Here is a 66693-nt window from a genome sequence, read left to right on the forward strand (position 1 = left end):
CTAGAAGGTTATAGTCACATGGCTTTATCCAACCGGGTACCCATTTTCTGCTGGGTGAACAGAGGCAATTTTGAACAAACTCACTTGCCTAAGGTGAGACCACATGTATCACATGTGCTTCGTTGTGGGGCAGGACTGAGGTCCTAGAAACTCTCAGGAGTCAAGCTGCCAAACAGGGTCACCCATCCAAGAACTGTCCGTGCTCGACGTTGCTTAACTTCAACTGATTTGTCACCTGCGTTCTGTGCACAGGACCACACGCCCCCAAATCAGATAATCCTTTAATCGCTTTATTCCATTACACAGTATTTGATCCGATGAGACTATAATAAGCTTGTATAGCTTGTTCGGACAGAACGTAACTGGTAATACCATACTTGCTGACTCGACATTTCTGCAGGAGTGAGTTTTGTTTTACGCCGCTTTAACGCCGCTTTTAATCACGGTGGGGACACCATGTGGTGAATCGAACCCGGGTCTTCGGCGTGACGAGCGACCGCTTAACCATTAGGCTACCCAACCGCCCCGTTTCTGTAAGATGTTATGAGTCCACTCCATAAGACAAAGCAAGTGGAATGTATACTTACACTGGCAAAGCCCGCCTGTGGTCATACCTCTGTAATTCGTATGGAATATACAGAGAAATATGTAGTTGATGTATAAAATAATTGCAAGTAGATTTAGATCATAATCGTTGATATAAAAGCGTTAACCCAGTGGGCAAAAGATCATGGGTTCGATCCCCGAATATTGCTAAAAGCGGTATAAACACCCAATCACTCACTCATTAATTATTTGATGAATAATTTGTCTTATTTAGATTTATTATGTCCATTGGTAATAAGGTGACTTTAAAACTTAGTTGTGTCCAGTTTCTTTCAAATTTGATCATTGGGTAGCCTAGTGGTTAAAGCGTTGGCTCGTCACGCCGAAGACCCGGGTTCGATTCCCCACATGGGTACAATATCTGAAGCCCATTTCTGGTGTCCCCCGCCGTGATGTTGCTGGAATATTGCTAAAAGCGGCGTAAAACCATACTCAGTCAGTCAGTTCAACATTTGGGGGCGGTGGGGTAGCCTAGTGGTTAAGGCGTTCGCTCGTCACGCCGAAGACTCGGGTTCGATTCCTCACATTGGTACAATGTGTGAAGCCCATTTCTGGTGTCACCCGCCGTGATATTGCTGGAATATTGCTAAAAGCGGCGTAAAACCAAACTCACTCACTCACTCATTCAACATTTAATAAAATATGTTCAAACAAACTCACCAAACCCACTCACTCACTCAAGTCACTATTGGCCTTTTGAGTTTATGTATACGTGGGTTCGGGTCGACTATTTGATATTCTACCCCACTCACTCTGGAGCACAGTGTTCCAAACCAAGGCTCTGTCAGCCTTTATTCACACTCTCACTTGTACCCGTGAAGATCCGGGTTAGAATATTGATCTTCAGTAACCCAGGCGACAAACGGGATCGGGTGGTCAGGATCGCAGACTTGGTTGAAACATGTCATCGGTTCCCAGTTGCGCAGATCGATGCTCATGCTGTTGATCACTGGGTTCTCTGATTCAAACTCGATTATTTACAGACCGCCGCCATATAGCTGGAATATTGCTGATTGCGGCGTAAAACTAAACTCACTCACTCACTCTCACTTAAGCCATACGCGCATTCATTTTTCACAAGGGCTAGTGAGTGAGTTTAGTTTTACGCCGCACTCAGGTATATTCCAGCAATATGGCGGCTGTCTGTAAATAATCGAGTCTGGACCAGACAATCCAGTGATCAACAGCATGAGCATCGGTCTACAAGGGTTAGCTAATTACAGGAACTTAATACGCGTATTTCCCCAAAAAGCGCAATACTGTAGTTTCCTTGTTCTGATACGTATTCCCTGAAAACGGGGAAACGAGGCAACATGTTGACTAAGGGGGAAGTGTACACGAAAAAACACGTTTCTCCTTGTGAAACACAATGGAATTTTTTCTTTAGTTAATATCAATTTTTATTACAATGAAAATATAACCCTCAATATAAGTGCTGAAATGTTTTACAATTAAGAGGCCTTTGTTTCCCGAGCTAAACAGGCCAGAGTTAACGCCATTTGATTATGACGTAATTGGTGCCAGTGATTTAGACGAGAACAACACCTATACCTGCACCACGTGAAATGGGTCTAATAAGGTCTAATGACGTCATTCGTTTGTCGGTTTGGCACCAATTACGTCATTTGCAAGGGACATAAGCCATGGTGTGTTTATTGTGGACATAGAGCACTCGGTAAATGTTAAAAAAAATAGTTACATATGATATGTGCACTGTTTCGGCTATGAAACTAGTTGAAAAACACTTTTTATGCTTAAAAAGTGCCAGACAAAAAGATTACTTTTCGTGTAAACTTGCCCATTAATTAAGATTAATAAATGAGATTTGCCTGTTCTATAGTTATCTTGTATAAAATGACATCCGATAGGTTATGTGTGATTTGTGTTACGCCGCACTCAGCAATATTCGAGCTATAAGGTGGCGGCCAGTAAACAATTGAGTCTGGACCAGACAATCCAGTGATCAACATCATGAGCATCGATCTACGCAATTGGGATGCGATGACATGTGTCAACCAAGTACGCGAGGCTGACCACCCGATCCCGTTAGTGTCACCGGTGCACTGTGCACATGTACACCGGTTCTAGCTACCATGTATCCTAGTTCCAGTGATCGGGTTGATCTATTTCTACACACAGACGTGCGAGACAGTCATGTATATTACGGGAATAATAAGTGAGAGTCGTTAACATAACAAAGGGAATCAGGAAGAAACAACAGTCAGGAAGAGACAGTGACAAAGTACTCCATTCAGGAGATGCGACCGTTTAGAATTTCGCTTCCTTATTCACCAGTTCGCTAGACTGCTGTTGAAAATAAACGCATAATACATATTGGAAATTATGTGTCTCGAGTCTGATACATTATCAAAGTGTATCACGGCCACAGTCTAAACACAATGTCTTCTACGTAGATGATGCTTGACTTCTTTCAGATGACATTTGCATGTTCACATAGGACGTATAACTCATGAGAGAGTGAGTGAGTGAGTTAAAATTTAACGTCACATCGGCAATATTTCAGCCATATCGTGACGAATGTTAGGCCTTATGTTTGTTTTTTCTCATTTGGGAAGGGGCGATGGGGTAGCCTAGTGGTTAAAGCGTTCGCTCGTCAAGTCGAAGACCCGGGTTCTATTCCCCATTTAGGAGCACTAGGTGCAAAATTGCTACGTGGTATAAGTAAAAGTTTCTCCATGTGAATGTTCAGGGGCAACTATAGGAATGTCACTGCCGTCTATGGAACCTGCACAGTTTGGAAATCCCCATCTTTCTTCATAGCCACGAATAACATTTTCAATGATTCTCTTTCAGGGAATATGACATACTCGGCAAAAAGAGGATTTTTCATGATTGCTTCACACACTTGATGAATACAAACACATACCTTTGATTTTCCTATACCAAAGAGATTTCCAACTGTCCTGTATTCAGCCGATGATGCCATCCAATAGATTGCAATGGTAACTTTCTTGTGGACGTGAAGTGGTTCCTCTACTGTATTTGGCAAGGGAGACAGATCATCTTTCAGTCTAAAACATATCAGATGGAACGTTTCCTCTCTCATTTTGAAGTTTTCAAACCAATCTGTTTCGTTAAATCGATGTAAAGCGATGCTATCATATCATTGTGTTGATCTAGGTTTTCTTCTCTTGCTCCTGTCAGTGGTACATCCAAGAATTAAACCCGAACACTAAGGTAAAATGGCAGCTGTCTTTTTCTGCGGTGCATTTGCAGTCTTACCCTGTCCGTTGTTATGTCGGAAATGAATGTTGTTCAATGATTTTTTTTTTCTGTTTGCTTCTATGTCACCCTAACCTCGTTTAAACGCGTAGCAAATATACTTTTACTCATGTGTGTGAATTTGCTTACATGAGCCGTCTGCATATATGCAAAACTTCGTCGTATGAATGGGGCTTAACGAAACCACATGTTGACAAACCCCATCAAGACATGATCACACGAAGTCAACCTCCCCCAGACGCTCTCAACCCTCATCGAACACCGTACAAAACACGACCACGCGAAGTCAGCCTCCCCCAGACGCTCTCAACCCCCATCGAACACCGTACAAAACACGACCACGCAAAGTCAGCCTCCTTCACATGCTCTCAACCCCCATCGAACACCGTTCAGAACACGACCACGCGAAGTCAGCCTACCCCAGACGCTCTCACCCCCCATCGAACACCGTACAAAACACGACCACGCAAAGTCAGCCTACCCCAGACGCTCTCGTCCCCCATCGAACACCGTACAAAACACGACCACGCAAAGTCAGCCTACCCCAGACGCTCTCACCCCATCGAACACAGTACAAAACACGACCACGCAAAGTCAGCCTCCTCCACATGCTCTCAAACCCCATCGAACACCGTACAAAACACGACCACGCAAAGTCAACCTCCCCCAGACGCTCTCACCCCCCATCGAACACCGTACAAAACACGACCACGCAAAGTCAGCCTCCTCCACATGCTCTCAACCCCCATCGAACACCGTACAAAACACGACCACGCGAAGTCAGCCTCCCCAGACGCTCTCAACCCCCATCGAACACCGTACAAAAAACGACCACGCAAAGTCAGCCTCCTCCACATGCTCTCAAACCCCATCGAACACCGTACAAAAACGACCACGCAAAGTCAGCCTCCTTCACATGCTCTCAACCCCCATCGAGCACCGTACAAAACACGACCACGCAAAGTCAGCCTCCTCCACATGCTCTCAACCCCATCGAACACCGTACAAAACACGACCACGCAAAGTCAGCCTCCTCCACATGCTCTCAACCCCATCGAACACCGTAAAAAACGCGACCACGCAAAGTCAGCCTCCTCCACATGCTCTCAACCCCATCAAACACCGTACAAAACACGACCACGCGAAGTCAGCCTCCTCCACATGCTCTCAAACCCCATCGAACACCGTAAAAAACACGACCACGCGAAGTCAGCCTCCTACACATGCTCTCAAACCCCATCGAACACCGTAAAACACACGACCACGCAAAGTCAGCCTCCTCCACATGCTCTCAAACCCCAAGCTTACGTTGTCAATGAAAGCAAAAGTTCATCACAAATGGTCAGTCTCCGTATTGCATGGCTGACTCTCATCCCATCACTCATAATCAATCACCAGTGTGATCGAATCAACACGAATCATGTGCAATAAACGTTTGGCCAACGAATGCATTGCAAACACGTATTGGTTTGTTTGGTTGGTTATTGTTTAACGCTGCACTCAGCAATGTTCAAGCTATATGGCGGCGGTCTGTACATAATCAAGTCTGGACCAGACAATCCAGTGATCAACATCATGAGCATCAATCTACACAATTAACAAATGCGTGTACCCGTAATATAAACGATGTATGTACGGTAAAACTCCACAGTGTTTTGTTCAACCTTCATGACACCCTCTCGACAAGAGCATGCATTTTATAACGCAGTCGTATATCGACGTGCATGGACAAACACCGTCGTATATGGTCAAGATCAATTGTATATGGTCAAACCAAGCATTTTTTGGTCAAACCCCGCCGTCTATGTTCAAAATCCGTCGAATGTGGTCAACCTCGTCGTACATATGGTCTAATCACAAAGTATTTGTTCACACCCTGTCGTTTATAGTTAAATCATTTTGTTTGTTTGAACATATTTTATTCAGCACCGAAAGGGATTGGGCAAAAGTTATTCAACTTATTCAAGCCCGCTCCCGACAATCACATGGAAAAAATACATGTAATGGACAATGAACAGAGGCAGGACATATTACCCATTAATTGAAACGCTTACTACGAACAATGAATTTATGGACTTGACTAAAAATATTTTCATTTATAGTTTGTGGCAGACTAAGGCTGCCGAACAGAATGGTGTAAATATCTAAGCTAACGTTTAAGATTTCAAAGCCTTGTATATAATCAAACCGGCAGCTGACATATACTTTGGTAATATAAAAATAAATCATTGGCATCTTCCACCAGAGCACCACAAAGGCAAGCTTTACTTTCAGATAAATTGACACGAAAAAGATCAGCATTTAAAGAATTACATGAATGTCTTAACTTAGTGTGTAGAAGAGTAATCTTCCTTTCACCAAAAAGGAAATATTTGGGAATCTCATCATTTTTTTCAGATAGTTTAGATTTAAATGGTGGTAATGAGTTGGTACATGCTATTGTCAAACCTTGTCATACATGGTAAAACCTCTGAGTACATATCGCGATATTGAGTTACATTATTAATATCTTAATAACGATGTCATTTGAAGTATTCGTATGTTACACACTCTTTAGGTTGCTGAGGTTAAAACAGCTGAGCCACAAGCTTACGTTGAACGAGACTATAAGTTATAATAGTCGTCTTTATTGTTAACCTAAATAATATACAAAGCATAAGATTCCATTCGCGTAAACATAATTAATAGTACCTGGTAATATTATCAATTCACGCGTTTTATGATATTAAGGAGCAAGAGAAATACCCCGGAATGATCAAATAAAAAATACAACCGAATATTTGTTTTACGGAATGAGATGGGAAAAACAATCTCATTTTGGAAACATGAAACTATATGTTTCAGCCAAAATGAAACATTGGTACGAGAATATATGATGAAAATGAAAACAGACTTTTCTCTTTCAATGGAAATAATTAATTGATTCGTAAATAATTAGCTTAACGAGAAGGTCGTTACCCGAATGTGTATCAACCTATTACTAAATGGCCAACTAATAAATCACAGACAGATTAATGAATTTAAAGATAATCCGTAGACCCAAATGAGCCGATCGGATAAGCTGTGGAGGTCTGAATGCGGCTTAATGATGTAGACGACCAACATCAAAGCCCGCTGTTACTGAGGGGACGGGGTTATCGTTGCTGGCTTAGAGATTTCAAGAGATTTCGTGTAAGATATACAGGTTTAGGCATGGAGCACGCTCGGAACAACTACTGTTCAATGTGTATATAAACATTCGGACCAGTGTTCAAAATCAGAACAGGCCAGGCTTCTCCTCAAGAAACACCTAGCCCGAGAGCAAGGTAACAAACAGTGCTGAAAGGAGAGTGAGTATCTTAATCATTGCCTTTCCACTTACCACAATAATACACATCTATGTCAATATGTATTTACTGACATTTATTATATAACTATAACTGTAATTTTTTTAATGGGAAAATGAAACGATTTTTTACAGATTTGTGTACAGTGTGGTGTTACCATGGTAACCTCATACATGCCGCTGGCGTTGTTGCGTAGGCGTTGTGCACAGATGTTGCAAAACCTGTGCATCCCACCTAAGCGTCAGTGCCAGAGGCCCATCACCAAACACCTTGAACCCAAAGACAGACCAGTCGCCACTATTCGTCAGGTCCCGTTTAACCTGCTCACAGCTGGACCACGTCCCCTAAAGATGTACGTACTTAGAATCGGTAAGATGCCATTATACGGGAACATTCAGTCTGATCCATCTTCATATGTCAGCTCTCCTACCTAAACATCAGAAGTTGCTGACCCGTGAAGATCCGGGGTAGAATAGGTCTTCAGCAACCCATGTGCTTGCCATAAAAAGGCGACTATCTTGTCGTAAGAGGCGACTTGGTTGACACATGTCATCGGTTCCCAATTGCGCAGATCGATGCTCATGCTGTTGATCACTGGATTGTCTGGTCCAGACTCGATTATTAACAGACCGCCGCCATATAGCTGGGATATTACTGAGTGCGGCGTAAAACTAAACTCACTCACTCACTCACTCACTCAAAAGTTGCTACTGTCAGAGCAATATGATGAAAACTCAAAGATATATGTTAGATCAGAACAAGTAAAGACAACCATGTAAGAAATAGACCAAAGGTAAATAAATGGGAGGGGCTGACACGACATCCACAGTACAAACAAGATAAAGAAATAAACATTCGCACAATCTGAAAATTAATTTTGGTGTGAACCTTGACGAAGCTCACAATATTACCATTCTGGGAGGGAACAGCGAACCTTTTGGTGAAATAGTACAATGGCAAGACATGAGAAGAAGCTCTGTCTTGGAAAAAATCCCTGAATTAATTCTATCTTGGATAATAGAAACGGGAACCCATGCCAAGTCTGTAACACATCTAACCCACAGACCTTCCCCACCTTCCCCACCACCCACCCCATCCTATCTCCCAACCCTCCCCACATTCCCACCCTCCCTCCACACCTTCCCACCCTTTGGAAATGCCAAAACAAAAGTAGAACTATTATTAATAATAATATCCCAATAAATACAGTCCCATAGAGGGCGGGTCAGCAGAAAGTGTTAGGACAGAATGCTACATTTTCGGCAATAAAGAATGGTCCAAATCAGAGAAAGCCTGCCCTGGCCTAGAGAAACCATTACCTCAAGAACAGGGTGTGAAACAATGACGCTGCAAGGAGTGTAATTATTTCATCCTTTGCCTTTCATGTAGGATTTACCTCTGTCGTTTTAATCTAATATTTGGATAAAAAAATATGTATGATATTCCTTATTTGCTAGAGGGCAAATGAAACTATTTGATTACACGATGTTTATACTTCCAGGTTTGGACAACGACGTTGCCATGGTAACCTGATACATGCCTCTGGTGTTGTTGCGTAGGCGTTGTGCACAGATGTTGTTAAACCTGTGTATTCCACCTAGGCGGTATTGCCAGAAGCCCATCGACTAACTTCCTGGTCCTAAAGGCAGTGCTACAGTGCTGCAGTGGTACAGTGGTACAGTGGTATAGTGCATCCCTTGGCCGCGCAAGGATCTTATGATCGAGTTGCTTTTGTCTATAGCATACATATCTGTGAGTGAATAAGTGAGTATGTTTTTACACCGCTTTTAGCAATATTCCAGCAACATCATGGCAGAAAACAGCAAAAATGGGCTTCACACACTGGAACCATGTGGGGAATCGAACCCGGGTCTTTGGTATGTCGAGCGAACGCTTTAACCACTAGGCTACCCCACCATGTGTTATTGAAGAGCCGGTTTGTATAGCATATGTATTTGTGTGCTATTGGTTGTTCATAGCACATGTATTTGTGTGCTATTGGTTGTTCATAGCACATGTATTTGTGTGCCATTGGTTGTTCATAGCACATATGTTTGTGTGCTATTGGTTGTTCATAACACATATGTTAGTGTGCTATTGGTTGTTCATAGCACATGTATTTGTGTGCTATTGATGTTCATAGCACATATGTTTGTGTGCTGTTGGTTGTTCATAGCACATGTATTTGTGTGCTATTGGTTGTTCATAGCACAAATGTTAGTGTGCTATTGGTTGTTCATAGCACATGTATTTGTGTGCTATTGATGTTCATAGCACATATGTTTGTGTGCTATTGGTTGTTCATAGCACATGTATTTGTGTGCTATTGGTTGTTCATAGCACATATGTTTGTGTGCTATTGGTTGTTCATAGCACATATGTTTGTGTGCTATTGGTTGTTCATAGCACATGTATTTGTGTGCTACTGGTTGTTCATAGCACATTTATTTGCTATTGGTTGTTCATAGCACATGTATTTGTGTGCTATTGGTTGTTCATAGCACATATATTTGTGTGCTATTGGTTGTTCATAGCACATATATCCTGGTACAACAAAAGGCACTTGACCTATACTGATTCTGGAATCATTGCTGCGCAAACGTTATCGTTTGATGTACTTTAACCTAGTCTAGAGGGTTTCTACAGCAGACCGAGACAAAGTGAGTGATTGAGTGAGTTTAGTGTTACGCCACACTCAGCAATATACCAGCTATATTGCCAATTCTAACCCGGACCTTCACGGGTAGACCGAGACAAAGAGCACGGTATACAACAATACCCATACGCATCACAATAAACGATAATTATCATAATGAACAAGTGTGGACACGTGAAAACAGTACACGACATACGAAAGCAATCATTGTGTTGTGAAACAATAAAGCTGCCTATTAAACAATACGTTTAATATCTCACACTTTTCTCTTTTTAAAAAGCGCGAATTTATGTCTCTCAAGTTGCTTTCAACTACCCCATCCTGCCTCAAACCTCAAAGTGAGTGACTGAGTATGGTTTCTCATTCCGACAATAGCTTCCCCTCAACTCCAAACATACACACTCTTCATTATAACAATATTCTCTCCTGATTCCAGCAATACTCTCTCCTAATCCCAACAATAGCTTCCCCTCAACTCCAAACATACACCCTCTTCATTATAACAATATTCTCTCCTGATTCCTGCAATAGTCTCTCCTCATTCCAAAAATAGCTTCCCCTCAACTCCAAACATACACCCTCTTCATTATAACAATATTCTCTTCTCATTCCAACAATAGCTTCCCCTCAACTCTAAACATACACCCTCTTCATTATAACAATATTCTCTCCTGATTCCAGCATTATTCTCTCCTCATTCCAAGAATAGCTTCCCCTCAACTCCAAACATACACACTCTTCATTATAACAATATTCTCTCCTGATTCCAACAATACTTCTCATTCCATCAATAGCTTCTCCTCAACTCCAAACATATAAACCCTCTTTATTATAACAAGTTTCTCTCCTGATTCAAGCAATACTCTCTCCTAATTCAAACAATAGCTTCCCCTCAACTTCAAACATACACCCTCTTCATTATAACAATATTCTCTCCTGATTCCAGCAATAGTCTCTCCTCATTCCATCAATAGCTTCCCCTCAACTCCAAGCATACACCCTCTTCATTATAACAATATTCTCTCCTGATTCCTACAATAGTCTCTCCTGATTCCAACAATAGCTTCCCCTCAACTCCAAACATACACCCTCTTCATTATAACAATATTCTCTCCTGATTCCAGCAATAGTCTCTCCTCATTCCATCAATAGCTTCCCCTCAACTCCAAACATACACCCTCTTCATTATAACAATACTCTCTCCTGATTCCAGCAATACTTCTCATTCCGACAATAGCTTCCCCTCAACTCCAAACATACACACTCTTCATTATAACAATACTCTCTTCTCTTTCCAACAATAGCTTCCCCTCAACTCTAAACATACACCCTCTTCATTATAACAATATTCTCTCCTGATTCCTACAATAATCTCTCCTGATTCCAACAATAGCTTCCCCTCAACTCTAAACATACACCATCTTCATTATAACAATACTCTCTCCTGATTCCAGCAATACTTCTCATTCCGACAATAGCTTCCCCTCAACTCCAAACATACACACTCTTCATTATAACAATATTCTCTCCTGATTCCAACAATACTTCTCATTCCATCAATAGCTTCCCCTCAACTCCAAACATACACCCTCTTTATTATAACAATTTTCTCTCCTGATTCCAGCAATACTCTCTTCTAATCCCAACAATAGCTTCCCCCCAACTCCAAACATACACCCTCTTCATAATAACAATACACTTTTCTCATTCCAACAATGCTCTCTTTTCATTCCATCAATAGCTTCCCCTCCAACCCTAAACATACCCCCCTCTTCATTATAACAATTTTCTCTCCTGATTCCTGCAATAGTCTCTCCTCATTCCAACAATAGCTTCCCCTCAACTCCAAACATACACACTCTTCATTATAGCAATATTCTCTTCTGATTCCAGCAATAGTCTCTCCTCATTCCAACAATACCTTCCCCCCAACTCCAAACATACACCCTCTTCATAATAACAATACACTTTCCTGATTCCAACAATACTCTCTTCTCATTCCATCAATAGCTTCCCCTTCAACCCTAAACATACACCCTCTTCATTATAAGAATATTCTCTCCTGATTCCACCAATACTTCTCATTCCGACAATAGCTTCCCCTCAACTCCAAACATACACACTCTTCATTATAACAATACACTTTCCTGATTCCAGCAATAGTCTCTCCTGATTCCATCATTAGCTTCCCCTCAACTCCAAACATACACCCTCTTCATTATAACAATACTCTCTTCTCATTCCAACAATAGCTTCCCCTCAACTCCAAACATACACCCTCTTCATCATAACAATATTCTCTCCTGATTCCTGCAATAGCCTCTCCTCATTCCAACATTAGCTTCACCTCAACTCCAAACATACACCCTCTTCATTATAACAATATTAACTCCTGATGCCAGCAATAGTCTCTCCTGGTTCCAACAATACCTTCCCCCCAACTCCAAATATACACCCTGTTCATAATAACAATACACTTTCCTGATTCCAACAATACTCTCTTCTCATTCCATCAATAGCTTCCCCTTCAACCCTAAACATACACCCTCTTCATTATAAGAATATTCTCTCCTGATTCCACCAATACTTCTCATTCCGACAATAGCTTCCCCTCAACTCCAAACATACACACTCTTCATTATAACAATATTCTCTCCTGATTCCAGCAATAGTCTCTCCTCATCCCAACAATAGCTTCCCCTCAACTCCAAACATACACCCTCTTCATTATAACAATATTCTCTCCTGATTCCAGCAATAGTCTCTCCTGATTCCATCAATAGCTTCCCCTCAACTCCAAACATACACCCTCTTCATTATAACAATACTCTCTTCTCATTCCAACAATAGCTTCCCCTCAACTCCAAACATACACCCTCTTCATTATAACAATATTCTCTCCTGATTCCAGCAATAGTCTCTCCTGATTCCTTCAATAGCTTCCCCTCAACTCCAAACATACACACTCTTCATTATAACAATATTCTCTCCTCATCCCAACAATAGTCTTCCTCATCCTCCAAACCAAACATACACCCTCTTCATTATAACAATATTCTCACCTGATTCCAGCAATAGTCTCTCCTGATTCCATCAATAGCTTCCCCTCAACTCCAAACATACACCCTCTTCATTATAACAATACTCTCTTCTCATTCCAACAATAGCTTCCCCTCAACTCCAAACATACACCCTCTTCATCATAACAATATTCTCTCCTGATTCCTGCAATAGCCTCTCCTCATTCCAACATTAGCTTCACCTCAACTCCAAACATACACCCTCTTCATTATAACAATATTAACTCCTGATGCCAGCAATAGTCTCTCCTGGTTCCAACAATACCTTCCCCCCAACTCCAAATATACACCCTGTTCATAATAACAATACACTTTCCTGATTCCAACAATACTCTCTTCTCATTCCATCAATAGCTTCCCCTTCAACCCTAAACATACACCCTCTTCATTATAAGAATATTCTCTCCTGATTCCAACAATACTTCTCATTCCGACAATAGCTTCCCCTCAACTCCAAACATACACCCTCTTCATTATAACAATATTCTCTCCTGATTCCAGCAATCCTCTCTCCTCATCCCAACAATAGCTTCCCCTCAACTCCAAACATACACCCTCTTCATCATAACAATATTCTCTCCTGATTCCTGCAATAGCCTCTCCTCATTCCAACAATAGCTTCCCCTCAACTCCAAACATACACCCTCTTCATCATAACAATATTCTCTCCTGATTCCTGCAATAGCCTCTCCTCATTCCAACAATAGCTTCCCCTCAACTCCAAACATACACCCTCTTCATTATAACAATATTCTCTCCTGATTCCAGCAATAGTCTCTCCTGATTCCTTCAATAGCTTCCCCTCAACTCCAAACATACACACTCTTCATTATAACAATACTCTCTTCTCATCCCAACAATAGCTTCCCCTCAACTCCAAACATACACACTCTTCATTATAACAATATTCTCACCTGATTCCAGCAATAGTCTCTCCTGATTCCATCAATAGCTTCCCCTCAACTCCAAACATACACCCTCTTCATTATAACAATACTCTCCTCTTCCAACAATTCCTTCCCTCAACTCCAAACATACACACTCTTCATTATAACAATATTCTCTCCTGATTCCAGCAATCCTCTCTCCTCATCCCAACAATAGCTTCCCCTCAACTCCAAACATACACCCTCTTTATTATAACAATATTCTCTCCTGATTCCAGCAATAGTCTCTCCTGATTCCATCATTAGCTTCCCCTCAACTCCAAACATACACCCTCTTCATTATAACAATACTCTCTTCTCATTCCAACAATAGCTTCCCCTCAACTCCAAACATACACCTATATACTCTTCATCATAATAATATTCTCTCCTGATTCCTGCAATAGCCTCTCCTCATTCCAACATTAGCTTCACCTCAACTCCAAACATACACCCTCTTCATTATAACAATATTAACTCCTGATGCCAGCAATAGTCTCTCCTGGTTCCAACAATACCTTCCCCCCAACTCCAAACATACACCCTCTTCATAATAACAATACACTTTCCTGATTCCAACAATACTCTCTTCTCATTCCATCAATAGCTTCCCCTTCAACCCTAAACATACACCCTCTTCATTATAACAATTTTCTCTCCTGATTCCTGCAATAGTCTCTCCTCATTCCAACAATAGCTTCCCCTCAACTCCAAACATACACACTCTTCATTATAACAATATTCTCTCCTGATTCCAGCAATAGTCTCTCCTGATTCCAACAATAGCTTCCCCTCAACTCCAAACGTAGACCCTCTTCATTATAACAATATTCTCTCCTGATTCCAGCAATACTCTCTCCTCATCCCAACAATAGCTTCCCCTCAACTCCTAACATAAACTAAACTAAACTCACTCTCTCACCATACCCAATCCGACCTCACTCAGAGTAAATCAGTTGAATTGCTACCATGAATAACATCGTTTACAAGTGACACAGTAAATAGCCGAATGGCGAAAACACATTAACATACTTTATCTTACATGTTCAACGACCCAAAGCCAAACAGTACAGTAACTCCTGACATTTCCAAGCTTTGGAGAAATAGCCAGCACAAATTGTCACGACCCATGCAGCAGACACTTCGCGAATCGAGTGTATATGATCCTGGGAGGGCTGTGTTATTTGCAGAAAACAAAATCCTACGGCAGAGAAACCACCAAATAAAATCAAAAGTATGTAAATCTTACAAAGTTGTCTATGATCAGAATATGCCTATTAAGCTGTAAACAAACATATAAACTGATGTGCAAAAGAAAGTACACAGGTTGTGTTTCTTCCAATAAGATAAAAATAACAAAACCTTTTGATGAAATGGAAAATGTATGTTGAAGCACACTGCAACACACGTGTTTTATCAGCAAAATGGCATTTTAACAATAAACTGCAATGTAGTGATTACCACTGTAGACGGTTCCTACGATGCTGGAAGGTCAACGCCATTCCACGCAGCGGTCGGTAGGCCCATACATGCCAGCGCTAGCAGGACGAAGTCGTCATGTCACTGTGAATCAGCTTACGCGATGACCCAATGATGTGGCTTCTGATGACGTCACCGTCAACATCCAGTTGCGTAGGTGAATAACCCGCAGATAGCGATCCTCTTGGGGTGTTGTCACTCTGGAATGTCCACTTCTGGGTCGATCACATATCTGGCCTGTCGTACTGAAACGGTGAAACAGCCGAATTATGGTTTGTCTTGTGCAACCCAATGTCCTTGCAATATCGCTGTTGAAAGCACCCATTTGTGTCATTCCTTTGGCCCGTTCTCGTTGCGCCGACGTCAATCTTGGCATTTCCTCGTGAGATTTCTGTCAAGTGATTATTCAGTCTTCACGACAAACAGGTTTTATACTCTCTGTCAGAAAAGTGCTGGTGCATGGGACAATAATCACAATTTTGCAATAATTCGTGCAAAACACGTAACAATGTTTTTGGTTGCATTTTGGCAAATGAAACATGATGGTTGCGTTCTATACAATCAATGTTTTTCAATAATTTTATTAGTTAGAACGCATATTTGGGATTGCAACAACAATTACACCTGTGTACTTTCTTTGCTCGTCAGTTTAGTATTTTCCATTCGTGTTGACCCTAGAATTAGATGCAACGTGTTGACCCCACTATTACATACTACGTGTTGACCCTCCAAATACATACTACGTGTTGACCCAATTTTTAACATACTACGTGTTAACGCTATTTTTTACATGCTACTTGTTGACACTACTGTTACATACTACGTGTTGACCCTACTGTTATATACTACGTGTTGACCCTACCGTTACATACTACGTGTTGACACTACTGTTACATACTACGTGTTGACCCTACTGTTATATACTACGTGTTGACCCTACCGTTACATACTACGTGTTGACACTACTGTTACATACTACGTGTTGACACTACTGTTACACACTACGTGTTGACCCTACTGTTACATACTACGTGTTGACCCTACTGTTACATACTACGTGTTTACCCTACTGTTACATACTACGTGTTGACCCTACTGTTATATACTACGTGTTGACCCTACCGTTACATACTACGTGTTGACACTACTGTTATATACTACGTGTTGACCCTACTGTTACACACTACGTGTTGACCCTACTGTTACACACTACGTGTTGACCCTACTGTTACACACTACGTGTTGACATCTACTGTTACACACTACGTGTTGACCCTACTGTTACATACCACGTGTTTACCTCTACTATTACACACCACATGTTTGATGACTACTGTTACACACTACGTGTTGACCTCTACTGTTACACACTACGTGTTGACCCTACTGTTACATACTACGTGTTGACCCTACTGTTACATACTACGTGTTGACCCTACTGTTACACACTACGTGTTGACCCTACTGTTACATACTACGTGTTTACCCTACTATTACATACTACGTGTTACCTACTATTACACACTACGTGTTGACCTCTACTGTTACACACTACGTGTTGACCCTACTGTTACACACTACGTGTTGACTCCTACTGTTACACACTACGTGTTGATCTCTACTGTTACACACTACGTGTTGACCCTACTGTTACATACTACGTGTGACCCTCTACTGTTACATACTACGTGTTTATCTCTACTGTTACACACTACGTGTTGACCCTACAGTTACATACTACGTGTTGACTTACTGTTACACACTACGTGTTGACCTCTACTGTTACATACCACGTGTTTACTCCTACTATTACACACTACGTGTTGACCCTACCGTTACATACTACGTGTTGACACTACTGTTACATACTACGTGTTGACCCTACTGTTACATACTACGTGTTGACCCTACTGTTACATACTACGTGTTTACCTACTGTTACACACTACGTGTTGACACTACCGTTACACACTACGTGTTGACACTACTGTTACACACTACGTGTTGACCCTAGTGTTACACACTACGTGTTGACCCTACCGTTACATACTACGTGTTGACCCTACTGTTACATACTACGTGTTGACCCTACTGTTACATACTACTACGTGTTGACTTCTACTGTTACACACTACGTGTTGACCCTACCGTTACACACGTGTTGACCCTACTGTTACACACTACGTGTTGACCCTACTGTTACACACTACGTGTTGACCCTACTGTTACACACTACGTGTGACCCTACTGTTACACACACTACGTGTTGACCCTACTGTTACACACCACGTGTTGACCTCTACTGTTACACACTACGTGTTGACCTCTACTGTTACACACTACGTGTTGACTCTACTGTTACACACTACGTGTTGACCCTACTGTTACATACTACGTGTTGACCCTACTGTTACATACTACGTGTTTACCTCTACTGTTACACACTACGTGTTGACCTCTACTGTTACACACTACGTGTTGACTCTACTGTTACACACTACGTGTTGACTTACTACTGTTACACACTACGTGTTGACCTCTACTGTTACACACTACGTGTTGACCCTACTGTTACACACTACGTGTTGATCTCTACTGTTACACACTACGTGTTGATCCTACCGTTACACACTACGTGCTGACTCTACCGTTACACACTACGTGTTGACCTACTGTTACACACTACGTGTTGACCCTACTGTTACATACTACGTGTTGACCCTACCGTTACACACTACGTGTTGACACTACTGTTACACACTACGTGTTGACCCTACCGTTACATACTACGTGTTGACCCTACTGTTACATACTACGTGTTGACCCTACTGTTACATACTACGTGTTGACACTACCGTTACATACTACGTGTTTACCCTACTATTACACACTACGTGTTGACCCTACTGTTACATACTACGTGTTTACCCTACTATTACACACTACGTGTTGACCCTACCGTTACATACTACGTGTTGACACTACTGTTACATACTACGTGTTGACCCTACTGTTACATACTACGTGTTGACCCTACTGTTACATACTACGTGTTGACCCTACTGTTACATACTACGTGTTGACCCTACTGTTACATACTACGTGTTGACCCTACTGTTACATACTACGTGTTTACCCTACTATTACACACTACGTGTTGACCCTACCGTTACATACTACGTGTTGACACTACTGTTACATACTACGTGTTGACCCTACTGTTACATACTACGTGTTGACCCTACTGTTACATACTACGTGTTGACCCTACTGTTACATACTACGTGTTGACCCTACTGTTACATACTACGTGTTGACCCTACTGTTACATACTACGTGTTGACCCTACTGTTACATACTACGTGTTTACCCTACTGTTACACACTACGTGTTGACACTACCGTTACACACTACGTGTTGACACTACTGTTACACACTACGTGTTGACCCTACTGTTACACACTACGTGTTGACCCTACCGTTACATACTACGTGTTGACCCTACTGTTACATACTACGTGTTGACCCTACCGTTACACACTACGTGTTGACCCTACTGTTACATACTACGTGTTGACACTACCGTTACATACTACTTGTTGACCCTACTGTTACATACTACGTGTTTACCCTACTGTTACACACTACGTGTTGACCCTACTGTTACACACTACGTGTTTACCCTACTGTTACACACTACGTGTTGACACTACTGTTACACACTACGTGTTGACCCTACCGTTACACACTACGTGTTGACCCTACTGTTACATACTACGTGTTGACCCTACTGTTACATACTACGTGTTTACCCTACTGTTACACACTACGTGTTGACCCTACTGTTACACACTACGTGTTGACCCTACCGTTACATACTACGTGTTGACCCTACTGTTACATACTACGTGTTGACCCTACTGTTACATACTACGTGTTGACCCTACCGTTACACACTACGTGTTGACCCTACTGTTACATACTACGTGTTGACCCTACTGTTACATACTACGTGTTTACCCTACTGTTACATACTACGTGTTGACCCTACTGTTACATACTACGTGTTGACCCTACTGTTACATACTACGTGTTTACCCTACTATTACATACTACCTGTTGACCCTACTGTTACATACTACGTGTTGACCCTACTGTTACATACTACGTGTGACCGTGAAGGTACCTTTTAGAATATTGATCTTCAGTAACCCATGCTTGTCGTAAGATTCGACTAAAGGGATGTTGTGGTCAAGGTCGCTGACTGGGTTTACACATGTCCCTAATATTATCTTCTATAATTTGGTGATAATATGGGCAGGTCAGTGTAATAAAGGTTAAGTTGTTTACAGCTGACTCAAAGACGCGTTCGGAGAGAATCTACTCGTTGTTTTAGGTTTGGTAGTCGGCCGAAGAATACTACCTTGAAAGAGTAACTGGACGATCAGCGGGGAGGATCAGCCGTCAAGACTAGCGGTTAAGACCAGCTGTGAACACTAACTATCAACATCAGCTGTAAAGATTAGCTGGAAAGGATCAACCGTTAAACCAGCAGCAACCACTAACTGTCAAGATCAGCTGTAAAGATTAGCTGGAAAGGATCAACCGTTAAGTCCAGCTGTGAAGCGATGAACACCAACTGTCAAGATTAGCTGTAAAGATTAGCTGGGAAGGATCAACCGTTAAGACCAACAGCAAACACTAACTGTCAAGATCAGTTGTAAAGATTAGCTGGAAAGGATCAACCGTTAAGTCCAGCTGTGAAGCGATGAACACCAACTGTCAAGATTAGCTGTAAAGATTTGCTGGAAAGGATTAACCGTTAAGTCCAGCTGTGAAGCGATGAACATCAACTGTCAAGAGAAGCTTGGAAGATCATCATGGAGGTGAGGTGAAATTTGGTTTAACTTCGTGCTTGAGCATATTTCGCTCATATGACGACGTGCATGCGTGTGCATGTGTATGTGCGGCTGCTTGTACTAGCCCAAACTGAAGCTGGTTTTATAGTGCTAGGCCACTGAGATACCATGCCGCAGTGAAACATGAAAACCCCACTCAGACACATTATACTGACTCCGAGCCGACCAGTCCTTGTTGTACCCAGTAATGCCGAGCGCCAGGCAGGGACTAACAAGTACAATATTTTAACGTCTTTTGGTATGACGCGGTCGGGGATCGAACCCGCGACCTTCCGCTCTCCGGGCGAACGCTCTAACCACTAGACCGCGGAGGCGGTTTCATCCTAGAAAATCAACATGGACGATCAGCTGTGAAGACCAAATCCGACCATACTGTTTAACCTTTTGCAAGAAAAGTATGCAGGGTATGTAACACAACTCTATTACTCAAGTATTCATTCAGGCCACGCTAGTCGTAACGATGGTGTTAATACTAAACCGCGGCATCGCTCGCCTTCCGTGGTTTGGCTTTCAGCTGACTAGTATCAATGACAGAGGAAGAGAGACTGTCACAGTAGGAGTGTTTCCGGTGAAATGCACAGCTGTGTACAAGGAAGTAACATTCACGCAGCCGTAGCACTGATGGCTTAAATCTGACCTCTGACACCGGGCGTATACAGTGTTTGTGACTTCACCGAAGAGGAACTATTATGGACATGATTGCGGGGCTGAGATAGAACTCTACCACACTTTCGTCAGTCAGCATCTCGACTTATTGGAACCACTACATGAGAAGCTCCTTCGGATTCGTAATGAAGCGCTGGGTCGTACAAACCGTTGCTTTTTAGATTTAAGAACACCAGATAATGTGATAATGGCGAACTGACTGTGAGTAATTGCGTCTTAATAGTGTCCAATTTGTCAGAGACAAGCATGGTGTACTGCAGGGAGAGCGGTTTCAGTCTACTTGTTTCTGTGTTTTCCCTATCAATAGCAGCTGGATTATGTCCCTTCTGGAACGACAGTATAGATGACGTGATCAGAGATCCCAAGACGGGACACGTGTATACGGCTGGAGATAAGGGCATAAGTCACTGGTCGGAAAATCTCACTTTCATAAGCTGTGTTGGCTGGGGCGGTGGTGAAAGAGACCGTGATGCTGTCATGGCGATGGCGTTACATCCTGGCTCACCTCGTCTGCTCGCGTGCTCCACAGCTCGTGACGGTCTCTGTGCTGTGTACAATACGTTGAATATCACTCAGAGGCAGTGGATGAACAATGGAACTAACGACAGCTACATCAACAGCCGTTCCGTTCTGCTGTTTCTTGGCAATGTAACAGTGATAGTAGCGTCATCAATTACTGGTACATCCACGTCGCCCGTCCCCGTGCTGTCGTACCGACGTCTGTCTCTCCCAGAACAAGGCACACCCAGCATGAACATCAGTAACAATCAGTCTGTCACATCCAGAACAACAGGAAAATACGATTTAAAGTTCATATCAGGATTCACCAAGGAGAATTTCACATATTTGCTTACAACCCAGAATGAAACGTCAAATGTCTCAACCCGACTCATCATGTTTTGCACAAGTGACAGTTCTTTGTTGCCTGTAGTGGACATGTTACTGTCTTGTAGAACCATGGACCACACCACATTCAACCTTGGCCTGGCTATGGCGGATACCGGAAGCTCCATAACTGTGAGTTTTGGAAGGAACGCTAACGGAACTGAATTTGTGAAAGATCCCTCCCTAGGATCCGTTCTTTGCCAGTATAGGTTTGATCACCTTAAGAAAGTAGGTTCTGATGCACTGGAACTCAAAACATCTGAAAACGTGACGTGGGCAGATGTCATATGTAACCCTAAGGTAAGACAACACCCACCTGTGTCTGCATGGCGATCTACTGATTGCTCATAATGTGAAACACCTCCCCATGCTGTTTAAGTCCAAATAGACACTGTAGTAGACATATATTTGTGTGTTGTTTTACGCCGCGCTCATCAATGTTCAACCTACATAGCTGTCTGTAAATAATCTAGTCTGGACCAGACAATCCAATGATCAACAGTATGATCATCAATTTACGCAATAGGGATACGAAGACATGTGTCAACCAGGTCAGCGAGAATGACCACCCGAACCCGGTAGTCGAATTTTACGACAGGCATGGGTTGCTGAAGATCAATATTCTACTGACTGACTGACTGAGTTTAGTTTTACGCCGCTTTTAGCAATTTTCCAGCAATATCACGGCGGGGGACACCAGAAATGGGCTTAACATATTGTGCCCATGTGGGGAATCGAACCCGGGCCTTCGGCGTGACGAGCCAACGCTTTAACCACTAGGCTACCCCACCGCCCCATCAATATTCTAACCCGGAACTGTAGACCCATGAAGGAATAACTCAAAGGAATAGACAATGCTTATTGGTGTCAAAATTGCTCGCGAAACAAGGTTAAGTTGGGAGTCGTGGTCATAACACTGATATGTTGCAGGACGTGGTGATAACACTGACATGTTGCGGGTCGTGGTGTTAACACTGATGTGTTGCGGGTTGTGCTGACAACATTTACATGTTGCGGGTCGTGGTGGTAACACTGACATGTTGCGGGTTGTGGTGGTAACTCTGACATGTTGCGGGTCGTGGTGGTAACACTGACATGTTGCGGGTCGTGGTGATAACACTGACATGTTGCGGGTCGTGGTGATAACACTGACATGTTGTGGGTCATGGTGATAACACTGACATGTTGCAGGCTGAGGTGATCATACTGACATGGTGCGGGTCGTGGTGATACCAGTGACACGTTGCGGGTCATGGTGATAACACTGACACGTTTCGGATCGTGTCGATAACACTGATGTGTTGGGAAACGTGGTGATGACACTGACATGTTACGGGTCGTGGTAATAACACTGACAAGCTGAGGGTCGTGGTGATAACACTGACATGTTGCGGGTCGTGGTGATAACACGGACATGTTGCGGGTCGTGGTGATAACACTGACATATTGCGGGTAGTGGTGATAAAACTGACATATTGCGGGTTATGGTGGTAACACTGACAAGTTGCTGGTCGTGGTGATAACACTGACATATTGCGGGTCGTGGTGATAACACTGACATGCTGCGGGTTGTAGTGGTAACACTGACTTGTTGGATCGTGGTGATAACACTGGAATGTTGCGGGTCGTTGTGATAACACTGACATGTTGGATCGTGGTGGTAGCACTCACATGATGCGGGTCGTGGTGATAACACTTCCTTGCATGGAGTCGTGGTGATAACACTGATGCGTTGGGAGCCGCAGTGATAACACTGACATGTTGCGGGTCGTGGTGATAACACTGACATGTTGCGGGTCGTGGTGTTAACCCTGACATGTTGGATCGTGGTGATAACACTGGCATGTTGTGGGTCGTGGTGATAACACTTACTTGTAGGGAGTCTTGGGGATAACACTGATGTGTTGGGAGCCGCATTTACTTGTAGGGAGTCGTGGTGATAACACTGACATGTTGCGGGTCGTGGTGATAACATTTACTTGTAAGGAGTTGTGGTGATAACACTGCCATGTTGCGGGTCGTGGTGATAACACTGCCATGTTGCGGGTCGTGGTGATAACACTGACATGTTGCGGGTCGTGGTGATAACAATGACATGTTGCGGGTTCTGGTGGTAACATTGACATGTTGCGGGTCGTGGTGATAACACTGACATGTTGCGGGTCGTGGTGATAACGCTGACATGTTGCGGGTCCAGGTGATAACACTTACTTGTTGTGAGTCGAGGTGATAACATTGACATGTTGCGGATCTAGGTGATAACACTGACATGTTGCGGGTCGTTGTGATAACACTGACATGTTGGATCGTGGTGGTAGCACTCACATGATGCGGGTCGTGGTGATAACACTTCCTTGCATGGAGTCGTGGTGATAACACTGATGTGTTGGGAGCCGCAGTGATAACACTGACATGTTGCGGGTCGTGGTGATAACACTGACATGTTGTGGGTCGTGGTGATAACACGGACATGTTGCGGGTCGTGGTGATAACACTGCCATGTTGCGGGTCGTGGTGATAACACTGCCATGTTGCGGGTCGTGGTGATAACACTGACATGTTGCGGGTCATGGTGATAACACTTACTTGTTGGGAGCATTGGTGATAACACTGACATGTTGCAGGTTGTGGTGATAACACTGACATGTTGCGGGTTGTGGTGGTAACACTGACATGTTGCGGGTCGTGGTGATAACAATGACATGTTGCGGGTTCTGGTGGTAACACTGACATGTTGCGGGTCGTGGTGATAACGCTGACATGTTGCGGGTCAAGGTGATAACACTTACTTGTTGTGAGTCGAGGTGATAACACTGACATGTTGCGGATCTAGGTGATAACACTGACATGTTGCGGGTCGTTGTGATAACACTGACATGTTGGATCGTGGTGGTAGCACTCACATGATGCGGGTCGTGGTGATAACACTTCCTTGCATGGAGTCGTGGTGATAACACTGATGTGTTGGGAGCCGCAGTGATAACACTGACATGTTGCGGGTCGTGGTGATAACACTGACATGTTGTGGGTCGTGGTGATAACACGGACATGTTGCGGGTCGTGGTGATAACACTGCCATGTTGCGGGTCGTGGTGATAACACTGCCATGTTGCGGGTCGTGGTGATAACACTGACATGTTGCGGGTCGTGGTGATAACACTTACTTGTTGGGAGCATTGGTGATAACACTGACATGTTGCAGGTTGTGGTGATAACACTGACATGTTGCGGGTTGTGGTGGTAACACTGACATGTTGCGGGTCGTGGTGATAACAATGACATGTTGCGGGTTCTGGTGGTAACACTGACATGTTGCGGGTCGTGGTGATAACGCTGACATGTTGCGGGTCCAGGTGATAACACTTACTTGTTGTGAGTCGAGGTGATAACACTGACATGTTGCGGATCTAGGTGATAACACTGACATGTTGCGGGTCGTTGTGATAACACTGACATGTTGGATCGTGGTGGTAGCACTCACATGATGCGGGTCGTGGTGATAACACTTCCTTGCATGGAGTCGTGGTGATAACACTGATGTGTTGGGAGCCGCAGTGATAACACTGACATGTTGCGGGTCGTCGTGATAACACTGACATGTTGCGGGTCGTGGTGATCACACAGACATGTTGCGGGTGGTGGTGATAACACTGACATGTTGCGAGTCGTGGTGTTAACTCTGACATGTTGGATCGTGGTGATAACACTGGCATGTTGTGGGTCGTGGTGATAACACTTACTTGTAGGGAGTCTTGGGGATAACACTGATGTGTTGGGAGCCGCATTTACTTGTAGGGAGTCGTGGTGATAACACTGACATGTTGCGGGTCGTGGTGATAACATTTACTTGTAAGGAGTTGTGGTGATAACACTGCCATGTTGCGGGTCGTGGTGATAACACTGACATGTTGCGGGTCGTGGTGATAACACTGACATGTTGCGGGTCGTGGTGATAACACTTACTTGTTGGGAGCATTGGTGATAACACTGACATGTTGCAGGTTGTGGTGATAACACTGACATGTTGCGGGTTGTGGTGATAACACTGACATGTTGCGGGTCGTGGTGATAACACTGACATGTTGCGGGTTCTGGTGGTAACATTGACATGTTGCGGGTCGTGGTGATAACACTGACATGTTGCGGGTCGTGGTGATAACGCTGACATGTTGCGGGTCCAGGTGATAACACTTACTTGTTGTGGGTCGAGGTGATAACACTGACATGTTGCGGATCTAGGTGATAACACTGACATGTTGCGGGTCGTGGTGATAACACTTACTTGTTGGGTGTCGTGGTGATAACACTGACATGTTGCGGGTCGTGGTGATAACACTGACATGTTGCGGATCGTGGTGATAACACTGACATGTTGCGGACCGTGATGATAACACTGACATGTTGCGGGTCGTGGTGATAACATTTACCTGTAGGGAGTCGGGGTGATGACACTGACATGTGTCGGGTCGTGGTGATAACACTGACATGTTGCGGATCGTGGTGATAACACTGACTTTTTGGATCGTGGTGATAACACTGGCATGTTGCGGGTCGTGGTGATAACACTGACATGTTGCGGGTCGTGGTGATAACACTTACTTGTTGGGAGTCTTGGTGATAACACTGATGTGTTGGGAGCCGCAGTAATAACACTAACATGTTGCGGGTCGTGGTGATAACACTGACATGTTGCGGGTCAGGGTGATTACACTGACATGTTGCGGGTCGTGGTGATAACACTGACATGTTGCGGGTCGTGGTGATAACACTGACATGTTGCGGATCGTGGTGATAACACTGACTTTTTGGATCGTGGTGATAACACTGGCATGTTGTGGGTCGTGGTGATAACACTGACATGTTGCGGGTCGTGGTGATAACACTTACTTGTTGGGAGTCTTGGTGGTAACACTGATGTGTTGGGGGCCGCAGTAATAACACTAACATGTTGCGGGTCGTGGTGATAACACTGACATGTTGCGGGTCAGGGTGATTACACTGACATGTTGCGGGTCGTGGTGATAACACTGCCATGTTGCGGGTTAGGGTGATTACACTGACATGTTGCGGGTCGGGGTGATAACACTGACATGTTGCGGGTCGGGGTGATAACACTGACATGTCGCGGGTCGTGGTGATAACACTTACTTCTTGGGAGTCTTGGTGATAACACTGATGTGTTGGGAGCTACATTGATAACACTGACATGTTACGGGTCGGGGTGATAACACTGACATGTTGCGGGTCGTGGTGATAACACTTACTTCTTGGGAGTCTTGGTGATAACACTGATGTGCTGGGAGGTGCAGTGATAACACTGACATGTTGCGGGTCGTGGTGATAACACTGACATGTTGTTGGTCGGGGTGATTACACTGACATGTTGCGGGTCGTGGTGATAACACTTACTTGTTTGGAGTCTTGGTGATAACACTGATGTGTTGGGAGCCGCAGTGATAACACTGACATGTTGCGGGTCGTGGTGATAACATTTACTTGTAGGGAGTCTTGGTGATAACACTGATCTGTTGAGAACCGCATTGATAACACTGACATGTTGCGGGTCGTGGTGATAACACTGACTTGTTGGGAGTCTTGGTGATAACATTGATGTGTTGGGAGCCGGATTGATATCACTGACATGTTGCGGGTCGTGGTGATAACATTTACTTGTAGGGAGTCGTGGTGATAACACTGACATGTTGCGTGTCGAGGTGTTAACACTGACATGTTGCGGGTCGTGGTGATAACACTTACTTCTTGGGAGTCTTGGTGATAACACTGATGTGTTGGGAGCCGTATTGATAATACTGACATGTTCCGGTTGTGGTGATAACACTGACATGTTGCGGGTCAGGGTGATTACACTGACATGTTGCGGGTCGTGGTGATAACACTGACATGTTGTGGGTCGTGGTGATAACACTGACATGTTGCGGGTCGTGGTGATAGCACTGTCATGTTGCGGGTCGTGGTGATAACACTGACATGTTGCGGGTCGTGGTGATAACAGTGACATGATTCTAGTCTCACTGAACTCAATAAGATCAACAGTGACTAACTTTAAAGATAACAGATTGCGTGATTACGAAGCTTCAAATTCTTGTTCGGGGCGGTAGGGTAGTCTAGTGGTTAAAGTGTTGGCTCGTCACGCCGAAGACCCGGGTTCGAATCCCCACATGGGTACAATGAGTGAAGCCCATTTCTGGTGTCCCCCGCCGTGATATTGCTGGAATATTGCTAAAAGCGGCGTAAAACCAAACTCAGTCAGTCAGTCAAATTCTTGTTCCGTTGTGAAACATGAATGGTTGAAAAATCTGTATCGAAACGTTGCACTCACGACATACCCCCCAAAAAATTCCATAAAGATTGTCAATATTTTACTTCGCAACTTTTAATATTCCACTCAAAGAAGAAACTAAATCAATGTGTAATAAAAGTATAGACCCGATCATGCCTGAAGTGTCGACATAATGCTGCTTGCTCAGAAACATGACAACATTACAGATGGACAGATGGACTTTGGACAATTGTTTGAACGGCATTCTAGTTGGTGGGTCAATTAGGAAGCATTCCACTTAATGGATAACAACTTTTTGTTTGTTGCATAGAGCGACGTTTCGATGTAGATTCTTACAGCGTTTTTGAGCTGTACGACCTTATGGATAACAACTTCTTGTTTATTCCATAGAGCGACATTACGCTGTAGACATTTCTTGCACTGTTGTCAAGCTTTACGACTTCATGGATAGCAGTTTCTTGTTTATTGCCAGATCGACGTTTCAGTGTAGATTCTTACACCGGTATCAATCATTATTTGATAATGTTGCATACATCTATTGGTATAGCTTTATAACTACCATTATGCTCTATATCTCTTGATTTATTACCAAGCAGTCATAGCATCCTTTCTACCACGAAATAATCGCAGTTCTCAATAAGGAGTTTATTATACCTTCATTGTTCAGAAGATGCATTTTTACCTTATAGTATTGTGCAACAGAAAGGCATGATTTCATATAGGAATGTCCTTTCAGTTCTTCCTGGTTGAGGTCGGTACAAAATACAAATTGTTTAGCCAATACCCATGTGAGAGATATGGTGTATGGTATTACACCGCTTTTCGCTATATCCCAGGAATATCAAGGCGGGGAACACCAGAAACAGACCCAAATCATTGCCCAAATTATCGTGTCCCTTCAATTATACATTTTGATAAATTAAGGCTCGTTTACAAGGATTTCAACAAATCCTCAAACTGACTATTTCAGTGATTAAACACCATTGTCCTCCTAGAGTGAGTGAGTGAGTTAAGTTTTACGCCGCTTTGAGGAGTAATCCAGAAACATCACGGCGGCGGACACGAGAATTGGGCTTCATACATTATTTCCATTTGGGGAATCGAACCCAGGTCTTCGGCGTGACGAGCGAACACTTTAACCACCAGGCTACCCCACGACCCCGGTTCTGAATGAAGACAGCCATGTTGTTCAACAGATAAAATACACAATATTTGTAAAGTATCCAGAACCGTTGGTGACATATTTCTGTAAGATCAAGCTTATGCCTTGAGTGAAAAAAGCGCGCCTGTAAACTTTCAAAACTTCAAATTTCGAAAAAAATTGAATCAGCTGTGATACCTATGTTCAGTATCTATATCTACTATAGTTCTCATACGTTTTCGTCAGAAGTAATATTTTTTCCCAACATGACCCAAAATAAGAATGAGTGAGTGAATGAGTTTCGATTCAAACTATATGGCGGCGGTCTGTAAATAATCGAGGCTGGACCAGACAATCCAGTGATCGACAACATAAGCATCGATCTACGCAATCGGGATACGATGACATGTGTCAACCAGGTCAGCGAGCCTGACCACCCGATCCCGTAAGTCGCCTCTTACGACAAGCATGGATTGCTGAAGATAAAATCTAACCCGGGCCTTCATGGGTGACCCAAAATAAGTGAGGAATGCTACATGATCCATGATTATTATTGAGTCGAAGTGAAGCTGGAGCGTCGCCTGTCCTGTCCTTTGGCAAGTGCCGTGTAACTCCGCGTGGAGTGTGTGCTTCCTATTGAGAAATATGTTGGCAACATTGTTGCGTTAACTTCTTAATGATGTACATTTTGCATAATCTCCCTCATAAATGGTTGATTTTGAATAATTTTAAAAGCCTACGCCATGGCCAAATGTGACCTTTTACGATTGTTCGGGAAATACAAGTATTTGACGATTATCAGTAAATGTCAATAGATAACTGATAACAGATAACACATCCCCCTCCGTAACCATGTTTCATGTAGGTCCACGATACCTGTGGTGTGTGTCATTGGCAACAGCTACCTGAACTGTTAAAACGTTTAGCAAATAACAGTTGTACTGTACAATGTTTGCACATCAATACAAATTACAAAGGAATTACAGCGCCAGTATCACAAAAAAGAGCAGTGACAATGGCAGTAAGTAACGCAGATATTTGCCCATCAACAACAGAGATTAAGCTTCCCAAACCTGTGAAAATCAAGGTTAGAATTTGTTTTCAGCCACCCGTGCTTGTCGTAAGAGGCAACTAACGGGATCGGGTGGTCAGGCTCGCTGACTTGGTTGACACATATTAACGTATCTCAAATGCGTAGATCGATGCTTATGTTGTTGATCACTGGATTGTCTGATCCAGCCTCGATTATTTACAGACCGCCGTCATATAGTTGGAATATTGCTGCGTGCGGCGTAAAACTAAACTCACTCACTCCCTGTAATATATCAGTGCGGTGTGTCTGTACGCTCACCTTATTATCAACACTTGGCATCATCAATATTTAATCGTAACTATGATATCGTTGTAATCGTACAATAAAGATTTCTGCTGACTATTTCCATCGAATTTTGCTAGAACGGAAAGAGATTGATAGTGTGTTTGATGCTTTGCAGCATACCTCTTGTATCGTGAGTGAGTGAGCTTGGTTTTACGTCGCTTTCAGCAATATTTCAGCAATATGATCGCGGGGTAACACCAGAAACTGGCTTCGCACATTGTACCAATTGGGGAATCGAGCCCGGGTCTTCGGCGTGACGAGCGGCGCCTTAACCACTAGGATACCCCACCGACCTCCAGTATCGTATACGACCGCCTCCGTGGTGTAGTAGTTAGAGCGTCCGCCCGGAGAGCGGAAGGTCGCGGGTTCGATCCCCGACCGCGTCATACCAAAAGACGTTAAAATATGGTACTTGTTGGGCCCTGCCTGGCGCTCAACATTAATGGGTACAACAAGGACTGGTTGGCTCGGAGTCAGTATAATTTGTCTGAGTGGGGTATTCATGCTTCACTGCGGCATGGTATCTCAGTGGGCTAGCACTATAAAACTGAAGTTTGGACTAGTACAAGCAGACGCACCTACACAAACACACGCATTCACGTCGTCATATGAGCGAAATATTTTCAAGCACGACGTTAAACCCAATTTCACCTCACCTCACCCAGTATCGTATACATCTTATGTAATACACCACACATACTCTCAACAATGTTCACATTATTATGTTTGGAAAAAGGTTGATGGTGAAGCAAAGCAATCAATGTGCCAACCGGGACAATCTCAAGGTGCATGCAAAATACAGGAACACGATAATCTCCTTAACAAGCTACCACCGGAAAAATTCAACTCGGTCTACAGAAACAAAACCACTGTAATCGCCACAGTTCTGTCGAGTGAAGACGGAAAGGTCATCGTTGCCACTTCCGATGGAGATCTACTGCAATTTACGGTAAGACGCTCTTCCGACTGGATATGGTCTAGTGACCTGTTGTGTGGTTTTATATGGTGGAGGTGGGTGCGGTTGTCTTGTCTATTTTGCTCTGGTCGACCAAATGTGCACGAATGACTTTCTTGTCGACCTGTTTGTGGTAGTGTGAGTGAAGTCCTTGTCAACCTGTTTGTAGTAGTGTGAGTGAAGTCCTTTTCGACCTGTTTGTAGTAGTGTGGATGAAGTCATTGTCGACCTGTTAATGGTAGTGTGAGTGAAGTCCTTGTCGACCTGTTTGTGGTAGTGTGAGTGAAGTCCTTGTCCACCAGTTTGTAGTAGTGTGAGTGAAGTCCTTGTCGACCTGTTTGTGGTCTGTCTGTCACACGAGCGACTTTCTTGTCGACCTATTTGTGGTAGTGTGAGTGAAGTCCTTGTCGACCTGTTTGTGGTAGCATGCGTAAAGTCCTTGTCGACCTGTTTGTGGTAGCATGGATGTCTGCCACACGATCGACCTTCTTGTCGACCTGTTTGTGGTAGTGTGAGCGAAGTTCTTGTCGACCTGTTTGTGGTTGTGTGAGTGAAGTCCTTGTCGACCTGTTTGTGGTAATGTGAGTGAAGTCATGGTCGACCTGTTTGTGGCAGTGTGAATGAAGTCCTTGTCGACTTGTTTGTGGTTGTGTGAGTGAAGTCCTTGTCGACCTGTTTGTAGTAGTGTGAGGGAAGTCCTTGTGGACCTGTTTGTAGTAGTGTGAGGGAAGACCTTGTCGACCTGTTTGTAGTAGTGTGAGTGAAGTCATTGCCGACCTGTTTGTGGTAGTGTGAGTGAAGTCCTTGTCGACCTGTTTGTGGTAGTGTGAGTGAAGTCCTTGTCGACCTATTTATGGTAGTGTGAGTGAAGTCCTTGTCGACCTGTTTGTAGTAGTGTGAATGAAGTCCTTGTCGACCTGTTTGTGGTAGTGTGAGTGAAGTCCTTGTCGACCTATTTATGGTAGTGTGAATGAAGTCCTTGTCGACCTGTTTGTAGTAGTGTGAGTGAAGTCATTGTCGACCTGTTTGTAGTAGTGTGAGTGAAGTCCTTGTCGACCTGTTTGTGGTAGTGTGAGTGAAGTCCTTTTCGACCTGTTTGTGGAAGTGTAAGTGAAGTTCTTGTTGACCTGTTTGTGGTAGTGTGAATGAAGTCATTGTCGACCTGTTTGTGGAAGTGTAAGTGAAGTCCTTGTCGACCTGTTTGTGGTAGTGTGAGTGAAGTCATTGTCGACCTGTTTGTAGTAGTGTGAGTGAAGTCCTTGTCGACCTGTTTGTGGTAGTGTGAGTGAAGTCCTTGTCGACCTGTTTGTGGAAGTGTAAGTGAAGTTCTTGTTGACCTGTTTGTGGTAGTGTGAATGAAGTCATTGTCGACCTGTTTGTGGAAGTGTAAGTGAAGTCCTTGTCGACCTGTTTGTGGTAGTGTGAGTGAAGTCCTTGTCGATCTGTGTGTGGTAGTGTCGATGTCTCTGAAAGTAAGGTTATGACCTCGATTGACACTAGTTAAGTATTTTTATAGTATGCTTAAAAAGTAGTGATGAAAAGACGACTTCTTATTCAGAGAACCTTTATACAGAAACACGGTATCATATTGGCAAAGATTTCAACACCTAATGAAGTATACCCAATAAACAAACGTCATTTCATACTTCTTAACATTTTTAGATTCACACCATTAAGCTTTTCATGACAACAAACACTTCTTCATTAATGTATTTTCATAGAATGCAAGTGATGGCAACCTTACGTTAAGCGGCGACGTCAGTGACAGTTTCCCGCCACATTCTATCGTCGTCCGAGACAGGAAAGACTCCCTGCGTCTCTTTGACACCAAGGCGAGTAGTGTTTTTGTTTCATCATATGTATGTAGATATGTATTTTAACAAGTATGGGAACGACTGAATATTAAGAGAGTCATTGTGTCCTCACATTTTTCCAGCAATAGACGAGAAACCGCAATGACATCAGCTCCTTCTTGTACATAAGAAAACACTTGGGGTTATGTTATAAAAGAGTGAGTGAGTGAGCTTAGTTTTATCCCGCTTTTATCAATATTCCTGCAATATCACGGCGGGGGACACCAGAAATGGGCTTCACACAATGGACCCATGTAAGGTATCGAACCCGGGTCTTTGGCGTGACGACCGAACGCTTTAACCACTAGGCTACTCCAGCACATGGTAAATAGTAACGTTGGTCATGATATACTGACTGTAAATTGTGTCACTGTACTTCCAGATGAAGGAGGTCGACATCTGTGAAGGCAAACGCTGTGAGGAATGTAGTCGTACTCTTCGTTGTGGTTGGTGCAAAGGTTGTATGTTCCGAGAGGCATGCGTAAACAACACGTGTAAAGTCCAGGTACTCAAACAAAGCTTAAGATCTGCACCCACCAACATCTAACACGAGTAAAGTCTAGGTACTCAGACGGAGCCTAAGATCTGTACCCACCAACATCTAACACGTGTAAAGTCTAGGTACCCAGATGGAGCTTAAGATCTTCACACACTAACATCTAAGACGGGTCGATAATTACACGCTTCATTCTGCATTCCGTACATCACAGTCTGGCTTCACATTTTCCTTTAGCTTCATCGGAGTAGAAGAAGCCGGGGCATGAACAGAAGATGTGACGACGTATAATAACCCAGACAACACAATGGTCTGTAAAACGTGAATACATCAAAATGTTTATGACTGAACATACAAATCTATTTCCCTTCCTGATTTGAATGACGTACAAGTAAACGTCTACTGGTGCTAGCTGTCTCCGTCTCCTTTCAGACATGGTATCCACAGAAGGGCCCGAAATCTGGGGGAACAGTCATCACGTTCGAGGGATGCGGCTTCAATACCACAGACAGTCGATATGAGCAAATAAAAGTAGCTTGCAGCAAGTGTAATAAGCTAGAGAACAATAGGTAAAACCGCTTTATAGTCGTAGGCGAAATGCCAGAAAAGTGCCGATCTTTCAGGATCTCTCAGCAGCAGTAAAAGCTGTGTAACCTGCTGTATAACCAGCTGTATAACCAGCTGTATAACCTGCTGTGTAACCTGCTGTATAACCTGCTGTGTAACCTGCTGTGTAACCTGCTGTATAACCAGCTGTATAACCTGCTGTATAACCTGCTGTGTAACCAGCTGTGTAACCTGCTGTGTAACCTGCTGTATAACCTGCTGTGTAACCTGCTGTATAACCTGCTGTGTAACCTGCTGTGTAACCTGCTGTGTAATCTGCTGTATAACCTGCTGTGTAACCTGCTGTGTAACCTGCTGTGTAACCTGCTGTGTAACCTGCTGTATAATCTGCTGTATAACCTGCTGTATAACCTGCTGTGTAACCTGCTGTGTAACCTGCTGTGTAACCAGCTGTATAATCTGCTGTGTAACCAGCTGTGTAACCTGCTGTGTAACCAGCTGTATAACCTGCTGTGTAACCTGCTGTGTAACCTGCTGTGTAACCAGCTGTGTAACCTGCTGTATAACCTGCTGTGTAACCTGCTGTGTAACCTGCTGTGTAACCTGTGAATGACTCTATTTGACTAATACAATATATGATTCGGAAATGATTCTGTTGTGACAAACATCGAGGACTATTCATATCCACATTTTCATTTCAGTTCCACCACAATGCAATGTAAAGTAGAGAAATTAAATTGCGGTGACAATACGAATGTCCAAACAGGTGTTGTCACGAAGGTCGAGTTTCCTGACTGTACACTTGGAAATTTTACAATCAAGCCAGACCCAAACATCGCAGATGTCTTCCCGAAATCATCCATACAAAGGTATGTATATTCATATCACAATATCGACACTTATGCATATACTTTTACTTGACATCTGAGATTAAAGATTCGTTATTCCACGCTATTCAATGTGTCATGAATGCATGCACCCAGTGTATTGAAATAGATATAAATTGAGTGAGTGACTTTGGTTTAAAGCCGTGTTTAGCATATTCCAGCAATATCACGGCTGGGGACATCACAAATGGGCTTCACATATTGTACCCATTTGGGGAATCGAACCCGGGTTTTCGGCGTGACTCCACCATCCCATGTTGGTTATTAAAGGTTTTTGGAAGGAAGAGGAGAGGAGAAACTGTATGCGTGCGTGTGTGCGTATGTGCACTCTTTCAGAGACAGAGTTCTAAATCGGGTGAACAATCAGTCTGACTGCCCATCGAAAAAACAATTCCAGGAGCACAGCGCAAAACATTCCATTTTTAATGGAATCCTTACATGCATATGTACTGACTGGATCGGATGGTCAGGCTCACTGACTTGGTTGACACGTCATCGGATCCCAATTGCGCAAATCAATGCTTATGCTGCTGATCACTGGATTGCCTGATCCAGAACTCGAATATTTACAGACCGCCGCCATATAGCTGAAATATTGCTGTGTGCGGCATAAAACTAAACTCACTCACATGCATATGTGCTTCTTAACCTATCCATTATAATATGTTTATGTAAGAAGTCTAAATGTATAAATAAAAGGGTTAGATGTCAGAATGAATATATCTGGCCGTGTTTACACCAATATATCAGTGGTATTTTAGACTAGGGGTAGGTCTCCCTCGTCTCTTGTGGTATTGACGATGATACCATATTTGTTGTCTGGGTCGTAGCAAGGACTTTGGTTGATAACTACAGTATGCTTTGCAGTGGGGGCCTTACAATCACAGTCGTTGGGAAAAACTTTGACGTGATACAACAGCCGCGGATTGCAATAACTGTACTGAACAAGACAGAAAATGGGGTAAGTAATGTCATTTTATTGTACTCATGTTTGTGCGAGTCTGCGTGTGCAGAAGTAGGTGCGTGAGTGAGTTTCTATACAACTCGGTGAGTGCGTGCACGCATGGTGTGTGTGTGTGTGTATGTGCGTGTGTGTGTGTGTGTGTGTGTGTGTGTGTGTGTGTGAGTGTGGCAATGGAATCATCTGTCATCTATCCGTTTACATATGTGTGTCAGTAAGTAACCATGTGTTCATCTGCCTCAGTGTATATACATATGTATGCCAGTATGTAACCATGTGTTCATCTGTCACAGTGTATATACATATGTGTGTCAGTATGTAACCATGTCTTCATCTGCCACAGTGTATATACATATGTATCCCAGTATGTAGCCATGTGTTCATCTGTCACGGTGTATATACGTATGTGTGTCAGTATATAACCATTTGTTCATCTGCCACTGTGGATATACATATGTGTGTCAGTATATAACCATGTGTTCATCTGTCACTGTGTATATACATATCTGTGTCAGTAAGTAACCAGTTGTTCATCTGTCAATGTGTATATACATATGTGTGTCAGTATGTAACCATGTGTTCATCTGTCACTGTGTATATACATATCTGTGTCAGTATATAACCATCTGTTCATCTGTCACTGTGTATATACATATGTGTGTCAGTATATAACCATGTGTTCATATGTCACCGTGTATATACATATGTGTGTCAGTATGTAACCATGTGTTCATCTGCCACAGTGTATATACATATGTGTGTCAGTATGTAACCATGTGTTCATCTGTCACTCTGTATGTCCATATGTGTGTCAGCATGTAATCATGTCTTCACCTGTTACTGTGTATATACATATGTGTCAGAGTATGTGATCACCTGTCACTGTGTATATACATATGTGTGTCAGTAAGTAACCATGTGTTCATCTGTCACTGTGTATATACATATGTGTGTCAGTATGTAACCATCTGTTCATCTGTCACTGTGTATATACATATGTGTGTTAGTATGTAACCATGTGTTCATCAGTCACTGAGTATATACATATGTGTGTCAGTATGTAACCATGTGTTCATCTGCCACAGTGTATATACATATATGTGTCAGTATGTAACCATGTGTTCATCTGTCACTGTGTATATACATATTTGTGTCAGTATGTAACCATGTGTTCACCTGTCCTTGTGTATATACATATGTGTGTCAGTATGAAACCATGTGTTCACATGTCACTGTGTAAATACATATGTGTGTCAGTATGTAACCATGTGTTCACCTGTCACTGTGTATATACATATGTGTTACAGTATGTAACCATGTGTTCATCTGTCACTGTGTATATACATATGTGTGTCAGTATGTAACCATCTGTTCATCTGTCACTGTGTATATACATATGTGTGTTAGTATGTAACCATGTGTTCATCAGTCACTGAGTATATACATATGTGTGTCAGTATGTAACCATGTGTTCATCTGCCACAGTGTATATACATATATGTGTCAGTATGTAACCATGTGTTCATCTGTCACTGTGTATATACATATTTGTGTCAGTATGTAACCATGTGTTCACCTGTCCTTGTGTATATACATATGTGTGTCAGTATGAAACCATGTGTTCACATGTCACTGTGTAAATACATATGTGTGTCAGTATGTAACCATGTGTTCACCTGTCACTGTGTATATACATATGTGTGACAGTATGTAACCATGTGTTCATCTGTCACTGTGTATATACATATTTGTGTCAGTATGTAACCATGTGTTCACCTGTCACAGTGTATATACATATGTGTGTCAGTATAAAATCATGTGTTCACCTGTCACTGTGTATATACATAAATGTGTCAGTATGAAACTTTGTGTTCACCTGTCACTGTGTATATACATATTTGTGTCAGTATGTAACCATGTGTTCACCTGTCACAGTGTATATACATATGTGTGTCAGTATAAAATCATGTGTTCACCTGTCACTGTGTATATACATAAATGTGTCAGTATGAAACTTTGTGTTCACCTGTCACTGTGTATATACATATGTGTGTCAGTATATAACCACGTGTTCATCTGTCACTGTGTATATACATACACGTGTCAGTATATAACCATGTGTTCACCTGTCACTGTGTATATACATATGTGTGTCAGTATGAAACCATGTGTTCATCTGTCTCTGTGTATATACATATGTGTGTCAGTATGTAACCATGTGTTCATCTGTCACTGTGTATATACATACATGTGTCAGTATATAACCATGTGTTCACCTGTCACTGTGTATATACATATGTGTGTCAGTATGAAACCATGTGTTCATCTGTCACTGTGTATATACATGCATGTGTCAGTATATAACCATGTGTTCACCTGTCACTGTGTATATACATATGTGTGTCAGTATGTAACCATGTGTTCACCTGTCACTCTGTATATACATATGTGTGTCAGTATGTAACCATGTGTTCATCTGTCGCTTAGTGCATACATATGTGTATCAGTATGTAACCATGTGTTCATCTGTCGCTGTGTATATACATATGTGTGTCAGTATGTAACCATGTGTTCTTCTGTGACTGTGTATATACATATGTGTCTGCATGTTACCATGTGTTCATCTGTCACAGTGTATATACATGTCTGTGTCAGTATGAAGCCATGTGTTCATCTCTAACTGTGTATATACATATGTGTGTGTCAGTATGTTACCATGTATTCATCTCTAACTGTGTATGTACATATGTTTCATTGTGTAATTCTGAGCTTAGCTGTCACTGTCTGTATAGATATGTGTGTCACTATGTAACATATCGCTCCCTACACAGATATAGATTAGGGTGTGTTTGTTTTAGAACTGTGCCACAAATGGAACTACTGGTAAAGTCCTTTGTGAGACGCCATTCTTCCCACTGGAAAAGCAAAATGAAACAACAGGCACCCTCCGTGTTATAATGGACGCGGTGACACGTGATTTCAACTTCACCATTTATCCAGACCCAGTTTTACCAACACTGGGGGGTAAGCTCTTCCAAGGAAGTAAATTAAACATTCATGTAAGTATGATATAGAGAATATACGCTAGTTAAACATACCAATATGTGGGATATGGACCATGTACTCTAGATAAACATACCAGTATGTGGTATATTGACAATGCACACTAGATAAACATACCAATATGTCTTATATGGACAATACACACTACGATATACATAGTTACCAATATGCGTGACATGGACAATATACACTGGATAAACATAGCTATCAATATGTGTGATATGGACAATATAGTCTAGATGAACATAGCTACCGATATGTCTGATATGAAGAATGTACACTGAATAAACATATCAGTATGTGTGATATGGACAATATACACTAGATAAACATACTGATATGTGTGATATGGACAATATACACTAGATAAACATACTGATATGTGTGATATGGACAATATACACTAGATAAACATACTGATATGTGTGATATGGACAATATACACTGGATATACATACTGATATGTGTGATATGCACAAAATACACTTAACTAAATAAACATACTGATATGTGTGATATGGACAATATACACTGGATATACATACTGATATGTGTGATATGGACAGTATACACTAAACTAAGTATGTATGTGTGATATGGACAATATACACTGGATATACATACTGATATGTGTGATATGCACAAAATACACTAAACTAAATAAACATACTGATATGTGTGATATGGACAATATACACTAGATAAACATACTGATATGTGTGATATGCACAAAATACACTAAACTAAATAAACATACTGATATGTGTGATATGGACAATATAGTCTAGATGAACATAGCTACCGATATGTCTGATATGAAGAATGTACACTGAATAAACATATCAGTATGTGTGATATGGACAATATACACTAGATAAACATACAGATATGTGTGATATGGACAATATACACTAGATAAACATACTGATATGTGTGATATGGACAATATGGACTAGATAAACATACTGATATGTGTGATATGGACAATATACACTGGATATACATACTGATATGTGTGTGATATGCACAAAATACACTAAACTAAATAAACATACTGATATGTGTGATATGCACAATATACACTGGATAAACATACTGATATGTGTGATATGGACAGTATACACTAAACTAGATAAACATACTGATATCTCTGATATGGACAATATACACTAGATAAACATACTGATATGTGTGATATGGACAATATACTGTAAATATTATTATATTCCGCGCAGGTTTTATTTTCGCACTTTTCGCGCAAAACATTTTTATACACCGCGAATAAACCTGTCAGTCATTCAGTCTAGCCACGCTCGCCCCTGAGTTGTTACCATATCAAGTTTGAAGACAGAAATCTACGTGAATCTTAAAATGACGACTGATAGTAGCATAAAGAATCATACTTAACTGTCGCTGTAATGGATTTCGCAAAACATAGTAGACTGAATAAACATACTGATATGTGTGATATGTGTGATATGGACAATATACACTGCATAAACATACTGATATGTGTGACATGCACAATATACACTAAACTAGATAAACATACTGATATGTGTGATATGGACAATATACACTGAATAAACATACTGATATGTGTAATATGCACGATATACACTAAACTAGATAAACATACAGATATGTGTGATATGGACAATATACACTAGATAAACATACTAGTGTGGGCTCTGTATGACAGTACAACACATATACAGTGCATAAACATATTGATATGTGTGATATCGACAATATACACTAGATAAACATACTGATATGTGTGATATGGACAATATATACTGGAGAAACATACTTATATGTGTGATATGGACAATATACACTGTATAAACATACTGATATGTGTGATATCGACAATATACACTAAACTAGATAAACATACTGATATGTGTGATATCGACAATATACACCGGATAAACATACTGATATGTGTGATATGCACAATATACACTAAACTAGATAAACATACTGATATGTGTGATATGGACAATATACACTAGATAAACATACTAGTGTGGGTTCTGTATGACAGTACAACACATATACAGTGGATAAACATACTGATATGTGTGATATGGACAATGTACAATGAATAAACATACTGATATGTGTGATATGGACAATATATACTGGAGAAACATACTTATATGTGTGATGTTGACAATATACACTGAATAAACATACTGATATGTGTGATATGCACAATATACACTAAACTAGATAAACATACTGATATGTGTGATATGGACAATATAAACTAGATCGCTACTATTCCACATATACACTCTCTGGATTCAATCTTTTTACAACCAATGTGAATAATATGAGAGAGTTTGTAAAATTTAGGCTTTTTAATCAAGGCTAGTTGATATTGTTATTTTACTAGGAAGCATTTTTTGTAATGTGGCAATTTTGATCAGGCTAAGCTCGATGGCGTCAACGAAACAGATGTTCGAGTCGAAATTGGCCGCAGCAACTGTACTGATGTTCATTTCAATGGCACGCTGATCTCTTGTATGCCAGATTGGACGGTTCGAGAAAAGACGCGACAGAATATCACGGTACAGTATAAGACCATTGCAGTATTTTACACAATCCCCGAACATGTAAATAAGTGAGTCAACAGATGACCATTGACGATCAGTAACGGGGGAAGAGGAAACAGACTGGAAAGACACCAGCTCCTGCTTGTAGCTAAGAATACACTTGTGTTTGATTTAACAGAGTAAGTGAGAGAGCTTAGTTTTATGCCGCTGCTAGCAATATTCCAGCAATATCACTACGGGGGACACCCGAAATGGGCTTCACGCATTGTGCCCATGTGGGGAATCGAAACCGGGTCGGTGTGACGAGCGAACGTTTTAACCACTAGGCTACCCCACCGCCCCCTATAATGACGTATTCATGTGGAGACAGAAACATCATATCTACATGTGTGTCGACTCGTGAAGATCCGGGCTAGAATTGGTTGTAAGCAACCCATGTCTTACGGGATCGGGTGTTCGGGTTCGCTGACTTGGTTGACACATGTCATCGTATACTGCTCATGATGTTGATCATTGGGTTGTCTGGTCCAGATTCGATTATATACACACCGTCTCCATGTAATCTGACGTACAAAAGAAAGAACACACCTGATGCTTTGGTAAAATGTTTTCCCCAAAACAGCGTAATATTTAGAAAAGTGTTTTGATTGCGACTCACAAGTCACAAACATTGTGTTCGTGTTGCAATAATACCATAGATATCGTACCCAATTGGAACATTGCAAGCCAAATATTTACGTTGTTTTTAATAGTCTCAAAACAGCAGGTGTGCAGTTTCTTTTGTACATCAGTATACATTGCTGAGTGAGGAGTGAAACAACAAAAGAGCGTGTGTGTTTTTCATTCTTTCATTCTGTACATTCCAGGTTAAAGTAGGCAGAAATCTTACCCTGGATGCAGGCTATGTTGTGTTTGTAATTCACGGGCCGCCATCTAATCACGACGTTATCATCGGGAGCGTGGTAACACTCGCTATCATTATCATCATTGTTGTCGCCGGAGCAGCCGTCTGTGTCAAGGAGTACAAGTCTGCTCTGCATTCTCGTCTGCAATCAGAGTTGACATCAACTACAGCAGATGGTAAGAATTATTTATTTAACTTGAGCGATTGACACATTGTATCGAGTTGCAACGCTGCTTTCAAAGATATCCGAGGTAAAGGTGTAAAGACGTGTAAAGACGTGACGTGTCGGAAGACGTTTCGGCAGATGCGACGTGACAGAAGACGTTTCGGTAAATGTGACTGACAGAAGACGTTTCGGTAGATGTGACGTGACAGAAGACGCTTCGGTAAATGTGACGTGACAGAAGACGTTTCGGTAGATGTGACGTGACGGAAGATGTTTGGGTAGATGCGACGTGACAGACTTCATAAACTTAGTATTGACATTTGTTTACCTGAAATAATTCGGGAACGTATGGCATAAGTCAAAATAGTGAATTGCATCGACGTTAAACCCCATTTCACCTCACCTCACCTCACCTCACCTCACCTCACCATTTAAGGCGTGTCCCCTTCATGTCCCTGTGATTGTCAGTTTTATACTAGAATCAATGTTTTGGGTCAAAGACCTGCGTTACTTCGGGCTTTCGTGCTATGATATCATATAAATACTATTCAAAGTGACGCTAGAAACCAATCACTCATTCAAATATTACTCAAGAAACAACTGAAACTCTATAATGTCTTAGCGTCGTCGGAAGACGACGTTTCGGTAAACGTGTCGGTAGCCGTGCTTGTCACAAGACGTGTCGGTAGACGTGACGTGATAGAAGACGTGTGGGTAGACGTGACGTGTCAGAAGACATGTCAAAAGACGTGTCTGTAGACGTAAAGTCTTGGAAGACTTTAAGAAAGATTGACGTGTCAGAAGACGTGTCGGTAGACGTGACGTGTCAAACGACGTGTCGGTAGACGTAAAGTCTTAGAAGACTTTTAGAAAGACTGACGTGTCAGAAGACATGTCGGTAGACGTAAAGTCTTAGAAGACTTTTAGAAAGACAGACGTGTCAGAAGACGTGTCGGTAGACGTGACGTGTCAGAAGACGTGTCAAAAGACGTGTCAGTAGACGTAAAGTCTTAGAAGACTTTTAGAAAGACTGACGTGTCAGAAGACTCTGAGGGAGACATGACGTGTCAGAAGACGTTCGGCACAGGTTTCAAAAGATGACATGACGTGCCAAAAGACGTGTTGGTAGTCGTGACGTGTCGGACGACGTTTCTGTAAACGTGTCGGTAGATGTGACGTGTCAAAAGACGTGTCGGAAGATGCGTCGGTAAACATGCATCGCTTTGCCTAAATTCTCGACCACAAGTAATGTATTGACATATAAAGTATAATAGATATACTCTGACAGGCGTCTTTGCTTTTTATAACTGTAATACCACTGGCATTAGTAACTGTGCATTATTTGATGTTATGCCAATTAATGTAAAACGATAATAACATGATTTGTGGTGTTTTCCTTAACCGCTGTTTAAGTGTTGGTGGGATGATATCGAAACCTGTATGGTTTGACAATACTCATCGTGACACGCCCTTGAATAGATGTGTTGTCAAAAGTCAATTCACAAATTCAGTATCATGTGTGTCCACCATTGGCGTTGATGCAGTCTTGACAATGACGACGCACAGACGACACTAAGCGATTGAAGAAAGCTTGGGAATGTTGTTCCATGTCTGGGCCAACGCTCGTCTCAATTCAGCTACGTCAATGGTTGGTTCTCGGCTTGAAGTGAACGTCTCTCCAGATCATCCCAAGCGTGTTCGATAGGGAACAGGTCCTGAGGAACAGTTGGCCAGGAGAGTGCCGGAATGATCTGCTGTCTCGGGAAATCTGTCACAACACGATCGACATGTGGACGGGCATTATCTTGCTGAAGCGTGAAGTTACGTCTCTGTCTTTGTATGAACGGCTACACGTGAGGCCCAATGATCTCATCCCTTTATCGCAGACCTGTCAGATTGTCAATGCCAATGACAAGTTGTGTCCGACCATGAGATTTGATGGTCCCCATACCATAACGTTATCGCCACAAAACTGTCGACGTTGAAGAACGCACGCGTCTGCATACCGTTCACCTCGCCGTCAGTACACCCTTGCCCTGCCATCTGAGCTATCCAGAATAAATCTCGACTCGTCAGTGAACAAAACACTATCCCAATCTTGAATCCTGTACCGTAGATGCTGTCTGTACCGGGCAAGACGTGCCTGTCGGTGACGTTAGAGCAACACTGAACGTATTGCAAACCGGATGTTGTGCTCCGTTAGTCGGTTCCGTACAGTCCTGGAACTGATTGGATGTAAGTCAGAAATGGTCCGAGCAGTCAAACTAGCAGTCTGGAATCGATTATATTCCTTAGATGAGGAAGTCGAATGTGGTTGTCTTGCTGATGTGATATCACGCGTGAATGGCCGGTCCAAGGCAAATCTCTCGTGTGCCCATTATGTTGAAAATGTCTCCGTAGAGATGAGATCATGTTTCGATGGACACCAATATTCTGTCCACTTCATTTTTGGCCAATCCAGTCTCCAGCATACTCCCGGCCCGGAGGCGCTGATTTTCTGCAAGCCGTGGCATGACCATTCTCTTCCCACAGAGGTTACTTGTCATATCTTCCTACCAACCTCTGTTCTAATACGGCCAAATTTCTCGGTTCTCGTAAAATCCCCTAGCGGCAAAAGATCGCAACACGAATTATCTCCCTTCTTTCTATCCAATCAGAACACGTGTTACATCGACTTAGATTCAACTTGACTAACACAAGCAAATGTGGGGCCACAAATATTCCCCATCTGCCGGGGAATTGTGTTGATGTTACACACAAGACGTTTAATGGCTACCTTGTCCGTTGTCAACGAGGGCGATGGAGACGCCACTGATCCGCCATAACATGACTGAGTTCTGTCTAGAAGAAATGTTTGCGCATCGCGCAGGGGAAGAAGTTTAGTTTTTCTCGAAGCATACGGAAATTACCGAGGCCTTGCGATTGATCACTTTTGAAACAACGTCGCTGATTGCACAACTAAATCTGATTACCTCCAATCACGAGTCTGGAATGCTCACACCATGAAAGGGCCGTATTAGAACAGAGGTTACGTAGGAAGATATGACAGGAGTAACCTCTGTGGGAAGAGAATGTGGCATGACGTGCGCGCAGTTAAGGTCGAAATTCGACAGCATTCAGAGGCAAATTTCATGCAAAGTGCTTTGCTACATGCTTATTTCGGGTTATTTTCATAACTTTTATAACTTTTGTTTTATACAATTTTATGTTACAGTTACTTTCTGCCATTAGTAAATGTACTTGTTTTGTTCAAGACAGAGTACTGAATACCTACTTCCTGCTGGAACCCAGGGTCAAGGAGACACTGTCACCGGAACTGATGCAACGTATTGAGCAGAACAAGGTCATCGTGCCCTTTTCAAGGCTGCAACTTCGAGCTACGATAGGTTCAGGTAGTGCTAACTTTCTGCTTCCATCTGTATTTAGTGTGATTTTAAGTGGCATAATGCAAATCCATCAGGACACAGGTGGAGGAATGACAAAACAACCACCAGACATTTTTATCAAAGATTTATTTAATCGAGTTTGTTTATTCTTCAGTTCATGAGCGAGTGAGTGAGTTTTGTTTTACGCCGCAATCAGCAATATTCCAGCTATATGGCGGCGGTCTGTAAATAATCGAGTCTGGACCAGACATACCAGTGATCAACAGCATGAGCATCGATCTGCGCAATTGGGAAACGATGACATGTGTCAACCAAGTCAGCGAGCCTGACCACCCATTGCCGTGAGTTGCCTCTTACGACAAGCATGGGTTGGTGAAGATCAATGATAACCCGGATATTCACGGGTCTCATCAGGTTCATTCTCTTCCCGCAGAGGTTACTCCTGTCATATCTTCCTACGTAACCTCTGTTCTAATACGGCCCTTTCATGGTGTGAGCATTCCAGACTCGTGATTGGAGGTAATCAGATTTAGTTGTGCAATCAGCGACGTTGTTTCAAAAGTGATCAATCGCAAGGCCTCGGTAATTTCCGTATGCTTCGAGAAAAACTAAACTTCTTCCCCTGCGCGATACGCAAACGTTTCTTCTAGACAGAACTCAGTCATGTTATGGCGGATCAGTGGCGTCTCCATCGCCCTCGTTGACAACGGACAAGGTAGCCATTAAACGTCTTGTGTGTAACATCAACACAATTCCCCGGCAGATGGGGAATATTTGTGGCCCCACATTTGCTTGTGTTAGTCAAGTTGAATCTAAGTCTCTGTAACGCGTGTTCTGATTGGATAGAAAGAAGGGAGATAATTCGTGTTGCGATCTTTTGCCGCTAGGGGATTTTACGAGAACCGAGAAATTTGGCCGTATTAGAACAGAGGTTGGTAGGAAGATATGACAAGTAACCTCTGTGGGAAGAGAACGCATCAGGTTATGAAAGCAGATATAATCTAGTATGCCAACGGAATGATAGAAGGTGTATCTATAAAAATTTGACTTCTGTCATTGCAGGCAACTTCGGGTGTGTGTACGAAGGTTTGTTGTACGCAGAAGATGATCATGAAGATGGGGGTGAGAAAGTCGCTATCAAAACAATGCAGGGTGAGGCCGGTTCTTCTTACTCTTCTTTAATAACTCTTGTATGAGTGAGTGAGATTTGGTTTTACGTCGCTTTTAACAATTTTCCAGGAATATGACTGCGGGGTACACGACAAATGGGTTTCTCACATTGTACCCATGTGGTGAATTGAACCCGGCCCTTCAGCGTGACGAGCGGACGCTTAACCACTAGGCTAACCAAATCTAATATGTAGTACCTCTGTCTATTTACACTAATCACCGAGTGCATGAGTGAGTGACTGAGTGAGTGAGTGAGTGGGTTTTGGTTTTACACCGCTTTTAGCAATATACCAGCAATATCACAGCGGACGCCAGAAATTGGCTTCACACATTGTATTCATATAGGAAGTCGAACCCGGGTTTTCAGCGTGTCGATCGAACTGGTCTACCCCCGACGCCCCAAATAGATGTGTAATATTCTTCATACATTATCCTGAAGAAATTTCAACTCTTTTAGCCCGAAACAGATTGTCATGCCACATCTTCCTATACATCCTTAACAATCTCCAGGGTATACGTTGCGATAAATCTTCACTAGTATCCTGGATGCATTTATGGCTCGGCCCGATAATTGTATTACCTCCCTTTGCTGGCTCCGCATTCTCACAGCAGCCAATCAGCTAAGCCGCCGTTACAACCAAGTGTTGCAAGTGTCAACAAAGATAGCGGTCGCAGCCTCGAAAGTTTGTTCGCAGTTCGACTCAGATTTTGGGGGAAATCATACAGACAAATTGACAGGTCTGAAACCTTAAAATATATGCAAGAACTCTTTCTACCACTTTCAGAGTACCTCTGCAACAATTCTGTTGCCAAGCTTAATCGGTTAGATAAAAGAAGCGAAAGTGAGTTGTGATTGGTACGCCCAACTTCCCAGCGTAGACACCTGATTGGATAAAAAGCCAGCCAAGGGAGGTAATAAAATCATAGGGCCGAGACGTAGATGCATCCAGATTTACCGAACGTGTATCCTGGAGATAATCGAGGATGCTTCCTCTACGACCTCTGCAGTTGCAGTCAGTACTGTAGTCATGACACGCTGATGGCTCATGATGGTAGTCATGTTGATCAGTTTGATTTTGATCATTTGTTCCACAAACAAGTTGAAAAACATAATCTGTCCTTCTAGCTTACGGAAGATGACATATCCTGTTAGTTGGGAGTCTTGATAACTGCCATGATAAAGCCACATATGTATTCCAGATAACAGCCAGAATATGGATCTTGCTAGCTTTGTGGAGGAAGCACTGGTCATGAAGGGCTTTGACCATGAGAATGTCCTGAGGCTGTTGGGGATCTCTGTGAACCAAAGTCAACAGCCCATGGTGATTCTCCCCTTCATGGCCAATGGGGATCTCATGTCGTTCGTCTCAAAAGACGAGAAGGTAAGGTCAATAATCGAATTATTGAAGGACTTTTCACAGACAAAGTATGTTCCTGTTCTTTAATAAGTGTTACTCAATCACGTCCACTTTATATGGTTGCCGTGCAGCGTGTCTCATCTGGGCCTTATAACATCAAGACTGTGAGGACCAACGTAGCCTAATTATATCAAGATGGAGAGGCTGACTGGGCCTCTTGATATTACGAGAGTACGGCAACTGGGCCTCTTGGTATAACGGGTGCAGGGCAACTGGGCCTCTTGGTATTACGAGTGTATGACAACCGGGCCTCTTGGTATTACGAGAGTAGGGCAACTGGGCCTCTTGATATTACGAGAGTAGGGCAACTGGGCCTCATGGTATTACGGGTGTAGGGCAACCAGGCCTCTTGGTATTACAAGTGTTTATGACAACTGGACATTTTGGTATTACGAGTGTAAACCAACCGGGCATCTTGGTATTACGAGTGAAGGACAACCGGGCCTCTTGGTATTACGAGTGTATGACAACTGGGCCTCATGGTATTACGAGTGCAGGGCAACTGGGCCTCTTGGTATTACGAGAGTAGGGCAACTGGGCCTCTTGGTATTACTGGTGTATGACAACTGGGCCTCTTGGTATTACGAGTGCAGGGCAACTGGGCCTCTTGGTATTACGAGAGTAGGGCAACTGGGCCTCTTGGTATTACGGGTGTGACAACTGGACCTCTTGGTATTACGAGTGCAGGGCAACTGGGCCTCTTGGTATTACGAGAGTAGGGCAACTGGGCCTCTTGGTATTACGGGTGTGACAACTGGACCTCTTGGTATTACGAGTGCAGGGCAACTGGGCCTCTTGGTATTACGAGAGTAGGGCAACTGGGCCTCTTGATGTTAAGACTTGCTGCGTGTCTCAATTGGGTCTAATGACATTAAAACTGTGTTGTCCAATGTAGCCTCATTATATCAAGATGGAAAGACTGACTAGGCCTTGTGAGATTAAGACGAGTGTATACCAACAGGCCCCCTTGATACCAAGACGAGTGCATACTAACAGGTGCCCTTGATACCAAGACGAGGTTAGACCAACAGTGCCCCTTGATACCAAGACGAGGTTAGACCAACAGATCCCTTGATACCAAGACGAGGTTACCAACAGGTCCCCTTGATACCAAGACGAGGTTAGACCAACAGGTCCCCTTGATACCAAGACGAGGTTAGACCAACAGGTCCCCTTGATACCAAGACGAGGTTACCAACAGGTTCCCTTGATACCAAGACGAGGTTAGACCAACAGGTCCCCTTGATACCAAGACGAGGTTAGACCCCTTGATACCAAGACGAGGTTAGACCAACAGGTCCCCTTGATACCAAGACGAGGTTAGACCAACAGGTCCCCTTGATACCAAGACGAGGTTACCAACAGGCCCCCTTGATACGAAGACGAGGTGAGACCAACAGGTCCCCTTGATACCAAGACGAGGTTAGACCAACAGGTCCTCTTGATACCAAGACGAGGATAGACCAGCAGGTCCCCTTGATACCAAGACAAGGTTAGACCCCTTGATACCAAGACGAGGTTAGACCAACAGGTCCCCTTGATATTCAGACGAGTATGGACAAACAGGTCCTCTTGTGATTACGAGTGTAGACCTAAAGTAATAGGACCTGTATTTTACTGAGAAAGTGTAACTCCAAATATCTTACGACTGTTGAACACTATATATGTATATCCCCATAGCGTAGGTAGTTTGTCATGATCAACATCGGAAGTGTTTCACAGAGCTACAGATAACGTTTTGGGTCATTGAGTTATGTACTCGCTTGTGGTCATGTCAATTGGGTATCCTAATTTTCCTTTGAGTAACCAAATAAATTGTACCAACCTCACTCAAACTCAATTGGGTATTTTGTCATTTCCATTAATTGTTAAAAGATAATAAAGTTTAAATGTTAGTGTTTGTTATTTATATTTGATCTGTAATGAGAAACGATAACAGAGACTGCAAGTTGCCAAGTTCATGTCCTGAAATAGAACCTCTCAATACCTCAGTTATTGTGTTTCTCCACCGGTACGCAAGCTAAGATTTGACACTTTTGTGTGTACGCGTGTAACATCACATCTATTGTGTATTTACAAAATTTCAAGCATACTTGTACGCAATAGACTTAATAGGAATTGAGTTTTCGCATAAATATTTGCGTAATTTACGCAGATACGCAGCTTCTCTGTACCTTTGTTAATTTCATGATGTTTTTAACCTAAGTGCCTTATTGTCCTTGCAGGAGGTGCGGGTGTTCGACATCCTGAGATGGGGTGTGGATATTGCCGAGGGCATGAACTACCTGTCATCTCTTAAACTGGTTCATAGGGACTTGGCGGCCAGGAATTGTATGTGAGTTGCTTTAAAATACGCCAATATCAGAAAGACAATGCAATCTATACTGAACAGCAAAAGAAACGCAAGTCTATCATGTATCTATAACTCGGACTCATCAAACAGTATTTTTGTTGGGACTCTATTTGTTGTTTAACAACGAACTCCAATAGTCCAGCTATATGTCCGAGGGCTGTTAATTATCGAGACTGGACCAGACAATCCAGTGATCAACATCATGAGTATCAATCTACGCAACTGGAATACGATGACATGTGTCATCCAGCATGAAGTAGGTATCACATTACATTAACATTAAATGATAATGTATTATCATAACATATCAAATGCCTCACTATTATATTGTAGACCGTTGTATCACATATGAACTTCCTCACTGATACATTGTATAACGTAGGTATCACATATGAACTCCCTCACTATTCCATTGTATAACGTAGGTATCACATATGAACTCCCTCACTGATACATTGTATAACGTAGGTATCACATATGAACTCCCTCACTGGTACATTGTATAACGATATGATTAAAAGTATTAATTATCAAAAGTTGTGACACCATTTTATTGAATATCCCCTACTTTTCGTTAATAATAGGAGCAGTGGGGTAGCCCAGTGGTTAGAGCGTCCGCTCGTCACGCTGAAGACCAAGGTTCGATTCCCCACATGTGTACAATGAGTGAAGCCCATTTCTTGTGTCCCCAGCCGTGAAATTGCTGGAATATTGCTAAAAGCGGCGTAAAACCATACTCACTCAATCTGGTGTTCCCCGCCGTGATATTGCTCGAATATTGATAAAAGCGTCTTAAATCTAAACACACTCCCCTAGTCGTTAAGAGTATATAACCTGTGCATCAGGTTACCTATGTATCATAGAAGGTTTGTATCGCCCTATATCCCCCAGGCTTGATGACAACCTGCGCGTGAAGGTGGCAGACTTTGGATTGTGCAGAGACATCTACGAGAAAGGTTACTACACCAGCGACAACAAGAAGAAGCTGCCAATCCGCTGGATGGCGCCAGAGAGCATGGAGAGAGGAAGCTACAGCTCCAAGTCTGACGTGGTAGGTACTGGCCGCTGTTATTTTGAGTCACAAACAGGGTACTGATATGGACAATATAGAGTCAACTGTGAGACAAGGTGTAGACAAATTAGTTTCTGATTAGGGCAGTATAGAGAGGTTTCTGATTAGCACGTTTGAGAGAGGCAACTCCATGTCCTGTGAGACCAAGTGTGGACAAACTAGTCTCTGATTGTGACAATATAGAGAGGTAACTCCATGTCCTGTGAGACCAAGTCTGGACAAACTAGTCTCTGATTCTTACAATATAGAGAGGCAACTCCATGTCCTGTGAGACCAATCGTGGACAAACTAGTCTCTGATTATGACAATATAGAGAGGCAACTCCATGTCCTGTGAGACCAGGTGTGGACAAACTAGTTTCTGATTAGCACGTATAGAGAGGCAACTCCATGTTCTGTGAGACCAAGTATGAACAAACTGGTCTCTGATTATGACATTATAGAGAGGCAACTCCATGTCCTGTTAGACCAGGTGTGGACAAACTAGTCTCTGATTGTGACAATATAGAGAGGCAACTCCATGTCCTGTGAGACCAGGTGTGGACAAACTGGTCTCTGATTGCGACAATATAGAGAGGCAACTCCATGTCCTGTGAGACCAGGTGTGGACAAACTAGTCTCTGATTGTGACAATATAGAGAGGCAACTCCATGTCTGACATCGTAGGTACTGGACGCTGTTATTATGTGTCGACAAACAGGCATCTGACAATATAGAGAGTTTCCTTATTTGTACAGACCTCTGTGGCCTCGCTGCCCAGATTGGTCACTGTGGACATTTGACTTTGCATTTACAAACGTTATGACATCACAGTCAGCGGCGGAACAAACATGACGTCATATAGACTGTGTTTAGAAACAATATTTATGCGTAGGCAATTGTTATTCAGACCATGTGGGTTTACTCTAGTTTAAAAATACATTCTTCAATTGTCACTATTCAACTGATATTTCACTAACCTCTGATGTAATACAGGTAATATATGTAAGGAACACACGCAATTTTTGTTTGTCTGTTTTACGCCGCAGTCATCAATATTCCAGCTGTATGACGGCGATCTGGAAATAGTCTGGACCAGACAAATCCAGTGATCAACAACATGAGCCCCGATCTACGCAAATGGGATACGATGACATGTGGCAACCAAGTCAGCGAGGCTGACCACCCGATCCCGTTAGTCACATCTTACAACAAGTATTTATTGCTGAAAACCAATTCGAACCCTGGCTCGCTAGCTTAGCTGACACATGTCATAAGTGATGGTCATGCTACTTGAGCCATGGTACCCGTGAAGGTCCGGGTTACATTTGGTCTTCAACCCATGCTTGTCGTAAGGGGCGACTAACGGGATCGGGTGGTCAGGCTCGCTGGCTTGGTTGACACAGGTCATCGTACACGATTTGGGTAGATCGCTGTTCATGCTATTAATCACAGGACTGTCTGATCGAGACTCGATTATTTACAGACCGCCGCCATATAGCTGGAATATTGCTGAGTGTGGCGTAAAACTGAAGTCACTCACTCACTTGGGTATACCAGGAGGCACCAGTATCTGGCATCTGCATCACAGCAATGGCGTTCATCAATTCACAAATGTTCCCTTGCAGTGGTCCCTGGGGGTGGTTCTGTGGGAGATGCTGACACGTGGTGCCACGCCCTACCCAGGGGTGGAAGTTTGGGACATTGCGCGCTATCTGCAGTATGGACGACGCCTCCAACAGCCGTGGTTCTGCAGTAATGAACTGTAAGTAGCCCAAGTGTATCACATACATTCTAGGTACTATACACGGTCAGGGCTACAGATAACGTTCTGGGTCATTGAGTTATGTACTCGCTTGTGGTCATGTCAATTGGGTATCCTAATTTTCTTTTAAGTAACCAAATAAATTGTACCAACCTCACTCAAACTCAATTGGGTATTTTGTCATTTTCCATTAATTGTTAAAATATAATAAAATTTAAACGTTAGTGTTTGTTATTTATATTTCATCTGTAATATGAGAAACGATAAGAGAGACTGCAAATTGCCAAGTTCATGTCCTGAAACAGAACCTCTCGGTATACCTCAGTTATTTTATCTATCCACCGGTACGCAAGCCAAGATTTTACACTTTTGTGTGTACGCATGTAGCATCACATCTGTTGAGTATTTACAAAATTTCAAGCATACTCGTACGCAATAATCTTAATAGGAATTGGGTTTTCACATAAATATTTGCGTAATTTACGCAGATACGCAGGTTATCTGTACCTCTGCACGGTGTATGGCATACATTTTAGGTGCTAAACATGGTGTATCACATACATTCTAGGTACTATACATGGTGTATCACATACATTCTAGGTACTATACATGGTGTATCACATACATTCTAGCTACTATACATGGTGTATCACATACATTCTAGGTACTATACATGGTGTATCACATACATTCTAGGTACTATACATGGTGTATCACATACATTCTAGGTACTAGGGTGTATCACATACATTCTATACATGGTGTATTCTAGGTACTATACATGGTGTATCACATACATTCTAGGTACTATACATGGTGTATCACATACATTCTAGGTACTATACATGGTGTATCACATACATAGGTTACTATACATGGTGTATCACATACATTCTAGGGTGTATCACATACATTCTAGGTACATACATGGTGTATCACATACATTCTAGGTACTATATCACATACATTCTAGGTACATGGTGTATCACATACATTCTAGGTACTATACATGGTGTATCACATACATTCTAGGTACTATACATGGTGTATCACATACATCTAGGTACTATACATGGTGTATCACATACATTCTAGGTATCTATACATGGTGTATCACATACATTCTAGGTGTATCACATACATGGTGTATCACATACATTCTAGGTACTATACATGGTGTATCACATACATTCTAGGTACTATACATGGTGTATCACATACATTCTAGGTACTATACATGGTGTATCACATACATTCTAGGTACTATACATGGTGTATCACATACATTCTAGGTACTACTATACATGGTGTATCACATACATCACATACATTCTAGGTACTATACATGGTGTATCACATACATTCTAGGTATACATGGTGTATCACATGGTTCTAGCTACTAAACATACATGGTGTATACATACTTCTAGGTACTATACATGGTGTATCACATACATTCTAGGTACTAACACATTGTATCACATACATTCTAGGTACTATACATGGTGTATCACATACATTCTAGGTACTATACATGGTGTATCACATACATTCTAGGTACTATACATGGTGTATCACATACATTCTAGGTACTATACATGGTGTATCACATACATTCTAGGTACTATACATGGTGTATCACATACATTCTAGCTACTATACATGGTGTATCACATACATTCTAGCTACTATACATGGTGTATCACATACATTCTAGCTACTATACATGGTGTATCACATACATTCTAGGATGGACACCAGAAATGGGCTTCACACATTGTGCCCATGTTGGGAATCGAATCCGGTTCTTCAGCATGACAAGCGGACACTTTAACCACTAGGCTACCCCACCACCAATTATGTTTAACAAATGGAACTTATGTTTGTATATTGCGATACGATACCAACGATATATGGCATTGCAATCTCCTCTTGGGGCATGGTGCTGCATAAGTGGTGTCCATACTACTTGAGCCACGGTACCAGTGAAGATCCGGGTTAGAATTGATCTTCACCAACCCGTGCTTATCACAAGAGGCGACTAACGGGATCAGATGGCCAGGCTCGCTGACTTGGTTGACAGATCTCATCGGTTCCCATTTGCTCAGATCGATGCTCATGCTGTTGATCACTGGATTGTCTGGTCCAGACTCGGTTTTCTACAGACCGCCGCCATGCATTTGGACTATAGCTGAGTGTCCCTAACCGTGGTTTTGTATATACATGTACATGTATTTATTGATATTATTATACTCGCACAACAAGGACCCTATCGCACGAATGCATTCATGCACACACGCTTAAAGGCATTGTATGCATGCATACAGAACGAAGCTGAAGCGATGTAACTTTATAAAACAAATCCTGTTTGTTTCTTATATTCTATGTAACTTGTTTATTCAGTCCAAGTTAACTTTGGCTCAGTATTATTCGTTACACTGCGATACTGACTGACTGACTGACTGAGTTTAGTTTTACGCCGCTTTTAGCAATATTCCAGCAATATCACGGCGGGGGACACCAGAAATGGGCTTAACACATTGTGCCCATGTGGGGAATCGAACCCGAGTCTTCGGCGTGACGAGCCAACGCTTTAACCACTAGGCTACCCCACCGCCCCACACTGCGATACTAAGTCTCAGTACAGTGGTGTAACGAATACTACTGAGCTGCTTGTATGCTGTATATAGTTTATATCATATTAAATATAAACTTTATGTATATCATGTCCATGCTTATTCTAAATATGTATTTATGTTTATACAAATCGTGCTTGGCGTGTCCGTATAATACACTCTCAGTATTTTCATATACTATTGTTTGTGTTGTTGAAGAAACGAGTGGAGGATTCTTTGTGATGGTGGCGTCCAGTAAGGACTCACATCTCGTATAGATGTGAACTTTACCCTGCTGTAGGCAAACTCTATTGCCTTGATCAGCATTGGCTATGTCAACGCCTATATGTCGTCGACAGTGGAACTAACTCAGATTTGTATTAAGGAATTATACAGAGGTACAGATAAGCTGCGTATCTGCGTAAATTACGCAAATATTTATGTGAAAACTCAATTCCTATTAAGTATATTGCGTACAAGTACGCTTGATTTTTTTGTAAATACTCAATAGATGTGATGTTACATGCGTACACACAAAAGTGTCAAATCTTGGCTTGCGTACCGGTGGACAGATAAAATAACTGAGGTATATTGAGAGCAGTGGTACAGACAAGCTGCGTATCTGTGTAAATTATGCAAATATTTATGTGAAAAACTCAATTCCTATTAAGTCTATTGCGTACAAGTACGCTTGAATTTTTGTAAATACTCAAAAGATGTGATGTTACATGCGTACACACAAAAATGTCAAATCTTGGCATGCGTACCGGTGGATAGCTACAATAACTGAGGTATATTGAGAGGTTCTGTTTCAGGACATGAACTTGGCAACTTGCAGTCTTTCTTATTGTTTCTCATATTACAGACAAATATATATAACAAACACTAACATTTAAACTTTATTATAGTTTAACAATTAATGGAAAATGACAAAATACCCAATTGAGTTTGAGTGAGGTTGGTACAATTTATTTGGTTACTCAAAGGAAAATTAGGATACCCAATTGAGATGAGCACAAGCAAGTACGTAACTCAATGACCCAAAGAGTTGTCTGCAGCTCTGATTATACGTTAACTAAGACAAAATAGTCCAAACCTCTTTAGTTGGCTATACAATATATTATATCCAAACAGGATAGCAATGAGCTGGGTTGCAGACTCAGACATAAATGAGGTGAGCGGAGTTTCTGCTCAACCCCAGGGCGTTTCCTTCGAGGGGCATTATCCTACTCGCGGGTGTCCCTACAGAAGCAGTCGGAATACCGGACTGGTGACAATATAGATATGAACATATATATATGATTATAGACAACAATGGACAGACGAAGAGTAAACAATTGACAGACGAAGAGTAAACAATGGACAGGGAAAAAAACGATAGCACTTCCTTGGGCCAGTTGTGATGACAGGCACGGCCAAGGGGATGACCAATTAAGGCTATAAATGTCATACACAGTCACTGATGAAAGTGACCGAGTAGTAATGGTTGACTGACAAGCCAATGCATAATTCTGGTTGATCGGGATTAAGAATGAGTAAGTGAGTGAGTTTAGTTTTACGCCGCACTCAGCAATATTCCAGCTACATGGCGACGGTCTGTAAATAATCGATTCTGAACCAGACAATCCAGTGATCAACAGCATGAGCATCGATCTACGCAATTGGGAACCGATGACATGTTTCAACCAAGTCAGCGAGTCTGACCACCCGATCCCGTTAGTCGCCTCTTACGACAAGCATGGGTTACTGAAGGCCAATATTCTAACCCGGACCTTCACGGGTTGGATAAAGAATGAAGATTAGCGTCATATATATAATTACAATAACGTCTCACATGGCTTGGCTACATAGTTTTTGGTCTCTGGAAATGTTTGGACGATGGCTGTCCTGAATTAGTCTCTGTGACAGCTATTTAGTTTTGAAGGTCAAGTACACAGTTTTGAAACCTCGTATTATCAAAGACAAGATAGTAATGTGATCACATATGCATAATACAATGTAAGGTTGTTGTCGCTACGAAAGATATCGATTGAACGGCGGGTAATTGTGAGAACTTCTCTTGTCTCGAACTACATTTAAAGACACATGATATATTGATGGTCATTTCAATATTGAGTAGCTTTACAAGGTTTCACAAATTGTATTTGCTAACATTATCTGGGATTCCTGAGTGCGGTTTTTTGCTGCTTTTAGCATTGTTCCAGCAATATCACGGCGAGGAACAGCAGAAATACATTGTATTTCAACAACTGTTTCACTGTATCGTCACTCTCATTTTGCCGGGGCGGTGGGGTAGCCTAGTGGTTAAAGCGTTGGCTCGTCACGCCGAAGACCCGGGTTCGATTCCCCACATGGGCACAATGTGTTGAGCCCATTTCTGGTGTCCCCTGCCGTGATTAATTGCTGGAATATTGCTCTTATTTTGCCAGCAACATGTAGTAAAATGTCTAATTCTATAATTGTAATCTTTGGAGGATTTGATAACATATGATACTCATTGTCGTTAGCATATGTGCTAGATCGTAAATTGCAAAACCTACAATCCATTTTGTATTGGTGACACAGGATGTGTCTAATCTTAACTTGTGAGCAGATATACTCAGCAAGTGTATTTTGTAACCAAACACAGCCTTGCTTTCACTCTAAAGAGACTTTTTTGATAATAAGATTACACGACTGTATTTTTATACAAGGCATTCACATGCTGTTGGCCTTTGGCACACAGAAAGGCAATCAGTATACGTACGTACATATATATATATATATACACACACACACACACACACACACACACACACACACACACACACACACACACACACACATACATACATGTACATACATACATACATACATACATACATACATACATACATACATACATATACATACATACATACATACATACATACATATATACATAAACATATATATATATATATATATTTCCTGAATAACAAACTTTTTACCACTTCTAACTTTACCATTTACAAAGCACTTTCTCCTATTACATAAGGTATTACTTTTTCGAAGAACCATACTTCAACTTTACGAATATTCATATTTAGACGCCATCGTACAAAATAATGAGAGCAACATTTAAAGGCCACTTTCAGAAAATATAACCACATCATCTGCAAACAGAATCATGCATGAAGTTAACAAAATCGATAAAAGCCATGTTTTCTTGGAGTTTCATCGCAAGGTCATCAAAGAACAGTGAAAAACAACTGCCTTTTACCAGCACCCAATGATATATAATCTGACAAAGATTAATTGAATTTTGCTCAAGATGTGATGTTATCGTACACTGATTGAATAATATACCACAATTTACCACATGCATCATTTCAATGTACTTTAAAGTATAAGCCGTTGTTAATTACTCTGTCAAATGCGGGGGCGGTGGGGTAGCCCAGTGGTGAAAGCGTCCGCTCGTCACGCCGAAGATCCGGGTTCGCATCCCCACATGGGTACAATGTGTGAAGCTCATTTCTGGTGTTCCCTGCCGTGATACTGCTGGAACAGTGCTTGACGGGGCGTAAAACCGTACTCACTCATTCACACACCTGCAATTATAATAAGTTTCATATCAAACAACAAATAAACAAACCAAAATAATTTTCCACATATATACTTATAGACAAGTAGTTGTAATCCAAAATAGCATCTGTTGTGGAGTGAACTGCGCAGCTGATTTCACATTCATCAGCCCATGTTGCCAGCTTGTTTTCAGGTTTCGTGGTTATCCCCCTTTGTCACTACACACTTGCCCTTTGTAGATCGGTGTGATTATACACACTGTTCAGATTTTGCGAAAAACATTCCAGAGGCATTCATTCTATTAAATAGTTCAGTAAAGGGATCCAATCATATTTATAGTTCAGTAATGAGATCCAATCATATCAAATAGCTAAGTAATGGGATCCAATCATATTAAATAGTTCATTAATGGGATCCAATCATATTAAATAGTTCAGTAATGGGATCCAATCATATTAAATAGTTCAGTAATGGGATCCAATCATATTAAATAGTTCATTAATGGGATCCAATCATATTAAATAGTTCAGTAATGGGATCCAATCATATTAAATAGTTCAGTAATGGGATCAATCATATTAAATAGTTCAGTAATGGGGATCCAATCATATCAAATAGTTCAGTAATGGGATCCAATCATATCAAATAGTTCAGTAATTGGAGTTAATCATATTAAATAGTTCAGTAATGGGATCAATCATATTAAATAGTTCAGTAATGGGATCAATCATGTCAAATATAGTTCAGTAATGGGAGTTAATCATATCAAATAGTTCATTAATGGGATCCAATCATATTAAATAGTTCAGTAATGGGATCCAATCATATTAAATAGTTCAGTAATGGGAGTTAATCATATTAAATAGTTCAGTAATGGGATCCAATCATATTAAATAGTTCAGCAATGGGATCCAATCATATCAAATAGTTCAGTAATGGGATCCAATCATATCAAATAGTTCATTAATGGGATCCAATCATATTAAATAGTTCAGTAATGGGATCAATCATATCAAAATAGTTCAGTAATGGGATCCAATCATATCAATAGTTCATTAATGGGATCCAATCATATTAAATAGTTCAGTAATGGGATCTAATCATATTAAATAGTTCAGTAATGGGATCCAATCATATTAAATAGTTCAGTAATGGGATCCAATCATATTAAATAGTTCAGTAATGGGATCCAGTCATATCAAATAGTTCAGTAATGGGATTTAATCATATTAAATAGTTCAGTAATGGGATCCAATCATATTAAATATTTCAGTAATGGGATCCAATCATATCAAATAGTTCAGAAATGGGAGTTAATCATATCAAATAGTTCATTAATGGGATCCAATCATATTAAATAGTTCATTAATGGGATCCAATCATATTAAATAGTTCAGTAATGGGGAGTTAATCATATTAAATAGTTCAGTAATGGGATCCAATCATATTAAATAGTTCAGTAATGGGATCCAATCATATTAAATAGTTCAGTAATGGGATCCAATCATATTAAATAGTTCAGTAATGGGATCCAATCATATTAAATAGTTCATTAATGGGATCCAATCATATAAAATAGTTCAGTAATGGGATCCAATCATATCCAATAGTCCATTAATGGGATCCAATCATATTAAATAGTTCAGTAATGGGAGTTAATCATATTAAATAGTTCAGTAATGGGAGTTAATCATATCAAATAGTTCATTAATGGGATCCAATCATATTAAATAGTTCAAGCAATGGGATCCAATCATATCAAATAGTTCAGTAATGGGATCCAATCATATCAAATAGTTCAGTAAATGGGAGTTAATCATATTAAATAGTTCAGTAATGGGATCCAATCATATTAAATAGTTCAGTAATGGGATCCAATCATATGAAATAGTTCAGTAATGGAGTTAATCATATCAAATAGTTCATTAATGGGATCCAATCATATTAAATAGTTCATTAATGGGATCCAATCATATTAAATAGTTCAGTAATGGGATCCAATCATATTAAATAGTTCATTAATGGGATCCAATCATATTAAATAGTTCAGTAATGGGATCAATCATATCAAATAGTTCAGTAATGGGATCCAATCATCAAATAGTTCAGTAATTGGAGTTAATCATATTAAATAGTTCAGTAATGGGATCCAATCATATTAAATAGTTCAGTAATGGGATCCAATCATGTCAAATAGTTCAGTAATGGGAGTTGATCATATCAAATAGTTCATTAATGGGATCCAATCATATTAAATAGTTCAGCAATGGGATCAATCATATTAAATAGTTCAGTAATGGAGTTAATCATATTAAATAGTTCAGTAATGGGATCCAATCATATTAAATAGTTCATTAATGGGATCAATCATATTAAATAGTTCATTAATGGGATCAATCATATAAAATAGTTCAGTAATGGGATCAATCATATCAATCCATAGTCCATTAATGGGATCCAATCATATTAAAATAGTTCAGTAATGGGAGTTAATCATATTAAATGATTTCAAGTAATGGGAGTTAATCATATCAAATAGTTCATTAATGGGATCCAATCATATTAAATAGTTCAGCAATGGGATCCAATCATATTAAATAGTTCAGTAATGGGATCAATCATATTAAATAGTTCATTAATGGGATCAATCATATTAAATAGTTCATTAATGGGATCAATCATATTAAATAGTTCAGTAATGGGATCAATAATATTAAATAGTTCAGCAATGGGGGATCCAATCATATTAAATAGTTCAGTAATGGGATCAGTCATATTAAATAGTTCAGTAATGGGATTCAGTCATATTAGATGGTTCATTAATGGGATCCAAACATATTAGATAGTTCAGCAATGGGATCCATAATATTAAATAGTTCAGCAATGGGATCAATCATATTAAATAGTTCAGTAATGGGATCCAGCTATATTAAATAGTTCAGTAATGCGATCCAACCATATTAAATAGTTCAGTAATGGGATCCAATCATATTAAATAGTTCATTAATGGGATCCAATCATATTAAATAGTTCAGTAATGGGATCCAATCATATTAAATAGTTCATTAATGGGATCCAATCATATTAAATAGTTCAGTAATGGGATCCAGTCATATTAAATAGTTCAGTAATGGGATCCAGCCATATTAAATAGTTCAGTAATGGGATTCAGTCATATTAGATAGTTCAGTAATGGGATCCAGCCATATTAAAATAGTTCAGTAATGGGATTCAGTCATATTAGATAGTTCAGTAATGGGATCCAATCATATTAAATAGTTCAGTAATGGGATCCAGCCATATTAAATAGTTCATTAATGGGATTCAGTCATATTAGATAGTTCATTAATGGGATCCAATCATATTAAATAGTTCAGTAATGGGATCCAATCATATTAAATAGTTCATTAATGGGATTCAGTCATATTAAACAGTTTCTTTAATGGGATCCAATCATATTAAATAGTTCAGTAATGGGATCCAATCATATTAAATAGTTCAGTAATGGGATTCAATCATATTAAATAGTTTAGTAATATGATCCAATCATATTAGAGGGTTTAGTTATAGGATCCAACCAGTTTAAATAGTTTAGGATTATGATCCAATCATATCAAATAATTTAGCATTAGGATCCAATCATATCAAATAGTTTAGTAATGGGATACACAAAACATCCATTGTCACATTTGAAACAGTTATTTTATTATTCTTTCCAGTGATACTGATTCATTTTTGTGTGCAATGAATTATAACCCCAAACAGAAAATGTCACAAGTATCAAACATGACATATATACCCTAAGCTCGACTCAACTGCTCACATTTCACCTACAACAGCTGACATGGCGAGGCACTATATATAGAGGCTAATGAAGGGGGTTAGCTGGATGTCACCGCAGATGACAACATAATGATATAAGTGGGAGATTGTAGTGGCGGGGGAGTGAGGTGGAAGGGGGAGATACGAGACATCATCCGGGCTATATCTGTGTCCGATGCAACTACACATCCCTCTCCGTCCCGCTGCCTTCGACGTATGTCGCTGCTTCTGTTTCCAATCGAAAGCCACGTGCGCGTCACTGATGCTGCAACTAACTGAAGAGCTGCAACTGTAGGAAAATGATATTTTAGGCCAGACCAATTTTATTTCTTCTTTTACGGATTTTTGTCCCCAGGAAACCTAAAGGCAGGAGGGAAAAAAATAAAAATACAATCACCAAAGTAATATTCGTTCTAAATACTCAAAGTATTTTGCTTTTGGCAATTTATGAAGTGTATATGGGGCAAAAAAACGATCTAAAAAATAAACTCTGTCAAAAAAGAAACGCAACCCCTGTCCTCAGATATGAAAAATTCGTTTGAATGAAGTTATTGCTTCCAAACTAAATTTTATTCGAATGTATTGAAATTATACACGTAAGTAATGAAGATTACCATCCAAACAACTGCATTTGTACGCATAAGTGTATTTTATTGCTTATTCCGTCACAACGCATGAAATGACCCTCATGGTGACTTCGCACAAAAAAACACATGCAAATCATGAAAATGGCAGTTAATGTAGGGGTGTATAAAAGCCCATGTGCTTTCGTATTATATTCATTCATTTGTCGCCGAAAAGCTGTGTTAAAAATGCCACGATTGAGTGCTGCCGACCGAAATATCGCCATTGGTCGTGTTCAAGCCGGAGAAAGTTTTGGAACTGTTGCACGGCATCTAAATGTTCACAAAACAACGATATCCCGACTTTGGAGCCGCTACAACAACTTCAATTTGACCAACGATCGCCCGAGAAGTGGAAGGCCAAGAATCACGACCCCCCTTCAAGATCGGTACATCCGGGTCCATCACCTGCGTAATCGGCATGCCCTACCAACCGTGACTGCCACACAAATACCAGGTTTGAGGAGAGTGTCAGCTCAAACGATTAGGAACCGCCTGAAAGAAGCGGGTTTACGTGCCTGTAGACCAGTTGTTGGACCTGTACTACGCCCCCTACATCGACGCCGACGACTCAGGTGGTGCAACAACGTAAGGATACGGACTTTACAAAACTGGAGGCGCATCTGGTTTTCTGATGAATCACGTTTTCTTTTGCAACGTCACGACGGAAGACAGCGTCTGTATAGGAGACGTCATAAACGTTTTGCGCCCATCTGCGTCCGACAGGTGGACAGATTTGGCGGAGAAAGCGTCATGGTTTGGGGAACCATCTCATACAACCAGAAATCAGACTTGGTGATCGTTCCAGGGAACCTGACAGCCCAACGTTACATCAACCACGTGTTAGAGCTTCACCTTCTCCCGATTATTGACCAACAGACACAGATTTTTTCAACGGGACAACGCCCGGCCTCATACTGCACGTGCAACAATGAACTTTCTGCAGAATTCCAACGTCAATGTCTTGCAATGGCCTTCTAAATCACCAGACCTCAACCCTATTGAACACCTGTGGGATACTCTGGATCGACGCGTACGTCAACGTCATCCGCCGCCACAGACGCTGCAACAGCTCGCCGTTGCACTGCAGGAGGAGTGGAGAGCCATTCCCCAGGAAAGAATCCGGCGTCTTATCCGTTCTTGTCCAAGGAGATGCCGTGCAGTGATTGCAGCGCGTGGTGCTCATACGAGATACTGAGAAAGACGCCCCCCCTGGTGACAAACTGGTGTCTGTGAGATGACTTTTGAAATGACAATTTTAAACATGCCCATCTGGGTTATTATTCTGCCAAATTTCAGACTTCTGTCTTAAATAATAAAAATGCCGTGTCGTCCTAAAACTTCAGATCAAAATCTCTAAAATACAGGGGTTGCGTTTCTTTTTTGACAGAGTTTACCTTTTTGTAAGTTTACATTTTTGGCCAATGGGGATTTTATTTTTTGAGCAGGGAAAATTAAAAATAGATCTTATTCTTGAAAAAAAATGAAAGGCGGATCCGTGTCCTGAACATAATTTAGAAGCAGTCCTTGACTAAAAGCCTAACTTTGTGAATTGTGTAAGTAAATCAAACTTTATTCTGTACCAAAAGTGTATGAGCGATATTATGGATGATACTATTTTCATATCGATAACCATTAATATTTTTTTTCTATCGACGATATTCCCGGATAGGTCTGACCAATTTTATTTCTTGTTTTACGGATTTTTGTCCTCAGAAAACCTAAAGGCAGGAGGGAATAAAAAAATAAAATAAAAATCACCAGTCAAAGTAATATTCCTTTTAAATACTCAAAGTATTTTACTTTTGGCAATTTATGAATTGTATATGGGGCAAAAAACAATCTAAAAAAACTGTTTTTGTAAGTTTATTTCTGGCCTATAAAAACATTAGGATTGTATTTTTTAAGCGGGGATTTTTTTTCTTT

General features: G+C 41.5%; 1 protein-coding gene across 1 annotated transcript; it reads left to right on the plus strand.

Moving 5' to 3' along the window:
- Positions 1-20837: 20837 nt before the first annotated feature.
- On the plus strand, positions 20838-54168 carry LOC124277855 (hepatocyte growth factor receptor-like). Its single transcript, XM_046713570.1, has 16 exons — positions 20838-22086; positions 31343-31555; positions 33283-33393; positions 33797-33919; positions 34343-34479; positions 35179-35346; positions 36232-36325; positions 39184-39384; positions 41827-41967; positions 42819-43032; positions 46277-46414; positions 47471-47560; positions 48779-48960; positions 51222-51331; positions 52241-52400; positions 54028-54168. Exons 1-16 carry the CDS (start codon positions 21148-21150, stop codon positions 54166-54168), a joined length of 3162 nt encoding a protein of 1053 aa, XP_046569526.1. The 5' UTR covers positions 20838-21147.
- The last annotated feature ends 12525 nt before the right edge of the window (positions 54169-66693 follow it).

Source organism: Haliotis rubra, unplaced genomic scaffold (genome assembly GCF_003918875.1).
Source record: "Haliotis rubra isolate DU_JTF1 unplaced genomic scaffold, ASM391887v1 Scf229, whole genome shotgun sequence".
Classification (NCBI taxonomy): Eukaryota; Metazoa; Mollusca; class Gastropoda; order Lepetellida; family Haliotidae; genus Haliotis; species Haliotis rubra.

Excerpts from the sequence above, each read along its gene's own strand:
- LOC124277855 (XM_046713570.1), top strand. The coding sequence starts at position 21,148 with ATGGTGTACTGCAGGGAGAGCGGTTTCAGTCTACTTGTTTCTGTGTTT. Across the intron at positions 22,087-31,342 it reads ATGTCATATGTAACCCTAAG|GTTGATGGTGAAGCAAAGCA; the intron begins GTAAGACAACAC and ends GTTTGGAAAAAG. Across the intron at positions 43,033-46,276 it reads GACATCAACTACAGCAGATG|ACAGAGTACTGAATACCTAC; the intron begins GTAAGAATTATT and ends GTTTTGTTCAAG.